We start from the raw sequence: 72,089 nt of genomic DNA, 5'->3' as shown, positions 1-72,089 counted from the left end.
GTTCAGGTGTCTACAGAGCAAGTGTGACAGTTACGGCGCCTTTCCCTTCCTGTGAACCAACCAACCAACCCAACGATGAGCATTGAAGGTCGCAGCGACGGGCGTAAGCGTCTACGATCTCCGCCGCTTGCTGCAGGTTGGCCTCAATGTTTCCAACCGATCCGTGTTTGGCCCAGATGTTTTTTTTTATTACGTCTTTATTTCTGCTTACGGTAGGTGTTTACCTTGCGGCAGAACTAAGTTACTTCATGGATGTAGGGGTGGGGGAGCGGTTAAGGGTGGGGGTGGGGGTGAAGGTTGGGATAGATATGAGGGACCGGAGTCCACTTCTTCCTCGAGGTAGGGTCGTCCCGAGGTCCGCTCCGCGAAGTAATGGCGCAGCAGCTCTTTCCGCACCTTTGCCTGGATCCACATTCGTTTCCGCTTCGTGGCCCCCTGAGGACGTTACGCATCCGTCGTCGCCTCATATGGATGGGGCGGAGACATGGCATCGAGCACAACGCTATCGTCGAAGCATACTTCAGCACTTGGCCAACCCTGACCAACTACATCGCCGCCCAGATAGCTCATTCCGGAGAGTGGAGGCAGTACTCCTTCGCCGAGCCCAGCCTGGTCAGCTGCTGTCACCCGCGAAGCTGCACCTCATAAACCCGCAGGTATACCCTTCTCCTCAGTGCCCGACATGCCCGGCCAGAGGCAAGGCCGAACATCTCCTGTGGAGCTGCCCTACTTTTGACGCAGTACGGGAGAGAGCACTCAAGTCCCTGGGCGGGCTTCGACCTGCAACCCTGCATGCATGGGTCGATCCCCCATAGCACATCGGGCAATCAGACGCAACCCGGCTCTGGCGAACTTTTGTTTCTTACTTCAAGGAAGAAGAAGGACCAGGCCCAGATGTTTATGTCGTCGGCGTACAGCGCGTGCTGGATGCCTTCGAGCTTCGCCAGCTGAGCCGGGAGTTTCATCATGGCCAAATTGAAAAGTAATTGCGAGAGGACCGTGCCCTGTGGGGTTCCTCTCGTTCCCAGTTTATATGGGCCGTGTTCTTCGTCTTGTATCCGGATGAAAGATTGCTGATTCGACAGAAATTGCTTGATACACTGGAATGTGTTATGTCCACAGTTCATCTGGGAGAGATGTTGCAGGATGATTTTGTGTGTGACATTGTCGAAAGCACCGTTAAAGTCAAGGGCGAGTACTGCCATTACGTTGAAGGAATATTCGTCAGGGTTGAGAATTTCTCGGTCGAGTTGAAGCAGAATATCCTGAGCGGACCTTTGCGGGCGGAAGCCGAAAATGGTGTCTTTGAGTGTATGTTCATTTTCCAGAAACCAAATCATGGTCTCCATCAGCTTTCCCGCACAAGACGTGAGGGAGATGGGGCGGAAGATGTCTGTGTTTATGGCTTTTCCGGCTTTCGGAACGAAAGTTACCAGAGCGGTCTTCCATTCAATCGGTAGAGGTGCCTCACCAAGCCAGATCGAGTTGATGAAAACGAGGAGGGTTTCGTAGGCGGGTCAGGAAGATTGGCAAGCAGTTTCACAGTTTTTTCCCGGCCCGGTGCCGCTCTTCGTCTCATTTTAGCCAGGGCCGCCTTCAGGTCGTGCAACTGGAACGGTTGATCCAGATCCGCGTTCTCTGAACCTACATACGAGTACGCAGACCCTCGGGGGTCCTGCTTAGTGCAAAAATACTGGTCGCGCAGTTTGCATGCTAATTTTGATGTATTTCCATCGAAGCTATGAATACCTCGTTGGAGATGTTTTTGTATCTCGACGCGGGTGTGTGTCGGGTCAATTAGGGCGCGGAAAAGGTGCCCCGTGCTCCGGCTCTACATTTGTCTGGCAGCCGGCCGTGTTGCAGCGGTCTACGCAGTTCGAGTCGGCGAGTTGGGTCGCGGACTCTGCTGCTCGCTGAGTGAGCTCGGCAATATGAATTTTGAGCTTTCTGTTATGTTTATGGCTGCGCCATCTGCGGACAAGGCTGTGCCGCGCTTCCCAGAGGTGCAGAAGGTGGTTGTCTACCTCTGGAGTGGCCTCCGAGAGCTGAATTTGTGTTTCCACCGAACGAAGGTGTGTACCCAATCCTTGTGCCCACGCGTGGTATCCTTGTTCGTGGACAGAGGCCGGATTGATGTAGCTTTGTCGGAACTTATTCAAGTCGGGGAGCCGAGCTTGTGTGTGGGGTCTTGCCAATGGTTTAGTCCTTACGGTGGCATTGATATGGCAGTGGTCACTACCGGGGGTTTCCTCGGTGTTGATCCATTCTGCGTGTACAATGTTTTTGGTAAAGGTGAGATCCGAACATGAATCCCGGGTCGCTGAATTACCCATTCGCGTTGGATGTGCAAGGTCAGTGTGAAGAGTCAGGCCCAGCGTGGACGCGAGTTCCGCTAGCTTCAATCCCTGGGAATAATTATGTTGCTTGTAACGTAATATCAACAACATTCACAAACGTCATCCTCGTCCACAATGAGAGGAATGGAATGTCTTCCATTGCCGTAGGTACCTAACGGAGTTGACTGAGCGGTTCGCACCTATTTACGGTAGTAGGGGTTTTTGTCTTCACCTTTCCAACCAGTCATCTGTCTAACATGTAATCATTACCTAATATCATATTCACCAAACCAACACAGTTAAAAAATAGGCATTTTTCTACGCTTTCAGTATACTGGGTGACTGTTGCATCTCTAGAGTGTATGCCGTGACGATATCATTTCCATACCTCTTTCCTAATATCCAGAAAATAGTCTTTTTAATGTGCTCATGATCTGCTTAGTAGCCGTGTGGAATATAAAGTCACTTTTTTTGCAGTGTTCCTCGCAACAAGCCCTTGCTATATTAGCCAAAATGTATTATTTGCACAGAGATGTAACAAAAAGGCATATACCACCCCCCCCCCCCCCTCTGCGTGCAGCGTATTGGACATAGGAAATAAGCTTCGTTAAGAGTAAGAAAAGCGTTTATCGAAAACAAAGGCACTTTCACCGCTTTCCTAAACGATGGCAGCATATTTCAATCAAAATATTTCGGTTTTAAGAAATTTTTGCACCGCACATCATCCGCTAAGACTGCCTCGCATGAAGTTCTCAAGTAAAGAATACGAATTTGGGGCTTATACTCTTGCAATTCACAGCGATAAACTGATGCGAGCTAACTAATCATCTGACTGTCCTTAAAGCTTCACTCTCGCAAGAAGCAAACAAGATCATGCATAGCTTTTAGTAAATTAGATAGGTTGCTGCGTCCAGTATGCTGAACATAGATTTGCTGTAAGGAGCGCTTTAGTTGGCCATCATTATTTACTCGGATTTTCCCCAACAGCTTCTTAATAAGAACAAAGTACCACAAGAGATTGCTTTGCGCTAAAAAAGTATTGAGAGAGGAAGGGATATCGCAGTTGTTTTTGATGCATCTATAGACTTTTTTTCGCAGCAGAGAAGGATACAAAAATGTACTCAAAAAGTCACATGCTTGACCTTGAGATTTGTGGCCATGTATGTGCCAACAGATACGCGGTACTGATACTTTTTAAAACTTCAGATGTTCAGCTTTCTCAAAACTTCTGTTTTATTGCTGCTTACGCGGCTTATTCTTACCTTCAGCGCTTTCCTGAGTTTGCCAGGAAGGAGAGTGCCATCACACATTTAAAAACAGAAAATGGGTGGGAAAATAATGTGCGTGACAGTGGGCACCTTCGCATTGAAATATTTGCTTTCTATGCAGCCAAACATTCTAATTCAGCATGAAATATAATAGTATTACTGCTTCTCAACTCGTTGAAGACGTTTTGCAAAGTTGATATTTTTGGACTGAACTCCACCTTTTACATAGGTACAGTCGTGAGAAAAAGGGGTATACAACACTCAGCTTTTGACAGCTAGCTCGGGAAAACTAGTCACTAAACTGCATCAAAGTGCCATCTTGCGACAGGGACAGTGTATGCGACACAAGCATGTGGATAAAATGGGGCACCATCACTATTATCTCGATCCCAGAGAGCTGTTTTCCCAAGCTCCGCCACCGGCTGAGTATTGTATACCACTTTTTCTCACCACTGTACATTTCGTATGCAAATCGATAAGTACATGTAATGCTTAGTTATTAGGCTTTCATGGCTAAAATCTAAATTACTGAGGAGAGCAAAAAGGAAAACTCAATTTCCTTTTTAGTTCCTCAGCATTCGCACGAAGCGCTCATAAATACACAATTTGTTCCTCCATCGTTTACGGCGGGCTTTCTCTATGCCCTCTTCAAAATTCCTTTTCTTCCTCCGCATCAGCTACACCGTAAAAATGAAGGTCAGCAATTTTAAACTGCAGTTTTCAAAGCTAACGCACATTGAAAATAAAAGGTTGAATTTTGTATTGCGTTCGGATGGTGTAGGGGCAAACCATTCTAAACTATCATTAAAATCGGACCCGAGGTTCAAACGCTGTTGATTCAGGGCGCATCGCCCTTCAAAGGGTGCGCCTTCTTTATGCTCCCGACAGTTGTCAGTCTGCATTACCTAACCTAAACTATTCTAATGGGATGAAATCATTGCAGTAGCAACATTTATAATAGGGCGGTCATGTGTCTCTTGCTTCTTCATTCTGGTCAGCAGAATGGACCGTTACAAAGAAAAAGGCCACTTGAATCCTTCATTCTTGCGACAAAACGAAGCGAGCGCTAGAAATATAAAGACCTCTCTTTATATTATAGTTTTGCATAAAGGAAACAATTTTATCGGGTATCGAAGCTTGGAAACTGACATCTACAAAGTTACTACTCATACCTAGAGTTGATCAACTGCCACTTTTGCTCTCTATGCTGGCAACGACGCAAAAAGGCACATTGTTCGCGTCAGCATTCGTGAAATTTATGACTTTTTTCGCCGTTCACAACAGTAGCCTAGAAAAAAGGAATAAAGTGCTAGGATGAAACGGTGGGAATAAACATTGCCTTTCTGTTTATTGTCGTCTTAGAGTGCGGCATGACTGCCTAAAACTGGTCTCACTATAACGAACAGAAGGTGTAGAAAAACACGCCAATGCCATCAAAGCATTCAACTTCTTTGGCGTATTGCAACCCTCGGGCCACATTTTCTTACTGCATCATACTACTATTACTACATCATTATACTACACTATTGCTACATTATGTTCGAGACATATTCGTTTAAACCTACTACACTCTCTTTCTCAGTTCGAAATTTCATCTTCGTCTTTGTCCTCAGGCAGACATCTAGAACAGAAAAAGAACTCTCTCCTTAAATGCCTTTAACTCCCCCCTCTCTACGTGCTTGCACTTGCCTGTCATCTTCCTTTTGATTTCGGGGCACTTTCCCATGATTTGTGACAGCGAAGAAGATTGAATTCAAAAATTTTTCAAACCACGAGTAGTCTGTCTAGCTAGTGTTAAATATACTGAATATAATTTTATTCGCTATGTTTGAGACCAGGCATAGTGAAAAGGTAGATGGAAAGTGAAAAATTAGTGAGGAGCAGTGATTACACCCGTTGGCATGTCAGGGCAGTTCCAATTCTTCTTTTGCCCGAGCACTATCTATGGTCGCGTGCGTAAAGCGGTGGTTTACAAGCCACAATTAGCACTGCACCAGTGTTGTAAAGCTACCATACCAAGAGTGAAGTACCTTCAGGCGAAACACAAGGCTGAATTAGGGAGACGCTTGCCAACAGCTATAGCTTGACACCGACTCACTGAGGACTGACTCTACCAACAATCTTTGAGGCCCTTTCTATTAAACAAAACAAAACAAGTTAAGGACAACGCAGAGGGCTATGCAAAGAAAAATGATAGGGATAACGTTAAGAGATAGGAAACATGCAGAGTGGGTCGGAGAAATAACTCAAGTTACCGACGTTCTAGTTTAAATTAAGAAGAAAAAATGGGCATGGGCAGGGCATGTAGTGCGAAGAGAGGATAACCGATGGTCGCTTAGGGTAACAAACTGGATTCCAAGGGAAGGAAAGCGTAGCAGGGGGCGGCAGAAAGTTAGGTGGGCGGATGAGGTTAAGATGTTCGCAGGGGTCAAGTGGATGCAGCTAGCACAGAACCGGGTTAAGTGGAGAAATATGGGAGAGGCCTTCGCCCTGCAGTGGGTATAGTCGGACTGATGATGCTGATGCTGATGATGCTGCTGCTGCTGCTGCTGCTGATGATGATGATGATGGTGATGATGATGAGAAAGGGGGTAGTGGTTAGCGCAATCATGCTCGGCATTCATTTTTTTTTTTCAGTTCTTCTTACTGAACGCTCATCCTTGGAGCAGTCTTTAAACAAATATGCAATTGGTTCTGACTTTAAAATTTCATTGAGTTACATGTTCCGTCAATTTTCGATTCTGAATTTTTATCCTTTGTCACCGTCCTACTTTTAGGCCAAACTTGTAATCGACCTGTGCCGATTCTTCTACCGCATATACATTTACGATACGTTTGCTACCTCATAGATGAAAGTGAGTTTAGTCAACTGAAACACTGACGGGTACAGCCATATTCTAGTAAAATACTTTTCATTTTCTTCTTGTGCGGAGTTATTACAGAGGGCTTACGTATGTTTAAGAAGCCTCATAGGGAAAACACTACGGTATCCGGCGTTCTCTCTCAAGGAGGCAGTACCAGTTTACTTTACCTTTTAAGGTTAGCTCCATTGCATGGTCTTCATAACAAAAAAAAAAAAAAAAAAACACTACGGCATTCTTTTTAACCTTTCGGCTTCTATACTTTCTTTACCATCACATATTTCGTATATATATATATATATATATATATATATATATATATATATATATATATATATATATATATATATATAACCGCTATGCAGAACGCCCCTTCGTAAGCGCACGATTTTTCTCGTGTTTATACCTATGTATTGCTCTTATGTGGTTTTGCTGTAGCCCGTTCCTGTCTACTAGTCGACCACATAATTATTTTCGGTAGAAGTTACATTTAATGTGCTTTGACACACGGGAGGGAACCGCGTATAAAGGCTCACAAACATTTGATTGCGATTTGCCCTTCAGGCCGCCTTTTTTCAGCTGCTTTGCACGAAATGATGAAACGTACCGGATACATTGTTAATGCTCCCTGAAGCAGACGTTTTCCGCAGGCAATGAAATGGTCGGAGAAAGTGCCTTCTTTCTAGATGCCGAAGAACATATGTGAGACAAAAAACAAACAGAAATGATTACTTGCTTCTTCAATGTTCTATAAAGCAGTTAAGTATACTAGTGCGCTTCATATTTATGAGTGCTTTGTCTTCGTTTAATATTCGTAATTAGCTTTATCGGGGAAAAGATGCGGAGTTGGGATAACAATTTTGCTCTTTTCAGTCAGGCAGTCTGTTCGCAATCTGGTGATCTAACACTCACTAAGCTCTTGTAACTTCAACTAGAAAACAGCCAACATCGATAGCGGAGATGAAGTAATTAACTCTAAACAGCTCTAAGCATTCTTAGAGTATGTTGTCATGACGAGGTGTGTTTGCACATCCTGGCTTCTACGCAACGGGGACTTCGCGCGTTAGGTGACTTTGAGAGAAAGTAAGAATTGCGTTTTTTATACCCCTGTCAAGCGCGCAAAATAAAGTGCACTTAAGGCGAGTATCACTTACTAAAAGTGCACTCTACCGCTGCTAAACAGCGTAACATAAGTGCACTTGCCAAAGTGTGCACTCAGGTCAGAGTTCGTTCGCAAAACAGACTTTGAGGGCCGAGTGCGTAGTCTCGCCGGCAGATATTGCTTCGTCCCGAATGTGTTATGTAATAGGATACGTATACAAGGTCATTTTACGTGCTTTGTAAATATTTTTAATTGAGAAATTGTTCTATAATAGTGATGTTTGACAGCCTGAGTCAATTTGGGACGTTTAATTCCAAAACCAAACCAATGATTTCAGGATCTCAACGTATCTATAATGGTTGATTGAGGAAGAAGGGCAAGAAAACACGGCTAGGAATAATTCATGAAGAAATTAGTGAGAACGGTCGAACAACAATTACTGGCGTCAGAAGGGTTACAGGGGTTTTCCTTTATGTGCTGTTTAGCCACTAGCCATGTAGTGGACGTGCACCAAAATTTATTTATATTTGTTTCTATCGAGGATGGCACAGTGTCGGACTCAAATGAATTTGGTTCCTTATAATGTGGTGATGTAAGTTTCAGAGGATTTTTTTATACTCGGGCCGATGAGTATTAGTGGATGCAAGTCTCGCGGCGAGATGAAGGCGTTTCGTTATGCTTAATAAGCATACAATGTACATACCTGTTATAAGATTGCGCATATGTGTTAGTAGTAATGGTGAAGCTAAGAGTGGTGTTTTAATAAGCGCACTGGCTTCGAATGCGAACATTTCCAAGTTAGTTTCCACAGTACAATCAATGAAGCCCTCGACGAATAAGATATAATTTGAGTAAAGGTCGTTACTTAAGGCATCAAAGATCGCTTATAACAACGAATGGCGCTAACATTTTCGACTTTGACGTATAGCCATTATTGAAGACTAAGGGCATGCGCTAATGCCAAGCAGATATAAGACAAAGCTATGCGCAGTCGTAGTGGCTGGCCTGCATTAGATGGTGTGTTAGAACAGCTAGATGCTATTCTAGTGACCTGTAATGCTAACTGGGAGAGCGAGAGTATGGCGCATAATTCAATGAGTTCAGTACTCTGTTCAGAAAAAATGTGAGCTTTGAGTCGGCTGCGATATTCATCTCACGCTAGGATAACTAAAATCAGTGCAAAAAAAAAATGAATGTACTAAAAGAAAGCATGTATGGGCCATGCAAATTGTGCCATGGATGTCATTAGGAAAGGTAGCTAGCGATGAAGGTACACAGCAATAGAGCGGAGGAATATTTTAAGCACTCAGTAACGACTGAAGCCCGTTCCATTTCCAAATCGATATTTAAAGGACCCATGAAAAGCTTTGTATTAAACATAGAAAAGATGCACGAGCAACACGTATTCCGTCAGTTCTGTCCTCAATGCAGTGCAATACTTAAGTTAGGTTGATTAGCACTGAACATATCGGTGATCGAAAGTGATGCTTCTCTCCCCCCTGAACTAAGGTGAGGTTAGCGTATCAAACGGAAACAATTCGTGACGGCGAAGTAGGTCGTTACGTCTCTAATAGTCCGCGTAACTTGGGAGAGCCTAATAAATGAGCGCGCCCAGCAAGCCCCTATGATGACATCGGAGCAAAAAGTGAGTGTGGAGTCCTTAGCCGAGGAGACCCCAACCTCCGTTCCTCAGCTCTGCGTGCCAGGGGAGGGGAATAGGCCTCCTAAATCGGTGCAAACTACAGTTTTAACAAATCAATCAATCAATCAATCAATCAATCAATCAATCAATCAATCAAGTGCGCGGGCGGGGAGAGGCTGTCTTAATCGGTTGCAAGCGTTCTTCGAACGCTTTTTAAAAATAATTTGTAAATTTAAGGTCTATGCAAAACTTTTCAAACTGAATCACTAAAAAATACCACCACCATGGAGTTCTTTCATTAGAATATTACCGCGAGTAATATTTCAGGGGCCTTTATTGTGGATACGCCAATATGATATGTCTTTAGATATAGTTAGTAGGGACCATCCTGCATGCTGCATGGTAATAGCAGAAGGCTGATTAGCGAAGGACGATACATCATGGGAACTTTTAGATTACGGACATTAATTGAAAGCGCGTCCATTATAGTTATAAAGCTGCGCTTTATGTGTAGAGCAGATGCGTCCAGCAGAAGCGTGCATGACGCGGAATACAAGGGTCCAAGATAGTTCAGCTTTCAGCTCTCCTTGCATCTTAAAGGAGAAGCTGAGTTCGCAGCGTCTGCGAACACGGCCATGTCACGCGGCCATCACACAACTCGAAAAACGGTCAACGCCTGTTTAGTCATATACCAAATAACACTCGCCAGAGATACGTTCATGACTTTTCGCTCATGCCGCCGAAAGCGCCTGCACCAATGCCGACAGTGGATTTTTTGCTAAACGCGGTCACGCCGCTACCGCACTAAAAATAGAAAATTTATTGCTGTACTGCATAAGAAATCTGTTCAACAGAAAGAACTGAAATATAAACATAAATTTCAAACATGTTCGTTCTGTGTCGTTTGTTTAATTAGAGAAGTGAGCTTCAGCAGCCAGGAGAGAGACAAGACAGAAAGGCCGGGAGGTAAACTAGCCGATGCCCAGTAAGCTACCCTAAACCTGCGGATGGAAGCAAACGGAGAAAAAGGAAAGAAAAGGCGCCACAGAAATGAGACTCTATTTCAACGGCCAAAAACTATGGATAAGAAGTATGTAGCTAATCCTATCACTTTGAACCGGGTACTAGTCTCAACGTCACCTGTGGCATTTCGAAATATTCGTTTAGTGATGTCGATGTGCCCCCTGTTATCCGATTGATATCATGTATTGCCGATGAGGTTGCGCGGACTCGTAATTCGCCGCCTACAGCTGGTTTAAATAACTTTGATTATTCCATCTACCGTAGACCGTGAATTCATGACATCGGATTTTAAACACCAGCACCGATTACAGTAGTCTGTCATTTCGGACCAGAAATTACCTTGGATCTAGTAGAGTATCATAGAATATCAGCGTTTAGAGGTTATTCTTATGTAGAAGCAGGCTGGGATCCGCGGAACGAGAATCAAGGCTAAGACAACTTGAACGCAAGCGCCTGCTCGTCGACAGTGATGCTAGAGCAGTCGCGTTCGTACTCTTCAGCACGATCTCGTTAGTGCTAATATCTTTATGTACCACATTGAGAAGAACCCTATGTGCGTGAAACCATGTTCTTGGACAAAGTTTTGAGCATTGCCGCGAAACCTTCAAAACTGTATTTGTTGTTTTTTAACAGCCGCCGGCATGCGGGCTTATCACTTAGATCCTGACACGCGTATCAATTTTGTATCCCGTGTTTGTTCATGCTCGTTGTCGTGATACGACGGGTTATCATTTTCTTTGTCGCGAACGATGGGCCGAGATCTGTCTCGAAGATTCCGATCACTTGCGTATGTTTCCACAATGTTCCAGGTTGTGCTAGTAGCAGTTTGCGGCGTTATCTAGATTGTTCTGAGCTGCCTTTAAATTGAGCGTTGACGAGTGTAACGAGCAATCTTTGTTCGACGATCGACCAGCACGTTTGTTGCTATCGCCGTCAGCTCAATAAAGAGTTCATTTCAGTACCATCAAGCCTGTGTCTTCTTTTGGTACGTGTCAACGGCCTTGTCGCCCCTACGTGACAATATTGGTGTTAAAGTGTATTCCTTGACTGTTTTCTGTTTTGGTGCGATCTCTCTGGTCGGTGAACCCCATCGATACGTTTTGCGCAGTATAGCTAACGCAGCCTTGTTATAGAGCTCTCTATGGTCTCCAACATAAATTTCCTGCAGGCATAAAGCATTTCATCGTTTGGTAAAAAAAGGCTGTCTCAAATTAGAAACAAGTTAAGAAAGCATTCTTAGAAGTATGCTTGGATGAGACAGAAAATGTAAGAATACATTAAAAGGTTACTTCTCACGTTTTCCTTGTCTTCGGCAAGGGCGTAGCAGATTCGAATGGCAGCACAAATGCGATTCTGATCCTGAAAAGAAGTGCAGCGGGTATGAAAATTTTCTCAGTGTAGAGTCTTGTGAGAAGTGATGCATGAAGTAAGGACGAGTGGTGGGTTTAATTTTTTTTTTTTAGAGCATTTGTCAGAATTGCCATTTAATGAAGCCTTCTATGCTTATAACTGTCTTTGTAATGCTGTGCTGCCTTTTTATATTGCTTTCATTTTCATAACTTCGTCAACATTATATTGGAAGCTGCACTTTTGGGCTGAGGAAACTTACGTGAAGAAAGCATGTGCATTGTGCACGCTGCATCACCTTTCTCAAACGGCAGCCGCGAACTGTACCGGTGCGTACAAAAGTACACGGAGCACGCTATTTGCTCCCAATTTTTTTTCACACGTTGCATAATTGAAAATGGCAGTCGTGGAATGTGCAAACCGGTAGTAGAGCCCGATGCCCTTTCACTTCGGCAAATGTTGTTTTGTTATCTTCAGTGCAGAAGTTGTCATTTTAATTTGAACCGAAAAGTGTCCTTCCTTTACTTATGTCCGCGCCTGTACGTATCGTCTGGGGTCTGTTTCGGAGAAATCAGTTACGACTTGACAGTTCAGCTTGGTTTAATATTGTTACGAAGGGGGTAAGACGTCGGAGCGCTGAACTACAAGACGATAGGGTAGGGAGCTCAGCTGGTCAACGGCAGCGCGTCCGGCACGAGAGTCCTTTTTCAACGTCTTTCTCCTTCACTTGTCTTCTAAACTTCATCTTCTTCCGTACTGTTACATTTTCCCCCTTTGCAGACGAAGCCCCCCGGGCGAGGTAGTTATTCATTTCCACGAGAGTGACACGGCTTCATCCGGGCGACATGGGCAACTTCAGTTCTGACTGAACGACGACCACTTGCTGTCATACGTGCTATTTGGTAGTTCACTTCGCTGACGCGTTCAAGCACAACGTAAGGGCCAGCGTAATGCGCCAACATTTTCTGCGCTAAACCACGCTTTCGGAGAGGTCGCCAAAGCCACACTAAGTCTCCAGGGGCGTAAGACACATGGTTATGCCGGCTGTCGTACCGAGCTTTTGAACGCTCTTGAGAAGCGAGAATTCGCAAACGGGCGAGACGGCGAGCTTCTTCGGCTCGACAAAGAGTTTCCGCAATGCACGGTTCATCATGGACGGAGTAAGGAAGAATGGTATCTAGACAATACCGAGGAGGACGGGCATATAGCAGGAAGAACGGGCTGTAGCCAGTAGTCTCATGGGTTGCGGTGTTGAATGCAAACGTTATAAATGGCAGTATAGTATCCCAATTCTTGTGGTCAGATGCGATGTACATAGATAGCATGTTTGTGAGTGTGCGGTTTGTGCGCTCCGTCAAGCCGTTGGTTTGAGGGTGATATGGTGTGGAATGCCTAAAATGCGACGCACACAAACGAAGAAGCTCTTCCACAACATCTGCCATAAACTGGCGACCTCGGTCACTTATGATCACTCGCGGAGGTCCATGGCGGAGGATCACAGAACGGAGCAAGAACAGGGACACGTGGTGAGCGGTGGCTGAAGGAAGAGCTGCCGTTTCGCAGTAGCGGGTGAGGTAGTCGGCACAAACCACGATCCAACGATTTCCGTCGGATGACTTCGGGAAGGGACCCATAAGGTCGATTCCGATTTTCTCAAATGCGCCACGTGGTGGAGTCACAGGATGCAGCAGGCCCTGTGGCGTGGACGTAGGGCGTTTGTGTCGTTGGCACTCAGTGCAGCTCGCCACATATCGCTCAGTTGTCTGGCGCATCTTTGGCCAATAAAACCGGTCGCGGGCACGATGAAGCGTTCTTGCAGAGCCCAGGTGACCGGAAGTGGGGTCGTCGTGCATGGCGCGTAAGATGCACGAGCGGTAGCTCTCGGGAACCACAAGCAGAAAATTCGTACCGGTGCTTGAGTAAGCCTTTTTGTACAAAAGGCCATCACGGAGACAAAATGGGCTGGAAGCAGTGGAATCCCGCGCCTCCGCAAGCAGGGGCTCGAGGCTTATGTCAGTCTCTTGCGCAGTCCGCAGAGCCGAGGCGTCGGGAAACTCGGGCACGACGGAGGCGATGTAATGATCGAAATCACCAGAGTCACATTCGGTCGTAGGAAGAGGAAGGCGTGAAAGACAGTCTGCATCGGCGTGTTTGCGGCCACTCTTGTACGAAACAGTGAAGTCGTACTCTTGCAGACGAAGGGCCCAGCGTGCCAGACGACCAGATGGATCACGAAGGTTGACAAGCCAACACAGGGCATGATGGTCCGTCACAACCGTGAAATGGCGTCCATATAGGTAGCACCGAAACCGCTGAACAGCGAAAACTACAGCGAGACACTCCTGCTCCGTAACAGTGTAGTTACGCTCAGGTTTGCTGAGGGAACGGCTTGCATACGCAATTACATGCTCGCCTGTTGTCGAACGTTGCACAAGCACAGCGCCAACACCAATCCCACTTGCATCAGTGTGGACTTCAGTCGGAGCGGAGGGGTTGAAGTGCCGTAGTATGGGATGTGACGTTAGCAGAAACTTTAGTTGGCGGAAAGACGCGTCGCAATCTGAGGTCCAGTCGAAAGGGACGTCCTTTTGTAGAAGGGATGTCAGAGGGTAGGCGACGTCGGCAAACCTTGGAATGAATCGTCGAAAGTAGGAACACAGGCCCAGAAAACTGCGGAGCTCCTTTTGAGTCTGTGGTCGTTGAAATGCTGCAACTGCTGCAGTCTTCTGTGGATCTGGCCGAACTCCATCGCGGTCGACGAGATGCCCGAGTACCAGCGCTTGACGTTCACCAAAACGGCACTTTTTAGAATTCAGGACAAGGCCAGCCTTCTGTAGGCAATCTAACACAACAGCGAGTCGCGTGTTATGTTCAGTAAAAGTCCGGCCAAAAATAACAACATCGTCTAAATAGCACATGCAGATTTCCCACTTGAGGCCACGAAGTATTGTGTCCATAAATCTTTCAAATGTGGCCGGCGCATTACATAGGCCGAAGGGCATCACGTTAAATTCAAATAGGCCGTCCGGGGTAACAAATGCAGTTTTTTCCTTGTCAGCAGGATCCATCGGAATCTGCCAATAACCCGATCGCAAATCAACTGAAGAGAAATAAGACGCGGAAAAAAGGCAGTCTATGGCATCGTCGATGCGTGGTAGAGGATACACATCCTTTTTAGTGATGGAGTTGAGGCGACGATAGTCAATGCAGAACCTCCATGTTCCGTCTTTTTTCTTCACCAATATCACGGGAGCAGCCCAAGGACTGGAGGATTCCTGTATTACGCCCCTGTTCAACATGTCTTGGACTTGCTCGGTGATGATCTTACGCTCTGATGGTGACACACGGTACGGCTTTTGACGGATCGGATGGGCAGATCCCGTGTCAATCCTGTGGCGTGCGCGCGACAGCGGAAAACGTTGCGAGCCGTTGGACTGCGTGAAATCAAAGACGGATAGGTGCTGGGACAAGAGGTTCTTCAATATCTGTCGTTGTGAGGTGTTCAAAGATGCGCTGATCATCGGAAGAAGCTTTTCGTCAGCAGGTGAGTTAGTAGCGGGGTTGTCTAGGGAAGGAGTAACGACAGCTACACAATTCGGGAGAGTTGCGCTACATGAAGCTAGTTTGGAACCCGCTGGAAAAACAACTGGTTCCGATGAGCAATTTATAGTCCACAGTCCGGTACGGCCCTCTCTCACGCGAACCAAACAATGCGGCACTAACGCATTTTTCTTTACGCACTGTAAATTAAGAGGCGCCACAGTAGCCTCAAAAGAGTCGTTAATAGCACGGGAGCAGGACACCTGGACACACACTGCTGAATGTGGCGGTATGACGACTTCATCACACACACACAAAACGTCTTCATAATTTGATGTCTCTTCCAAAAGTTCACGAGGAAGAGAACCACTAACACTTAGCTCTCCCGTTCGACAGTCAACTGTAGCGCCGCACATACGCAGGAAGTCAATTCCCAAGATTACGTCATGTGTAGATCGGGGCAGTACTGCAAACTCCGCCGGAAACACTGTGCCCCCCAAGGAAACTTTAACGCTGCATACCCCAACCGGATACAATAACTCTCCACTTACTCCATAAAAATTTGAAGTTTTGTCCCAAACAAACATAACTTTGTTCTTCAAAAGGTTCTTAAAATTTAAACTCATTACTGAAACTGTAGCACCAGTGTCTACCAACGCCATCGTTGGCAAACCATCAACAATCACATTGACCTTGTTCTTTAACATGAACACAGACGGAGGAATAATAGGTAGCAGCGCACATTGTCCAGCGACCTCACCTCCATTGGCCGCGCTGGCTAGTTTTCCTGCGTTGGTGGTGGAGATCGGCGCCGTGGAGACAGGGAGCGGCGCACACGAAATGACGGAGGTGGTGTCACACTACGGTCAGACGCTGGCGAATGGCTGCGGTGCTCTTCGTTTTGAAAACGGCCCCTCCGGGAAGGATGTTCTGGCCGATAGTTGTCGATGTAGGGCTGGACGATGCGTCGGTTCGGTGCCGTCGGGGGATTCCGAAACGATGTGCGCCGATTACAGTAGCGGGAAATGTGACCCGCGGCACCACACCGGTAGCACACCGGAAGAGGTCGCTGAAAAAGTGGCGTGTCAGCTGGTTCCTGCATGGTAGGCCGCGACAAATATCCGGATGGTGGTTCCGGAACGACGTAGTTGTCCGGCGGTCGGCGCGATGTGCGACTGGAGTAAGAGCGAGGATCTGTACGCTGATGGCAAGAGAATTGTTGGAAATTCTCTTCAGGCCTTGGTCGCGGAGTGTATAGGTCTTCGCGGCAGACAAAGTCGGTGACATTCGCGGACATCGGCGGGCACGCACCCCCACAAGTTGGACGAGCATATACGTCCCCTCCGAAGCCATTGGGCCGGACAAGCTGCTCACGTCGTGACATCTCATCTCGAACAATTTCACGGATGGCGCACAGGAGGCTTTGAGATGGCGACTCTTCAATGCTAGCCACTGTAGTCACATTTGCGAGCCGTCCAAATTTCGGTGTAATGCGGCGAGTCTTTAGGGCCTCGAATGTTCGGCAGTGCCGGATAACGTCAGAGACCGAACTTAAGTTTTCCTTGGCAATTAGGAAGTGGTAGACATCTTCCGCAATGCCCTTGAGCAGATGGCCTACCTTATCATCTTCAGTCATCCTGCTATCGACGGTCTTGCACAACTTGAGTATGGCCTCTATGTAGGTGGTGCAGGTTTCTCCGGCTGCCTGGGCCCTCTGAGCAAGTGTCTGCTCTGCCTGTTTCTTCTTTGCAGATAGGTCACCGAAGCATTCCTTGATGGCTTCGACAAAGCTTTCCCAAGTTGTCAGGGAGTCCTCGTGGTTCTCATACCACATCAAGGCGGTTTGCGTCAAAAAGAAGACTACATTGGCTAGTTTAGCCACTGAATCCCAGCGGTTATAGCGGCTCACACGTTCATAATGAGTGAGCCAGTCATCAACATCTTCCCCTGCTTGGCCGGCAAAGGAACGAGGCTCGCGAAATGGTAGCGTCGCATTCGTGGTGGTCGGCGGCGCATCGCGCGAGACGAGGGTAGAGGGTCCCGTGTTGTTGTTCGGGGCTGCTCGGTAGTCTGCTGCATTCTTGTTGAAAAGGGTGGGAGACCAGCGAGGCGACGGCTCCGACGAAGCTCCAGCGATTGAGGATGCGTCTTGAGGGTAGTCGTACCCAGCACCTGACCACCAATTTGTTACGAAGGGGGTAAGACGTCGGAGCGCTGAACTACAAGACGATAGGGTAGGGAGCTCAGCTGGTCAACGGCAGCGCGTCCGGCACGAGAGTCCTTTTTCAACGTCTTTCTCCTTCACTTGTCTTCTAAACTTCATCTTCTTCCGTACTGTTACAATATCGAACTTCATGGTCTGGCATGGTTAGCCCTGGTATTATTACATAGATTTACCTTGGCTTTCCCCGTTTTTGCTAAAAATGAACTGGCTTACCACGTTTGGTACATCATATATGCTGTTCACGTTGGCAGGAGCCATACGGAAAGTCTCAATTTAACCTGACCATATGAACATGGATGCACGGCCTAGGAGTAGCTGGTTTGCCTCGGAGTTCCAAAGGGCCAGGGGGATTTATTTAAAATCTTATAAGAGTTGCCTTGATCAACAGTTCCTTACCGATTCGGCCAATAGTGGTCTCTTCACTTCACACAACCTGACAATCAAAGTTCGACCATGTCATCTCCTCACTACAATGTGTCAGAGGCATGCTCACTATGATGACCTGGCTGTAGATACTCCGAAAGCCAAAACTTTTTAGGCGGAGTGTGGAAGCGTTAGTGCTTGCGTAACAGAAGGATTGTTTTCGCTTTTACAATTCAAACGACCCGAACTTCTTTGCGCACAGCCGGATAGTGGACTGAGGTCAAAATGGACGACCTCTTCCGCACTGTCACTGCATCGCCGAGACAACGTGAGGAGATGGGCGGAAGGGTAGGAGAGATATAGCCAAGGCAGCGTGCATATAGCAGGGTACGCATTTGCATTTATTTTGCAGAAAAGATGATATATTTTATAAAGATCACTAGATGAACATTTAAACAAGATATCCCCCGCAAGCGGTCTCCGTTTAAGCCTCTGATGCACGGCAGGCTTTTCATATGCGGTCGTAGCGCCCGGATACGCTTCTGGTCTTCAGCAAAAATCTTAGCATATGCCCGATAACTTCGAAGTAGATGCGAAAGGAGTGGACGCCACCAATGTCCACGCGTCGTTCGCCCCATTTACACTCCCTCTTTTCAGTTCTGTTAAATACCGCCGCTATGGCTGATCCCTCTCCCCATCATTTAACTTTTCTGATTGGCCGCCGCCGTGCCTGCTCCTCCACATGGCTTCGCCCGCTAACTCTGATCAGGAAATCTTTTGTGTAATGGCATAAAAGACTCAATGTATGCACGCACACACACACACACACACACACACACAAACACACACACACACACACACACACACACACACACACACACACACACACACACACACACACACACACACACACACACACACACACACACACACACACACACATATATATATATATATATATATATATATATATATATATATATTGTTACGGGCGATCAAGTAAGAAGAGGCGGGCAGTGCCGCGCGCTAGGCCCGCAACAAATCATTAAATGTCATCTCACGACCATTCAGCATCTTTTCTCTGTCCTCTGTTCTCCTGTGTTCATTGCCTTGCCGCATCGTAACATTTAGTGGAGGTGCTGGGTGCTTCATCATCACCCCTTCATCCTGGTCCGGAGCTTCAATGCCCTGCGACTTCTTGCGCCGTCGGCTGAATGTTAGAAGGCATCGCATGGCTGTTCCCTAGCCTACCGAACCCAGTAAAACCTTGCCGTTCCTCTGCCCCGTACCCCCGCCCTGAACACAAGACACGATGGAGAGTCGGACCCGAGACGCCTACATGACCACAAGACACAACAAGAGCCTGAACGACCATATGCGACCCCACTGACCAGATGAGCCGACAAAAGACCCCATGACCCAAGACCCCGCTACACTTCAAGACACCCTCCCCTGCCTATGCCATGCGGTGCGCGCCTTGGCCTCCGTCATCGAGTCACTGCAACGTGTGGCCCGAGAGTGTCTTGGGCCAAGGTTCATCGGGAATCATCGTGACGGACAGCTGTTCTATTCTTCCTTCTTCTTCTTCAAGCATCTAGACACGCCCATCATCATGCCATAGAATCATCAACATCGGAAAACTTCCTCGTCCACGATCGGGACGATCGCTCGGTGGACCCAGGTCATGTTACGGATGATGAAGGAAGAAGAAGCGGGCAGTGGTGCGGGCAGGAGCGCTCGCGCTAAGCCCGCAACAAGTCATTAAACGTAATCTCACGACCATCGAGCATCTTCTCTGTTCTCCTGTGTTCATCGGCTTGCCGCATCGTAACAACATATTGTCACGTAGTGGTGACGAGGTCGACGACACAATTGAAGGGTCGATGATTGCACTGAAGAAACTGTTTATTTGGGCCGACTTGCGCCCGCAAAAGAACTAAGCAACTCGGCGGTGGCGATAGAAACAAACGTGCTCGTCGATCGTCGAACAAAGAATGCTCGTCACACTCGGCAACGCTCAATTTAAAGGCTGCACAGAACAATCTAGATAACGTCGCAAACAGCTACCAGCACGGGCTGGAACATTGTGGAAAGACACCCAAGTGGCCGGAACCTTCGAGACAGATCTCGGTGCATCTTGCGCTACAACAAAACTGATAAAGGTGTGACTCGCGACATCGAGCATTAACAAACAAAGATTACGGAACTGATACGCGGTCCAGAATCAGAGTGATAAGCCTGTATGCCGGCGGCTGTTAAAAAACAACAAATACTGTTTTGAAGGTTTCGCGGCAATATATGTAAATACAGAGACACACACAATATATATATATATATATATATATATATATATATATATATTCCGATTCACCGATTCACTTCAACGTCGTCTTTCACTCCGAGCGCCCCCTGGCAACATATATATATATATATATATATATATATATATATATATATATATATATATATATATATATATATATATATATATATATATATATGTTGCCAGGGGGCGCTCGGAGTGAAAGACGACGTTGAAGTGAATCGGTTCCGGACTCGCAGGACGTACCTAAACCTTGGACCGTGTAATTCTACCTGTACCGGCTCTGTTAATCTAGCCCCAGTCGCCAACACCGTGACAAATCTGGTGGAGGTCAGGTCTGATGTCCCGTACCCCTACGCTAAGCAGGAGTGCTGGTCATATATTCGAGGAAACGCCCGTTCACCGCACTAGCCGCAGGCAACGAGGCCTACCACCTGAGTTTTCCCCCTCGGGCATGACTACCAGTAGCCACGACGTCGTCGCAATGCCTGGCGCGACCCCCACCTACGTGACGTTGCAAAACCCCCGCGTCCCAAAGACCTTTCACGGGGACACCTATGAAGACGTCGACGACTGGTTGCAGCACTACGAAAGGGTAGCTACATTCAACCTCTGGGATGACGCCGCACGGCTTCGAAATGTATATTTCAGCCTCGAGGATGGCGCTCGGACGTGGTTCGAGAACCATGAAGAGCAGCTGTCGTCTTGGAGTGAGTTCAAACGTCATCTTGCGGCAATTTACGGAAGCTCAGATCGCCGCGAACGGGCCGAACGCGCTCTACACACTCGGATCCAAATGCCTAACGAAATGTCGCGGTGTATATCGAAGACATGACGCGCCTGTTTAAGCGTGCGGATCCTACGATGTCCGAGGACAAAAAGCTGCGCTACCTCATGCGTGGCGTGAAAGAGCAGCTTTTCGCTGGCCTGGTGCGCAGCCCACCGAAAACGGTTGCAGAATTCTTTGCTGAAACATCCACTATAGAGAAAGTGCTTCAGCAGCGAGCTTCGGCACGGGATCCCACCATCCACGCCGCCTCCGTCTCTGCTGAGTTCCCATCGCATAGCATGGACACATCGGCGCTACGGGAGCTCATACGTTCCGTTGTGCGCGACGAACTCCGACTGATGTATGGCACACCTCAACCAGCTCCTTCCTCCATCGCCAGCGTTGTCCGCGATGAGGTGCAGCAAGCGCTCCGGCCTCCATTTCCAATCGGTGAACCTGGCCCTACTCCTCCTCTTACACCACCAGAGTGTCACCGCCCTACATACTCCCAGGTGCTGCAATACTCTCCGCCCTCGTCGCCGTCCCTGATTCCTCCGAACGTAGCTGGGCCGAAAACAGCAGCCCCGTGATCCAGTACGTCACAGATTCTCGACCGCCTACACGGAAAGCAGACGAGTGGCGTACCCCCGACCGACGGCCGCTATGCTTTCACTGCGGCGAACCGGGTCATGTCTATCGGCGCTGTCCCTACCGTCGACTAGGTCTCGAAGGGTTTTCCGCTGATTCTCCGCGGCCTCGCTACGGCGAACGGCCTCGAGCCGTTGAAGATTTCGTCAATGATCAGCGCCGGATCGTTCCGTCTCGTTTGCGACCATCTAGATCACCGTCACCCAGGTCTCGCCCGTCGCCATCTGCTACGAGTTCCTCATGGGCAGCGCAGGGCCGCTCGCCCAGTCCCGAGAGGGAAAACTGAAACCAGCGACCTTCGGGGGTAGGCTCGCTGGACATCGCGGCGCGGGAGACCCCCCATTGATGCGGACACGGAAAGACTACGCATCGACACTGGAAAAGTCCGCGGTTACCGATCATACCGCCACCTCGACGCCACCACGACGCACCTGCAACCACGACGAATTGCCGGTGGAACCGACGACGAAACGACTCACCCGCAACGACGACGAATTGCCGGTGGAACAAACGACGCAACCACGCACCCGCAACGACGACGAATTGCCGGTGGAACAAACGACGCAACCACGCACCCGCAACGACGACGAATTGCCGGTGGTACACATGACGCAACAAGGCACCAGCAACGACGACGAACTGCCGGTGGAACGGACGCTGCAACTACGCATCTGCAACGACGACGAATTGCAGGTGAAGCAGACAGCGTACACCAACGCAGAGCACTCAAAGACTCAGAAGCCTGACATTCGCGAGCAGATTTCGTTGGACATACCCGTAGTACTGGATGGTCGCCATGTTCGGGCTCTGTTGGATACTGGCGCTGATTATTCTATTTTGAGCAGCCAGTTTGCCGCAGTTCCCAAGAAGGTTTTGACTCCGTGGGCTGGCACAAACGTTCGCACCGCGGGTGGTCATCTGATTACTCCTCTGGGCATGTGCACGGCCAGAGTTCAAATTCAAGAATCAGCATTTGTGGTAAGCTGCCTTGTTCTGAAAAGCTGTTCGCGTGACCTGATTCTGGGCGTAGATTTTCTTCGTGAATATGGCGCAATTATTGACCTCCGGAATTCTAAGGTTTCGTTTTCTACTGAGAAAGCAGTGGCCCTCAGCGGTGCAAAACGACCACCCAATGTGCTTCGAGTTTATGAGGACAGTGTCACTCTGCCACCCCGAACCAGCACCTTCGTTAATGTCAAATGCAATGCCCTTAACGATGGTGACGCAATAGCCAAAACGTATCGTTACTGTTGACACAAGGAGTCTGCGTGGCCCGCAGTTTGATACATCTTCACCGTGGTCAGTCCAAGGTACTTGTTACAAATTTTTCGCACGAGTATCGGCACCTTTTTCGTGACACTTCCGTAGCTTTCGCCGAACGCATCTCTGATGTCTCCGAGTGCTTGTCCGCAGAAACCGTGCCACCGCCCACATCCCTCGACAATCTCGATGTCAGCTCAGAGCTATCGGTCAGCCAGCGCGACCAGCTGTTTTCATTGTTACTCGAATTCAAAGAGTGTTTTGCATCGTCGTCAAAAGTGAATCAAACTCTCATCGCCAAGCACCAGATCGTGACGTTCGATAATGTGCGCCCAATCCGCCAGCACCCCTACCGCGTCTCTTCGACCGAGCGCGAAGTTATTAGGTCACAAGTTAAGGAAATGCTCGAAGATGAGGTTATCCAGCCTTCCAATAGCCCGTGGTCCTCCCCGGTCGTTCTAGTTAAAAAGAAAGACGGCACGTTACGTTTTTGCGTCGATTACCGCAAACTTAACGCCGTAACCAAGAAGGATGTCTACCCCTTGCCGCGGATTGACGACTCTCTCGACCGCCTTCGGCATGCAAAGTATTTTTCGTCCATCGATCTAAAAAGTGGCTACTGGCAGATTGAGGTCGATGAGCGAGATCGTGAGAAGACGGCCTTCGTCACTCCCGACGGCCTTTACGAATTTAAAGTTCTACCTTTCGGCCTGTGTTCCGCGCCGGCCACATTTCAGCGGATGATGGACACTGTCCTCGACGGCCTTAAATGGCAGTGTTGTCTAGTCTACCTAGATGACGTGGTGGTCTTCGCAGAATCATTGGCACAACATCTTCAGCGCCCGCGGTCAGTACTCGAAGCCCTTCGATCCGCTAACTTGACACTTAAGCCACAGAAATGCCACTTTGGCTACCGAGAGCTTAAATTTCTCGGCCATGTCGTCAGCGCCGCCGGCGTGAAGCCCGACCCTGACAAGATTGCTGCTGTTGCGGAATTTCCGATTCCACATGACAAGAAAGCTGTTCGCCGATTTCTCGGCTTGTGCAGTTACTACCGGCGTTTTATCGATAACTTCGCTGATCTCGCTGAACCGCTGACTCAGCTAACCCGGGGAGACACCCCTTTTGTTTGGACGCACGAACAAGAAGCTGCTTTTGCAGAGCTGCGTCTCCGTCTCCAATCGCCGCCTGTTCTAGCCCATTTCGATGAGCAGGGGGAGACAGAAATACACACCGACGCCAGTAACATTGGCCTTGGGGCGGTTCTCGTGCAACGTCAAGAGGGTGTTGAACGAGTCATCGCCTATGCCAGCCGTACTTTATCCCGCGCCGGGACGAACTATTCAACTACTGAAAAGGAATGCCTCGCCATTATTTGGGCTGCTGCGAAATTTCGCCCCTATCTTTATGGTCGCCCGTTTAAAGTTGTCACTGACCACCATTCTTTGTGTTGGCTGGCCAACCTGCGTGACCCATGCGGCCGCCTGGCATGATGGAGCCTTCGACTACAGGAGTTCGATCTCACTATTGTTTATAAGTCCGGACATAAGCATGAAGATGCTGACACGCTCTCCCGCGCGCCTGTCGAGCTCGCTCCACCAGACACGGATGACGCTGACAGTTTCCTCGGAGCTGTTGATGCTTCAGATATGTCACATCAGCAGCGTGCAGATCCAGATTTACGAGCACTGATTGATTATTTAGAAGGTCAGCCAGCCACCATACCTAAGTGCTTTTCTCGGAGCCTCTCAACTTTCTGCCTGAGAGGTGGTGTGCTTTATAAGCAGAACTCTAGACCCGAGTCAAGAACCTACCTCCTCGTGGTACCAACAGCTCTGAGAGAGGAAATCCTTTCCGCGTGCCACGATGAACCAACATCTGGCCACTTCGGCTATTCTCGCACACTTGCTAGGATACGACAGACATTCTACTGGCCCAACCTTGCCACTGTTGTTAAGCGCTATGTCAAGAGCTGTCGGCAATGTCAGCGTCGGAAGGTTCCGCAATCAAAGCCTGCGGGCCTCCTCATGCCCATAATACCACCACGAGCACCATTTGATCAAGTCGGCATGGACCTTCTCTGTCCTTTCCCTCGGTCCTCTGGTGGCAACCGTTGGATAATCATCGCCACAGACTATCTGACTCGCTATGCCGAGACCAAAGCGTTACCTAGTGGTACAGCGTCTGAAGTTGCCCATTTCTTTGTACACCAGATCATACTACGGCACGGTGCTCCTACCTGTATTATTACTGATAGAGGGACTGCCTTTACTTCAAAAATGATGGCCGAAGTCTTTCATCTCAGTGGTACGGCGCATCGAAAAGCTACTGCTTACCATCCGCAGACCAGTGGGCTGACGGAAAGGCTTAATAAGACCATCGCGGATATGCTGGCGATGTACGTCGACGCCCAGCACAAGACTTGGGATGCGATCGTACCATATGTGACGTTCGCATACAATACGGCAGTCCAAGAGACAACACGTTTCACGCCGTTTCGCCTCGTTTACGGCAGGGAGGTTCGGACGATGCTGGACGCAATGCTCCCTTACCAAACAGATACCGAACTTTGTTCTGACGCCGAGCAGTTTGCCCAAGATGCTGAGCAAGCACGCCAACTAGCACGCGTCCACATCACCCAGCAACAGGACAGGGATTCACGCCGGTATAACCTCCGCCACAGACAAGCTTCCTACAACACCGGGGACCAGGTGTGGGTGTGGGCTCCTGTTCGACGCCGCGGCCTTTCAGACAAGCTAATTTGCTGCTACTTCGGACCGTATAAAATCGTGCGACGCATCAGTAACGTCAATTACGAGGTGCTCCCGGATGGATCAGAGCACATAGGCCGCCGGCTACCTCGTCCAGAGACAGTTCATGTCTTGCGACTGAAGCCGTACTTTGCACGGTGACTGACAAACTACATCTACAAACTTTTTTTTTGAGGGGGGGAGGTTGCTTTTGTACGCTTGTGTGCACGTGTAACTGTGTGCGTTACGCTTAAGGAGGGAGGAATGCCAGGGGGCGCTCGGAGTGAAAGACGACGTTGAAGTGAATCGGCTCCGGACTCGCAGGACGTACCTAAACCTTGGACCGTGTAATTCTACCTGTACCGGCTCTGTTAATCTAGCCCCAGTCGCCAACACCGTGACAATATATATATATATATATATATATATATATATATATATATATATATATATATATATATATATATATATATATATATAGGATGTCACATAAACAGGATGTCACACAACTTTCCCGATTATCTATTTTATTCCAACAGTTTCGGACGGTGGACCGTCCGAAATTGTTGGAATAAAATAGATACTGTGTCTATGTGTGCGTTTGCGTAGTGTAAAAGCAGGCTGCGACCTAGCGAGGTTAGAGGTGGCAAGGCGGAGAGGGAGAAATCCCTCTTTTCTTTGCAGAGGGAGGGCAGAGGCGCATTATAATAGCTACCACGGGAAGAACCCCGTTAATTAGTGACTCTTTAGCTGATATCGAAGACGTGTGAGGTGACGCATTGTGCGCACAGCCGTGAGCTGCGTGTGTCGTAATACATGTAGTAATGCATTCGTGTTACTGCAGTCATGCGTCGCAGCTAATATCGAAGTTTTTTGTGTTATCGCATTGTCAAAGCTAGCTGTCTCCCAGCTTTTCTCACTCACTGCACCCTCCCCTCAACATCTCGCTCTGACAGCGGCACGAGAAAAAGCCGGTAGATTCAATTCTGGAGAAGAAGACACTAGCATTACTAACAGACGAGAAGCAGCCTCGTTTAAATAAGAACACAATACCAATCCTTACTTTAGGCCAGTAAAAACTTTCTCTTTTTGTTGGTGGAAACTCTACCTAGAGGAGCAGAAACAGATGTGACTCAGTGCAAGTGCGAACTGCAAACTACTTTAACAGGGAGAATATAACACCTCTTCTCTTTATCGCAGAGGCGTGGATAACTCCCCTTTCTATTGTGAAGAACCTGGACTTAGTGGCACATCTAATGTAGGGACATGAAGGACACCTTTTATCTTTCGCGCCACAGGAACAACGTGGAAACTAAACTCGCGGAGTTTTTGCTAGATCTACCGAAGCAATTTTCAGATTATAAATTTTGTAAAGAGATATAGCGTTTCTCCAATTACTCCCATCGACTCCCTAAGATCGAGTGTCTGCGGAGGGATAACTAAAAAAAAAAAAAAAAAAAAAAACAGAAAATATTACTTGCTTTTCAGTCGAGAGCCATGTACCATTTTCACATGCGGGCTTCATACCACATTCATGTATGTTCGGATCTCCTAAATCACCCAAATCCTGGCCCCATTTGAAATTCAATTTGCAAGTAGAAAAATAAATGAATTGCGAGCACTTAAGCTGCCTCACGCTACAACGTCATCCCCAGCGTTTATATGTAATGCGCATTGCAATTGACATTACGAGTACGACATCCACTTATGTAGGCAATCTTTAACGATACTCAGGTTGCATTGAAATCTCTGTACAGTTCCAGTCTAGTACTAGTGGATACGTCAACTAACTACGCCGAACAAGAAAAAAAAGCGGACCCGAAAAAAGGTTCGAATTTTCAAAACATTTACATGTGTACACAAGTGCGTAAACACTGTCTTAGAGTGCGGCGTACAACTACACTTCTTCGACAGTTTTGAGACAGGCGAAAAAATCAAAGCGGTAGAAGCCTATGAATGCAGGTGTTGAGGCCTGGTGAACAGTTTTAAAAGGTTAGTGATTCGCGACGTATTTATTCGCCTAGCAAGCGCATAATTGTCACCTCGGCGGATATTGAAGTCACGTGCTACAATTTAATCGAAAGCAATTGCTGAACATTACGATGTTGCACAATTCAAGCTTATGTGTATTCCAAGGAGCTTGCCACAACTAAACTCTTAATTTTAATCTAAAATTTAAATTTAGCTGTCCAGTTAAAATTTTTATTTGAAGTTTAAATTTAGCACTCTGGCTCAGCACGAAAATTTTTAGCGTAGGAGGACGCCTAAACCAGATGCATCACTTAAAAACAGGCAAACAATCGGTTGGAGACGACTTCAGACGTATACATTCCCAAGCCCAGTTCTGGTTAACACTTGTTGCCTAGACGTAAGATAGGATCAGTGTTATTAGTGTGGCGCAAGAGGCTCCCTCGAATGCTTGTACTTCCCAGGGAGGGCCGTAAATATTGTTGCTTGCGGTATTCGCTGGTCGAGCTCCGGAGAACGACGAAGTGCAACAAACTGCCAAAAGATGACGGCGCCTAGGGTACACAGATCTTAGCTGTGATTGCTTTCTATTACTATCGCCTAAAAATTTAAACTTATTTCAGCACCACTAACTCCTAATTATTAGGTTATCTATATCATACAGTCAAATCGACATTATCAATTGTGTTATGTCACCTACAACGACTCTGGCCAATCCCCCACTGTGGGTATGTGCCATTATAACGAGGGAGAAGAAGAAGAAGAAGAAGAAGAAGAAGAAGAAGAAGAAGAAGAAGAAGAAGAAGAAGAAGAAGAAGAAGAAGAAGAAGAAGAAGAAGAAGAAGAAGAAGAAGAAGAAGAAGAAGAAGAAGAAGAAGAAGAAGAAGAGCTGTTAAATTTCTTCTTTCTCTCTTTCTTACTTCTTTGGACTATTTGACTGAACATTTAGCATAGAATTTTCTCTCACTCTTCAATTTTTTCTACCCGTTTCTCCTGGCCTGATCCAGAACTTTGTGATCCCCCGATACAAAGGGGAATGGCCGCATCAGCATCAGCATCAGCTGGTGGTACCGGCTGCTATAGTTTTTATATCTTCCCGTAACAATATAGATAACGAAAGAACCTGGCAGACTCTGCTGCGCAGCTCAGACACTGAGACCCAGGAGGTCTAGCGATCCAACTGGTTGAGGAAGTCACCTAGGAACAACGCATCCCTGCCAACATGCGAGGCCGAGCGTCACTCTAAGCTTCCCTCAAGCCGTGAGCCAAGGAGTGGATAAGCTGCACGCCATTTCTATTGGAAATTAGAAGTTTATTCCTCCTCCTCACTGGTCCTACCGATCACGTTAGAAACGCCTGATAGTGCTTGCTCGACCATTCTGTTACAAAAAAACCAGCTGCGAAGGATCGCTTTAATCATGGAACAGCGCTTGTGAGAGCTTCATCAGGCTCCCGGCTACCGTGGCTGGAAATGGGTGTTTTGGCGGCACCATTTTTAAAACTGAGGCAATTAATAACGTGCTGTCTCTACAAGATATGTCTCGAGTCAGTAGCAGCTGACAGTTGTCCAATTTGAAAAGGTGAATGTCGTAATGTTAATAAAGAATACGCAGCCACGCTTGCTGTCGAGCTGAGGCACAGGCGAACTCCTAAAAGCAACGCTTAACTGGCAGTATAGGTATTGCGTGGCACAGAATAATACTGCTGCAGACTTCATGCGCACAAAGGGTTCTACGAAGAAAGATGGAAGTGTAACTACTTAACAGCATGAAAATTATTTATGGAGAATTTCGTATACACATTGTACACTGACAGCGAAATTAATACTGCTCGATCCGTCCCTCGCCGTTGCCACCGATGACCACGACGATGGCGCACTAGCCGTGAGAACGCTCGCGCCCTCTGGTGGTGCAACAGCAGTGAATACCTGTTCCGAAACAACACGCATGTACAGTCTGTATCACGAGATACTCAGGATAGAGAGTATTAATAGCGTACGTGAAAAAAAAAATGGTTTAGCGGTAACCTTAGCAATACTTGGCGTATCAGAATCGAAGTATAAACACCACACGTAAGATGATAAAATATACAGATATCAAACGCACAGCCAGCCTGGTACTTTATTAAATTAGCAAGACAATACCATTAAGAAAGGTGTGAAGCAGGCATGTTCCGGCAGGTATTGAGACACCTGGTTTTAGGGTTTGCATGCGAGTCAGTGACGAAGTGGTGACTCCCTGATACGATTGCTTTACTGATCAACTCAGGTGGCGAATCACAAAATGTGATCAACTACATAAAAAGGCAGGTTAAGCCGTGAGTCTACAATTGATTGCTATGCCATATACTAATGTTAAGAGCTCTCGAAACAAAAGAGCAGTTTACGATTGTTAGCGAGGCGCTGGAAATTCGATTTGTTGGTTTAATGTATGGGGCTTAAAGTTCGATACTGTCTTAGGCTATGAAAGAGGCCATTTTGAAGGGGTATGGATTACGTTAAGGAAATATATTGTCATGTAGTGGTGACAATGCCGCTGGAAACTAATGAGGAGGCTTGAACATCACTCGAATAATCTCTTTAGCGGGCTGACTTGCGCCCTAAAAATAACTAAGCAATCGGCGGCGGCGATAGAAACAATCGTGCTTGGTAGTCGTCGATGTACGAATGCCCGCCGCACCACTAACGCCCAATTTAAAGGCGGCGATGAAATATCTAGACAACTAGATAGACCCTCAACCTGTGACTAGCACAACCTGGAACATTGTAGAAACACACACGAGTGGCTATAGTCTTTAAGATATATCTCGGAGAATCTTGCGCGGCAAAGAAATGATAAGGCTGCAACTCGCGACGTTGAGCGTGAAAAACAAAGAATTCAGGATCTATTCCTGCGCTGTTATCACAGTGATAAGGCCGTATTCAGGAGGATGTCGAAAAAGGATAAAAAAAATTTGAATGGTTCGCGGCAATATCAAATTTAATAGCTAGTGACTACTGATTATGACAATAAAGTGATATAAGTGCAAGAACAAGAATGGGCTTGAGCGCTACCAGTAAATATTCTCAGATCATGAATAGCAGCTTACAAGTATCCCTGAAGAAATAAAATATATTGTTACGTGGCAGGAGGCGTTCACACCACTGATAACAGATGCACTCACACAGAACTGGGCACAAACAAAAGGCGTACAGGACGTCAAAAACACAGGCTGCTTCCGGGGATTGGGGCCCCGAGCACGCACCAAGCGCACACACACTTCATCAGTCTCATCCTCGGCCGCAGAAGCACCGTCGCGGTGCTGCTTAGCGAGTGTCGGGACATGGTGCGTTGTAGGGCTTAAGGCGCGAGACATGAACAATATCGGAGCGCACGGTACGAGGACTGCACTCGGGGAAGGCAGGTTCAGTCTCGTAGGTGACGGCTGTTACTTGGTGCAGCACATAACATGGGCCCAAATAAGAAAAAAAAAAACTTTTCCGAGAGCCCAATACGGCAAGAAGGCACCCATAGTAACGCAAAGGACCCATGTGAGAAAGAGCTGTCGAGGTGGCGGTGGTTGTAGTGCTCTTATTGGGGAACGGGTGATTTGGCGAGAATGGTCGGCACGAGAAAAAACTTCAGGGGCGTAGTCAGACTCTGGGGGATCAGATGTTCTAAAAAATGTGTCAAACAGCAGTCGAGGCTCACGGCCGTACAAGAAGTAAAACGTAGAGTAGCCGGCAGTGTCGTGACGGGATAAGTTATATGAAAATGTCACGTATGGGAGGACGATGTCCCATTCACGGTGACCAGAGGAGACTTACATGGCGAGCATGTCAGTGAGAGTGCGATTGAGCCACTCAGTGAGACAATTAGTTTGTTGGTGGTAAACGGTCGTCAACTTAGGTTTAGTTGAACACGTGCGAAGAATGTCGTCCACAACTGCTGAAAGGAAGTTGCGGCGACGGTTAGAGAGCAGTTGGCGGATACCTCCATGATGAAGAATGAGGTCGTGAAGAAGGTCGGCGACATCAGAGTCAGTACCCGTGGGGAGCGCGTGCGTTATCGCGCCAACTGCAACGCATCTGTTGCCAGTAGTGGACTCAAGAGAAGGTCCGAGAAGGTCCAAGCCGACACGGTAGAATAGCTCCGGAGGGATCTCGATGGGCTTGTCTTTGAAGATCTCCCTACTCGTTAATTCGTCATCGGGAGTGTCGTACCATTGTCTCGCTCTGCCAGGCAAATAGAAATTCACGCTTGCCAGCGTTGCGGTGGGGTCCCACCGTTTATGGGTGCTGACACGTTCTTACATCGATAGCGATTTGTCAACATCACACGAGGCACTGGAAAAGGTGTCGGGATCACGGGGATGAGCCATGGCCATGAATGTAGGGGCAATGGGGCTTCGCGAGTCGCAGGGTTGATGACTGCCATATTTAGTACATGCTGGATAGTTTTAGAGTACAGGACGATTGTAAAGCAGTGCGCTCGGTAAATAGCAAAATTATTGCCAATAAATTGTCAGTTTTCATTATTTAGCGTCTTTCATTTTTTTTTTTTGTGCGGTTGCCTATACTCTTGAATGTGCGCAAAACTCACCTTTATGATGGATGGATGGATGTTGAGGGAGAAGGTTTCGTTCTTGCAAGCCCAGACTATTTTAGTAGCAGTCGACAGAGCTTTTGCTGTGTGCCATGGATCTGTACAGCGACATTAGCATTTTATTAGCGTAGTTGCTTCAACAATCATGAATGAATGAAGGCGCTCAGTGCAAGAGCAATCGCAATAATTGTTTCATTTGTCTCGATGTGCACTACTTTGTTCTCAACAGAGCATATTTATAACTGAGTTGTCATCTATTACTAGGCTTTACGTTTTTCTATTCCCATTTCTCGCTACGAAATGTTTGCACAAATAGATTTAACTTGAAAACAGGGATATATATTTGAGTACTTCTAAACAACTGCATCCCAAAAAATAGAGTTTCAGCAGAACATGATAAAAATGTTGCTTAAACTTTGTAGAAACATGTTCTGATGTACATACAGATATTCCTTTGTTTAGCTTATTTAATGCAGCTCCACGGATATTTTTTGCGCTTTATCACGTCGGCCATAGCCACCAAATTGGCAAAACAGCACAGGTACTCCATTTTGAGCTGTAATATGTGTCTGTTAGTCAGAATAACCTAATACATATTTTCTAATGCCAGACTCGTAGAAATGTCATACTGTCTCATGATATTTGTATGAGACGAGATTTGAACGAGTTCGTTTAGGAGAACCCATGTATGAGGTTATTAATATATCACAGCTTTTTCGATAGGCGCAGAGCTCAGCACAAGCGATCCCTGATGATTAGGCCCCGAAAACATATCTACACATACTTTTTTCCCAACCCTTTTTCAGGGAGAGAAAATTCATGTAGACAGGAAATCACAACAACACTCTTGCGACTCTTGTCTGATTCCAGGTCGTCGTGTGTGCCTGAGGATGAGGTGCTCTTGTTTAGGACCTACAAGCCCATAGGTATTACAAGCTCGAGCAAATAGTCAGCATAAAGAATAATAATAATATAATTTTTCAGTGTACTTTTCGAACATACGAAACCGGAAGCACCGAAGCCACGAGTTGGCTTATGAGGCGATAACCGGCAGCCGCGGCAAACTTCCTTCTTCATCACACCTCCATTGCAGCCAAAGAAAGAAAGAAAGAAAGAAAGAAAGAAAGAAAGAAAGGAAGAAAGAAAGAAAGAAAGAAAGAACAAAAAATTGGCTTATAACACCAAGACAATTAATGTACTGATAACCTTTTTATAGGTAGTGTAAATTCTCTAACGTTTAAACTCAGTTTTTTGCGTGTGGTCAAACAAACTCTTAACCAAAGACTTCAAACATTTTACCTGTTGTAGGAAGCTATGGGACAGTCTGTGATAGCAATATTTATTTATGGGCGTTCAGGCGTGATTCAGTGATTTCCCTTTGAACAGAAAAAAAGATAATCTCTGCTGATCTTTGGCTGACCGTTTCTGCTAAGCTTTTCTTGTTGTGTGCGTTGTTGGTGTCTTCCCATCGGCATAATTTATGTATTTATACTTAGTCACATGAAAATCAAATCTTAATTTGTTAGTCAACGCTGTGTTCAGGTGTTCCTGCTTTTCTTTTGCGTGTGTCTGTTTACGCTGTTCGATACATAATGCTTAATCAGCAATCCTGTCATAACGTTTCATATCCCTTAAGGATTCAATACTTTTAGAATTCATTTATCAGCATACTCACTCATATCGGATCTACACCATCTCATTGGCTGCAGCGTGCTGAGAGCAAATGATAGCCACAGACACAGCACAGCAAAAACAGGGAGTCGTGCAGAGGCGGACATTAATAATTCCTGGCCAGCCGCGTCCACAACAGTGACAAAACTAGAGGGCGTCAAGTATGCGCCAAGAGTGGCGCAAATTCATAAACGCGGAAAAATGCGTTTAGTTTCCGCGATAACTGTCAGCATTTGAATGATTGCGTTTGAGCATAGCCTACGCCAAAACGTCAAACGCCGCTATCGTAACAGCTGTGTGCTAAAAGGATTGCAGTGCTTCTATAGGGGCGCGTATTTGACCAGAACGCGCCATGCAGCAGCGAAGCAGAGTGTTCTTGGCGCGTTCGCATGCTGTATGCCCGGATATAACTGAAAACCTGTCGAGAAAACGATATTCGTTAAACTCGCCACGTGCCGATCGTTCCCTCCGTGAGCTACCCTTCGCTACTCAATCGCGTGATTTCGTTTTCCTACGTTTGAAAAGCCAGACTTCCTGTCGTTGCGCCGTCGGCTGTAATTCTATTCTGTCAAATATACCAGAGGGAGCAACTAGTCCATCATACATTCGAAGGTCACAGGAGCGTTATAAAGGTCGAATGGCATCACCTTGAACTGGTAGAGGCCATCAGGTGTGATGAGCGCTGTTTTGTCTTGGTCGCGTGTGTCTGTCTGTCGCCCGAACGTAGATAAATTCCTGAAAAGGTCTTGATTTTGTGCAAGCTGTTGAGGAAAACGTGTATTCGAGGGTAGAGGATAGACATCTTTCTTGGTTATCTTGCTTTGGGCAGCAGTAATCAATGAAAAAACGCCATGTGTTGCCTTTTTGATGAGCACGACAGGAGATGCCATGGGTGTACTCAAAGGCTCAATGATGTCGCTTGTCAGCATCTTATCGATCTCCCTTTTTATTACATACGTTTTCAATTGGACACATGGTATGGGATACACTATTGTATTTTTGGTTGTATGAGTTGTGGTCAAAAAGAAGGTATAAAAAAAATCGTCATTTTGTTCAATATTCTTCAAAGCTCAAGAAGTAGGTATAAGAAAGGATATAAAAGGACATTTTGCATTATTTTGTTTTTTATCAAGATAAAAGAGCTCAAACTTGTCACTTTTCCAGTATCGGCAAAAGCACCTCAATGGGGGTAGTGAAGTAGCTGCTTCTCTGTCCGCAGCTTTCATAAATTCCCAAAATGTCATTTTTTATTCGAGGCCCTGATCAGATAACCAAAATGTGCTTTTTTTCGTACTGCGCGTAAACAAAATTTTGACTTCCTAAACGAAATGACACGATATCAAAGCATAAACACAAACCAGCTGCAATAAAAGAATGCAGACATTCTTGTGACTGATTTTTTGTCTATCAATCAACGGCTATCATAAATGTGCCAGGATATGCGTTAGTGAATACTTTATAATGTATATTTTGATCTTTTGAGGATAGATGTTCAACACGACTTGTGGTGATAGTTTTTCCCGCTTGTTATTTTTGTGATTGAAAGTATAATCCTTGCTTTTGATCTGCAATTGTGCTCCTGACATCCGTTGATAATTTGAGTATGCTCTTTTTGTACTTGCGTGTCCAGTCCAGGTGCGTTCTGTCGCTGACTGCAAGTTACAGAAGTTCTTGGGCCCCTGTCAACCTGTTGGTAGCAGCTTTTTACCTTTGAATATTTCCAGGATGTATGTTTTTTTCTGGAAAAATGAAGAATTAATTAATTCAAAAGAAATGTGAGCTCAGGTGTGTAAAGACTATTGGGACTGCAGAAACCGAGACGGTAGCGTGAAATGATTTAAAACTTTTTTTTATTTCCTTTATTCGTCAGACATATATTCTTCTTGGTACCAGTGGTGCCTTATGCACATAACTTCATGTGAATGAATGTAATCATGAAACCTTCGCATTTCTTTACACTCACCTTTCTTTCTGGTCAAGTAATTGTTTAAGTTTGTCCCCAAGCTTAAGGACCATTTGCACTTTCTTCAGCCTTTCTGACACGAGACAGTTTCAGACGCTGATTGTATCATATTGGTGTTGCCTGTTTCCTCGTCAAGGCATGACTGGTGTTTTACTAATCCGCAATTCCCTTTCACTTTTTCTCTAGTCCTGTTGTAGAGAAGAGCATATCATGGACGCAGGGAGCGCTAGGTGGCGTCGCCTGGGAAAGACGGCGGAACATCGAGCTCCGGAATTTACCGTCTTTTTGCCAGACCATCAACCCTGGGACCTCCATCGCCCAACTCACGTCATTTGGCAAGTACCTGGGATCATTCTGACTCCTCATGTGCTGAATTTGATAGCTTTTTGGCTAAGAACCGACCTTATATAGGTTCCGATGATGCCCAGGCTCGCTAAGCCTTGCCACGGATCTCGATTGTGTTACCATGGCAACGGCACCGCCGCCGCCACGTGCCGTCGATGAATTTCCTGGAGAAACACGTGCCCACGCTGCCGAAGCACGCGCCAATGCCTCAGACGCCAGAGAAGAACGCGCTCATACCTCTGAAGATTTCGATGCGTCTGACTGGATTACCCCAAAGAGGAAACAAGTAGAACGAAAGGAAGAATATGGTTTGCACGGTATAAAAAAGAAGAACCGAACAAGGGTAAATAGGGTACGCCTCAGGTCGCAGATGAGCCAACGTTTCGACAAGTGGACTTGTCTTCGTCTGGGCTCATCTGTTGGCTCATCGTTGGCTCATCTGTGACCTGAGGCGTACCCTATTTACCCTTGTTCGGTTCTTCTTTTTTATACCCAAAGAGGAAAAGCAAACAAAAGATTCCGGCGACACATTTTTCAACGTTCAAAACTGTCGTAATCAGGGCACCAAGTACGCTCAATATCTCCCAGGTTAAACCCTACGAAATTCTTCAAGAAATTTCCTCAGCAGCAGACTTGGCGCCACATGAGCGACAGGCTCTGACTCTACAGATCAAATACCACCAGAATGTCATCCTTCTGAAGACCACCAACGAATTGACCGCCAGAAAGGTAGCAGCACTTTCCTCGTTATCCATCCGAGCCAAAACTCATAACATCCAATCTTACATGACGGTCCCGGTGGCATCGTGCCGGGGTGTAATTCATGGAATCGAGAAAGGTCTTTCAGAAGCCGAACTTTTAGAAAGCCTTGAATCGTGGCATGCCACGATCCTGTCCGCTCGTATGATGGGACAGACAGAGTCTGTATTAATAACTTTTGAAGGCACCCATGTACCTCGACAAATTCTGTTCCGCCGTGTCTTGTACAGATGCAAGCCTGAAAGACCAAATGCTTTGAAGTGCAGCAGGTGCCGTGAATATGGTCATCGGCTGCTGAACTGCCCTCGCCCTCCGACATATCAAAGCTGCCCCACCTGCTCAGCCCAGCTCAGCCGACAAGATGAACCACATCGTTGCTCCGCCTATTGCTTCCACTGCGGTGGAACCCACCCAACTTTTGACCTCACCTGCCCTGTACAGAAACAACAAGACCAAAAGAGCCACAAGGCTGCATATGACCGAAGGAAGAGTCTCAGGGAACAGCTGGAACCTTCTGTCCAAGAACAGAAAAAGCCATCTAATTCCCAGCGTCCCACTACAAAGCGACTATTGACTACGCGACAAACAATTTCTGGTCACCCTGGCAAGAAGAATAAGCTACCCCATCATCCTCCGACTCGCGAGGACTTCCCCTCTCTGTCACAGGCAAATCAAGAGACGGCACCACCCCCTCGGACCAATGTCTGGCATCAAGAAGTTCAAGAACTGCCAGCTACCCCACGTCCGCTTCTCAAGCCAGCTACGCTCCCACCACCGGGTAAGCCGAGCCCGCCACTTCCCATTTCCCCTCCCAAACCTTTCTCTTATACATCTTCCGATTCCACACCAGTTATCACATCTGAGAATTATATGCGCCACATAAAAGATCGAAATGACCCTATTATCTGGTACCTTGCAGAAGAAATTTCCGCCATTCGCCAAGCATTCGAACTCATGCATACCCTCCTTAGCAATCTCCTGCAGGATGACGAACGCATGGATTTCCTAAATCATTCTCTTAAACGGCCCCGTCCATTTACATCCCCTGAAGCAACTGCTGCATCCTCTTCTGTCCCTCCCGAGAAGCGCGCTAACGTAGCTTAAGAATGGCAGGGAACAAACACATACACATTGTACAGTGGAATAGCAGAAACCTGCGTACCAATAGAACACTCTTTATCCAATGGCTCCTGACTTTACCCTCGCAGCCCCACGTCATTCTCATTCAAGAATCGCGTGCTCTTAAAGGTATTCCGGGCTACCGTGCCCTGCATGCAGCGCATGACAGCGACTGTGCCCCATTAGTGAGCACTTATATTCGTCGGGACATCCGATTTGAGGCCATTGAAGTCCCCAGTCGTCTTGAACGTCACCTTATTGCATATACACGGTATTCTAATCACTTATCTCGCCCTTTATCTATTCTAAATTTTTATAACCCTCCTACAGAGTACACGCTTTTCAAACCGCTAATGCACTTTACTTCAAGATTGTTTCGAGACTCCGACTTCTTGATAGGTGGGGATTTTAATGCACCGCACGTTATTTGGGGTTACCCACACACCTTCCGACCTGGCCGTATACTCAACGACGCATTAAGCGGAGCTCAATTAACTGTTTATAACACCCCAAACTCCATTACCCGGGAAGGTTACAGGAACCAACAATCCACCATGCCAGACCTCACAGTGGGCCGCGGAATGCGAGAGGTCACCTGGCAAGTTACAGATGAAAAATTGCTCAGCGACCATTACATTATTAACATCACTGTCCCTAGCCGTACCCGTCCGCGTAAACGTAAAATTTCCCACACAAACTGGAATACCTTTCGCACTATACGCGACACCTCTCATACTAAGTCTTCAGAGCTGGACAAAAGCACTCAAACATGCTCAGAAACAAGCTACGCAGGAGAGTTCCACTTCAGCCCCGTCAGATAATCCGGACCCTTACCTTGTACGCATCTGGAAGAGGCGGAAACGACTCTTGCGCACTCTTCGCACTCAGCCCAACAATGCTCGCCTCTCCGACCGAGTCACCGAATTGACGCGACAGGTTAAAGAACACTGCGTTACACTTGACACCAATCAATGGAACAAAATTTGTAACACCATTAACGGCACACTAAATCAAAAAAGAACCTGGCATTTACTCAGAGAACTACTCGGGCCTCAACCGGCGCCTGTTCCCACTCTCGAGAAGCACTATTCTCAACTAGGCGCGGATGCCTTAACAGCCCAACTCCGCGATCTCTACATTCCTCCTCCCCTACCCAGCCTTTATACTCCGTACACTACTGGTGCTTCCAATGTAGAACTCGATCAGCCATTTACCCTCTGGGATCTCGACTGGGCGCTAGAACAGCTAAAGCGGAAGTCAGTTCCAGGTGAAGACCAGATTACATACTCATGCGAAATCTCTCTGACAAGGACAAAGAACATTTTCTGAGCATTATAAACTTACATTGGGAAGAAAGCACACTCCCAGCATCTTGGAAACAATCACTTATAACCCTACTTCCAAAGCCAGGCAAAAAAACTGCGCTTCAAAACCTCCGCCCAGTTTCTTTATCATCATGCCTGGGAAAAACCATGGAGCGTATGGTGCTCAATCGGCTCGAGACTCATCTTGAATCCATAGATTTCTTTCCCCCTCAACAAATTGGCTTCCGGAAAGGTGTGTCTACTCAGGACCTATTTTTTCTCCTCATGCACGAATTTGACCCTCCGCCCACTTCCCAGATCCAAGCCGTAGTGGCCCTTGATGTGCGAAAAGCCTTTGATAACCTTGCCCACGATCCTCTATTAAACATCCTTGCCTCTACTGGCTGTGGTCCAAAGATGTATGGCTACCTCACAGCATTTCTCCGCGACCGTACGGCCAAGTTCCGTCTCCACGATTCGATATCTGATCCTTTCCCCCTCACACATGGTACTCCTCAGGGCGCTATTCTGTCACCCACCCTTTTTAACCTTGGAATGGCTCCTCTATCTCGTATTTTAGCGTCTATCCCAAACCTAAAACACACATTCTATGCAGACGTCCTTACTCTTTGGTGCACTTCTGGGTCTCCTGGAGCAGTAGAGGATACCCTACAGCAAGGTATCGATGCAGTCGTTAGTTACCTTGATAAAGTAGGGCTATCTCCCGCACCTGAAAAATCCGAATTGCTGCTGATTGCAAAAACTCGCTATCAACGCCAACATAACCAGCTGATCAATCTCACAATGGCAGGTCACCCCATCCCTCATGTATCATCCTGCCGGATCCTCGGACTTCATATCCATGAGTCAACCAATCAGGCCAATGTATCTACAACCGTTAAAGTTTGCAATCAGCTTACGCATCTAGTTCGCCGCATAGTCAATAAGCACGCCGGGCTACGCGAGGGTCAAGTCAGGCAGCTTGTCCACGCATTAGCACTTAGCAAAATTTTATATACGATTCCTTACCTTACATTAACTTGTCGCCGAAGACATCAGATTGAGGTTGCGCTTCACATATTGTACAAGGCCGCCCTTAACGTCCCTGTACATACATCCACGGAGCGCCTATACTCTACGGGGCTGTTCTTGCCCCTGGGAGACCTCATACAACAACATCGCGACCGGCAAATGGCACGTCTTTCTAGCACCAAACAAGGACATTGGATACTACAGCAGGTTGCACTCAAACCTATAGACCTCCCTATAATTACCCTTCCTTCTTCGCTCCCGGATAACCTCAGAATAATCCCCATTCCAAAAAACGTCGCACCCGACACTAACACAGGCAGACGTTCCGCTCGCGTTTCCAACCATGTTCACCCAACAGATTCCACGATCATCTACACAGATGCATCACGAACTAATGTTGGAGCGGCTGCTTACTCAATTCAGAGCTGTAGCGATGTAGTGACGCATACCCTCGGTCCTTAAATAGGTCCTCCTCCTACAGCGACTCTCGAGACTCTACCAATAGTTACCAGTGTTCAAGACCTCGCACAAGCACCACCTAACCCTTCAGGATATACCATATACACTGATTCAATACAAGCTATACGCGCCATTCACACGGGTCGCATTCCTGAAGAACTACACGATGATCTACACAGAGCTCTTACCAAACTACGTCCCCACACTGTAACACTGAGGTGAATTCCTGGTCACGCTGGAATCCCAGGCAATGAGGTAGTGCATCGCCTCGCCCGCGAACTTCAACATCGGGCGCCTGGGATTCCCTGGCCTTATCCACCAACGTGGGACACTACTCTTCACTACAAAAAAGAAATCAACGTTCACTACGACAACATTAGATAAACTCTCCGTACACTTCCTCTTCCTGATAAATCTCTCACTACCACGCAAATCCGCATTCTTAGACGCATACAACTAAACACACTGTTTACTCCTGCCCGATCTTTTCTATTGAGAATCATATATTCCCCTGCGTGCCCAAATTGCCCAGAACACTATGCAAACTTGGAGCATTGCATCTTTTCATGGCCTGTCGCCCTCCAATCTCCTCACTTTCCACACCCTCCTCCCCCAACGTGGCGGGCTTGGTTAGCCTCTGACCAGCTGCAAGATCAGTTGGCCTTGGTGACCCTGGCCCAGGACATTCTTAACGCTTAATGCAATGCGTTAAATAAAGTTGTTTCCTTCTCCTCCTATCATGGACGCAAGTTGTCTGGTCACACTTCGTGCAATCAATATTTGTTTTGAAAGGCCTTGCAGCCTTGTCGCTCACGCATGTGACATGATCTTAAAGAAGGTCTTTATGTTGGCACGATCGTGAAGTTTGCCCAGCGCAAAGCAGTCATGTGACGCGTCATGGGTCAGATACGACAAGTGATTTTGCATTAGCTAGCAGTGATTAAAGAAAACATTATTCCGCCGGCGGCTGTGTTTTTATAGAGGCGACACGGAGAGGTTTTCATGTGCTGTGCGATGTCAGCGCACGTTAAGGATCCCCAGGTGGTCGAATTTATCCGAAGCCCTCCACCACGGCTCATCTTCCCTTTCTACTCACTTCCAACTTCCTTCTTTCCCTTACGGCGTGGAGCAGGTGTCCCTGGATATAAAGTGAGACAAGTACTGCGCCTTTCTTTTCCTGTAAACCAGTTTATTGTAAAACACAATTCTTGGAGATGTGGAACTTGGGTGAAGTGCCACAAAGGAGGTCGTAGACAAACTCGCAACATGGGTCCGGCTCGTTTATCCTGCTCTCGGGCTTCCAAAGGGTGCAGCCTGTTCGCCAAAATATTTGAAAAAGTTGGCGTCATTTCTTGAAGTAGATTTAAGAACTTTATACAAATATATTTGAAAGTGTCGGAAAACACAAATCAATCGCAGTGCACATGTCCTAATGCATTACATAAAACTATCCACACTCGCTTATATTCATGCGGATGATTGTATTATCTTGCTAACACTGGTGATATGTGATAGTTTTGGGGGTAATGAACTCGCCGTAGCAAATCGATGGATCTCTCAGACTCATCAGTACTTTACTTCTTAACGAGTTCTTGAATTGTTTTTTGTGTGTTTTGTGTGAATTTAGACAATTACTGTGGTTTAATTCATACTACTTGTTCTCGAAAAACATGCTTCTAGTTATTACAAATGGGGGTAATATAGGTATATATTCGCGGCAAATTAATACGGACCTTGGTGCCCATCTGATAAAAGTTGAATAACGATAAAGTTCAAAGTTAATTTTTGCAAACAGATGTTGCGAGGAACGCCATGAAGAACCTGTATAAACCGCTTGCAGAGTAGGATTGGAAGTAAAGAAAAACTGCGCCGTTAAAGGAACCGGAAATAATAATAATAATAATAATAATAATAATAATAATAATAATAATAATAATAATAATAATAATAATAATAATAATAATAATAATAATAATAATAATAATAATAATAATAATAATAATAATAATAATAATAATAATAATCTATCAATCTATCAATCTTTATTTAATGTGCGCAGGAACAACCATGTGGTCTTTGTGCTGCAGCACAAAAAAAAAATGAAAAAGCACAAACATGTTTACACACACAGAGAGAACACAAAAAAAAGAAATAAATAATGCATGAAATGAAACTGAGACGAAAAGTATCACGGAAATTAAGCAAACAATGAGTATCATCACTTATATACACAGTGAGAGAATTTTTTAGCACACCAGGAAATAAAGAAAAAAAAAAAAGAACGGTAGGTAGAAGAGGAAAAAAAAAAAAAAACAGATGACTGACATTGATTATAGTAATATAGAAATATACATAAAATAAACAACCATTCCAGGCGCAACAAGTGCATGGTACTTAAAACACAGGCTAGAAATACAGAATAATACAATAAAGAAGTAAAATTGAATAAGGGACAGTAAGATTCGAATATAAAGTTTAAAGTTGAAATATAAGCAAGAAACGGATAAAAAGTAGTTCAAGATACAGACAGCATTGAACAGGAGAAAAAGCAAAAAGTGAAGTAAATACAATTTAAGGCTAGAAAGTGGGAGTTATATGTGATAAAGTACTATTTAGAATACAACGCTACGAACATCCAATGTAAATGAACAGAGCGAGTTTTGGAAGATGTCAAGGTGAGGACAAAAAGAGTTAAATAACCACTGCATCCTGTCCAGAGGGGAGTGGGAATGAAGAGGAGAAACCTGAAATGGTCTGAATTCCCTCATGCTCTTTCGCGGAACGCGCAGTAGGATGTACTCTAAGAGCTGAGGGCACATAATGTAGCCATGAAGGAGTTTGTACAGAAATATGATATCAAGTCTGATACGACGGCAGTGAAGGGAAGGAAGATTCAGTTGGGCGCTCCTGGTGGAGCGAGAGGGGGAAGTTGCAAAAGGAAAGCGATAATGAAATATCCGTAAAAATTTTTTTTGTACTCTGTCAACCTTGTCCAAGTTCGATTTGCAAGTGCCATTCCAAACAACCGACGCATACTCCAAGACCGGCAGGCATATGGACAGGTACAGTTTTAGGAACGGAAGTGGAGTATGGAACTCTCTCGAAAGTCTGCAAACGAATCCGAGTGTGCGCATAGCCCGCTGAGCAATGCGTTTAGTGTGAGAGGAGAAGCTGAGGGTGCGGTCAAAAAGTACACCAAGGTCATTAATTTCATCAACCCTATCCAACAGCACGGAATTGACAGAATAATGGTAGAGAAAGCTATGTGTTTTACGAGTAAAGGACACAACCCTAGTTTTGGAAGAATTGAGGGTAAGTCGATTCATCGCACACCAATCAGAAAAAGCAGATATGTCCGATTGCAACAACACGCAATCTTGAAAAGAATGTATTACCTTGAATATTTTTATATCATCAGCATAAAGAAGAAACGAGGAGTTCTTTATCGCCGAGGAAACATCATTAATAAAAACGGAGAAGAGAAGCGGGCCTAGTACTGAACCTTGAGGAACTCCACTCGTTGCAGGGTAAACGAAAGAAGTCTGTCCATTGACACTGACAAAGCAGAAGCGATCAAGGAGATAGCTGCGTAGGAGGGCTACGAGAGAGACTTCAACGCCAGAGAGTAGAAGTTTTTCAAGAAGTAGTGAGTGAGTAACAACGTCGAAAGCTTTGCTCATATCACAGTACACAGTGTCAACCTGACCCCTCTGAAGGACTGCTGCAGAGGCATACGTCATAAACGTGACTAGGTTGGTGGAAGTAGAGCGACCCGACATGAAGCCATGTTGATTCGGTACTATGATATGTTTGAGATGGAAGGAAAGTACGCTGTGCAAAGCTAATTCGAAAAGCTTAGAGGTTGCACATAGAAGAGAAATCGGACGATAATTGGAAACATCAGTTTTGTTTCCAGACTTGAAGACAGGAAACACGCGTGCCATTTTCCACACGCGAGGAAAGGCAGCATTTTTTAAACAGTTATTAAATATGGCAGTCAGTACTGGTACGAAGATATAACTGAAGGCTTTTATTATGGCAGCTGGAATGCCATCAGGTCCAGGAGACAAAGATGGTCTCAGACGCTTAAGACTCTCAGTTATCAACTCCTCGTCAAAGAGAATGGAATTAGATAGTGCACCAGATGGGAGGCAAACGGAATCACAATGTGGATGTTTGTAAACGGAGGAAAAATGTTGTGCAAAACTGTCGGCAACATCCCGAATTTCCGAACCCTGAGAGTCAACTAAGCTGATACTTAAATCTGATTTAATGGAACGCTTGCGAACGTAACGCCAGAACTGACTAGGACGATTTGAGGCATACCTCTCTAAAGACTCAAGATAGGAGTCGTAGTCCCGCTTGTATAAGCGTTTGCAAAGAGAACGCACACGGCGAAACTCATCTGCCCAATTGTGAAACCCAGAGCGTTTCGCTTTACGATGGGCCCGTTCCTTGAGCTTTAGCGCCGTTATTAGTTCCCTTGAAAACCAGGAAGGGAACTTCCTACGCAAAGTATGCAAAGGTATGTACCGACGCATACCATCAAGAACTATTTCTGTAAAGCGACTGACTTGTCCATCTGAATCATTAATGTCATTTAAAAGGGACCAGTCGACGGAAGAGAAGAAATTGAAAAGACCGACATAATCACCACGTGCATACGCGAAACGGGGCGAATTCCCCACCCGATCTGAGTTAGTAGAAGGTGAGGCAGAGACAGCAGTAGTAACTAGAAGCGGAGGGTGAAATTTGTCACAGCGAGTCAGCGGTATGTCCGAACTCGAGACTCGAACACTTTCAAAATTCGATAGACAGATGTCAAGAATATTACCGCAACAGTTTTCAATGAAATTGTGTTGCTGCAAAGAGTTAAAGGCTATGAAATCAAGTAGAGAGTTACACTTACTTAATATGTAATGATTGTTGTGAGAAGAAATAAGTGAGTTCCAGTTGATACCAGGAGTATTAAAATCACCTAAAATAAGAAGTTTGTGTTTGCTATGACGGGTTATAACATGTTCGATTGAGAGCAGAACATCATCATAGGCTGAAGGAGGTAGATTCGGAGGAATGTAGAAAGCTGCAAGTAAAAGTTTTTCATGTCGATTTAAAGTGAGCTCGAGCCACACACATTCTTCAACAGTTTCCAGATCGGAACGTCGAACACACTTCACAAAACTGTCAATAGCAATGAGCACTCCACCTCCTCTTGATTTGGGACTTGTTTCAGGGCGGTCGCTACGAAAAACAGAGTAATTATTTGGAAAGAAATCATTGGAAGGAATATCACTTGACAGCCAGGTTTCGGTAACCACAACAGCGGTATAACAAGAGGACAAGACGCTAGAAAAAAATTCTGATCCCTTAGTCCGAAGACCTCGGGCGTTTTGATAATAGATATCCAAATTAGGGGCCACTGCAATTTTGCGTCAGTTCAGAGGGATGAAGCATATCGTCGTAAAGCTTCCCACGAAAGTCCTTGTATATGCAACCCATCGGCCACATCGAAGGCTCAACAAGCTTACTGTAGGATTCTTCATCAACTTCAATATGGAAAGACGAGTAGGAGTCGTACCTTGTTTTCAGCTGCCGGCAGGAAATGGGAGTAATATTCACTGATTTTAGATGGTTGGTAAGGTCTACCGATGTAGTATCAGGACTGAGTTTAGAGACGAAAATAGTCTTCGGACGCTTCTTTTGGTAAATGGCAACGTTCAGGACAGATGAGCTCGATGCGCCAGTAATGGCTCGACTTCGGTGCTTCTTCATCTCACTGGGTAAGTCAACCGCACGGCGAGGAGCAGAGGCAGAAGATGAACAGGGAATATCTCCAGGAGTCATCCCTCGATGAAGAGCGGCGGAGTAGTCCACAGATGGCTGCTCCTCACGGGTAGGATTGCCCACGGAGACAACGAGAGGACGCTCGACGAGAGGACGCTCACACTGCGAAGCAGCGCACCGCACAAGCTCCTGGCGTAGGCCGCGAACATCGGCACGTAAAGAGGCGATAACCTCGGCTTGTTGTACGAAAGCCCGCGAGTTTTCTACACGAAGGCGCTCGTTCTCTTCCCGTAGCTGGGCAACCTCATCGCTCAGAAAAGAGATTCCCTCAAGCGCGTCGAGGAGGAGAGCCCGTAGCGAGGCAAACTCACCGCCATGTTCGCCGGTCGCGGCTGAAGGGGGAAAACCGGTCGGGTGGCTGGGCAGGAGCGGGGCACCAGGGACTCTAGCACCACCGTCGCTAAGACTAACACCGTCAGACGACGACGACGCACACAAATTACACAAGAATGGCCGAGAGCCGGACTTCAGAAGTTGCAGCTCGTCATCCGCCCAGGTGACGCACTTCGTGTGAACACGTTTCGCACAGTCGGCACATCGTAAAAACTGCTGCTTGCCAAAAAACGGGCGGGAGCACAGCGCACATGCGTCCTTACTGGGCGCCATCTTGGAAAAAAAAAAAAAGAAAAAAGAAAAAAAAAATAACAATAATAATAATCAATCTTTATTTAATGTGCACAGGAACAACCATGTGGTATTCGTGCTGCAGCACAAATAAAAAAAAATGAAACACAAAATGAAAATGCACGCACAAATTTTACACACACAGATAGAACACAAAAGAAGAAATAAATAACACATGAAATGACAATGAGACGAACAGTGTCACGGAAATAAAGAAATCAATGAGTAGCATCACTTATATACACAGGGAGAGAATTGTTGAGCGTATCATGAAAAAAAAAAACAAAAACTATAGATAGACAGAAAAAACAACAACAAATAACTGACATTGATTATAGTAATATATAAATATACATAAAATAAACAACCATTCCAGGCGCAGCAAGTGCGTGGTATTTAAAACACGGGCTAGAAATACAGGAAAATACAATAAAGAAATAGAATTGAACGCGGGAAAGTACGATTCGAATATAGAGTTTAAAGTTAAAATATAAATAAGAAACGGATAAAAAGCAGTTTAAGGTACAGACAGCATTGAACAGGAGAAAAAGCAAAAAGTCAAGTAAATACAATATTTTAGGCTAGAAAGTGGGAGTTATATGTGATAAAATACTATTTAGAATACAACGCTACGAACATCCAATATAAATGAACAGAGCGAGTTTTGGAAGGTGTCAAGGTGAGGACAAAAAGAGTTAAACAGCCACTGCATTCTGTCCAGAGGGGAATGGGAATGAAGAGATGGAGAAACTTGAAATAGTCTGAATTCCCTCATGCTCTTTCGCGGAACGCGCAGTAGGATGTACTCTAAGAGCTGAGGGCACATAATGTGGCCATGAAGGAGCTTGAAGAAGCCAAAGCCTAAACTACTAAAAAATGTTACCACAAGTTTTAATGTCTCAAAGCATAACACTAGTATTGTATTCAAAAATCTCAATTTCCAGTGTTTAAAACAACGAATGATGCAGCTTGAGGACTACATTCGATATAAGAAAACGTCACACTTCCATGGGAACTACCGTTAAGGTTTAAAACCGCCTTCTAAGGTTACTGGCAGTCCATATAGTCACTTTTATGCGGTATCATATACTCTCTGAAATGTTTTTAATTTGATAACATTGTCTATCTCGCGAGGCTTCATAAATCGTTTCCTAGCCGCGACCAGCAAACACACTAGGGGAGCTAAATAGTCCTCTATTGCCTTCTCAGTCGAATTTTGAGCTCTTGCTAATGACGTACTAGTCAAAAACAAAGAGCCAAATAAGCTCTGTAACATTTTAAACCAAGCATATCAGATTCAGCTATGCGTAGACATATGAACCCTTTGCGAGATGCCACTGCTCATCTTCCTTTCTCCAAGTTACACAGCTCCTGAACAATTTCTTGTGAGGCTAATTTGTAGAACCAGTAAAAACAAAGTTTGATAATAATTTCGTCACGCCCTGCCTTCACAGTCTGAATGCAGAAGACACAGTTGAGAGCGTCTGAGTTGAAATAAACTGCGAATGTTGAAGGTTGCTTTTTAATTTATCCTTGGTTTGCGGGCTAAAATCTTAGCAGGAACTGTGCCCGAAATGGTTATCGTACTGATAGGAGAAACAAAAAAACCTTTGCCAAACTTATGCCCCAAGTAAAATGCGGCGTTATACAGAAAACTGATATTTGTCTTTGACTGGAATAATTAAACAAGAGAGTCTCTATTTAATGGCGGTAAAAAAAGCGATGAAATAAAAAAAAAAATTGCCGACGATTACGTTACTTCCTAATGCGAAATTTGAGCGCATCTCATCAGCTGTTTCACCTTTTTCGATAGATTGAAGCAAATATTTCGCGCAAGACATGTACGCACAATTGCAGACTTTTTTTCACACATGTTCTTTCAAGAAACACTCCACTAACAGTTCTTGACTATCATGAAGGAAGCTTTGTGATCGGAGAAATTAAGTTATCGGGAGGTTGCGGGAGGCAGAGCGTGGGCCCATAGGAATGTTGCGCGGCGAAGAGATAGCAGCGACTGACTGATGCCGCTAGCTAGTCAAGACAACGTGGCTATGCGTTTTGGCTCGGGATGCACCCAGCGTGACTAGTGATGCACTCGGGATGCACCCAGCGTGATCCGCTGATAGCGATCCGGCGCTTGACAACCGGAGAACACCATCGCCGCCACGCAGGCAGATGGGGTGGGTACAGTCGGAAAACACTTGTGGTCGCCGCCACGGAAAAAGAGGGATTGGGGAGAGGAGCTGAGTTGCCCCGACTGCGGAACTGGTTATGAGGGACAACGCCGACGGCAACGGCAACGACGATGACGACGACGCAAAAAATATGAACGGGCGCCAAAGAGCTGCGCTCTAATATGTTGACAGTAAATTTCGTGGAAATATAACATTCGTCTTTGCGTTTACCCGCAATATTCCTATCAGCGTAGCAGTGGGGAGACGCAATGTTTATTGCTTGACCGGTCTCTTGTTGAGTTTAATGGCCACAAGCATAACTGTGAAAATGATGTGTGGTTGCAGAGTCAATGTGATAGAAAACGACAGATACCTCCTCTTCTGATTTCCTCCAGCTATACGTCTAATACCTACGCGCAGCCTTACTGCTTCAATTTGCTCCATTTCCACTTCCTTTAAATGAACACTTAGTCTACAAAGTCTGTTATAAATGTTTTCGAGCTTATTGTACATACGTCTGAAATTATGTGAAAAACCAGTTAGTAATTTTGCGTACCAAATGAAATTAATGCCTAATACGTTCAATTTGTATTTCTAATTGAGACTTGCACTATTGTTAATCAATGCGTAATTTGATTTATCGCTTTTACGTGGGAAAAATATTTAGGTGAAATACCGGTGTTTATTCCATCATTTTTCTTAGCTAGCATAAATTGCTTTTGACAGCAAAACACATCTTTTCTGTAGCAAAAATTCTGAACACATTTTCTGCTCTCATTATTTTCTAATTAAATTCGTCGTACTACATTATTATCCCCCCTGGGAAGTAAGACCATGAGTTAAAGAAAAAAAATATATCGGCTATGAAAATGTCCCTTGATATTAACGTGTATTTGTTTCAACATCAGTTAGTATTGCTGGCATGTGTATTTGATTATTTTTTTATTTTCTGGAGGATAGAACCAAACAAAAACAAACAAACGGTGTTCTTTGCTTGAAAGTAGAAACACAGAAATGCAGAAATATCTCAATTTGTCGACAGTGTGCTTAAAAAGAGATTAGCAGCATAATTACTGATTTCGTATGAACATTTTAGAATCAACCGTCGGAAACTTTGGAAGCAGGGTATTTGAAGGGGGTCTAATAACTTGAAAGAACGGCATATATTATGCACAGAAACAATGATACAAACACAGCTACAGGTGCGGTGCTGTTCTGAAATTTAAACTTCGATTTTTGCTTCATCTCGAAAATAAAACTAAGTCGCAGTGTTGTTTCACAAAACATACGCTGTAAAGATATCGTAAACATATCACGATAGCAAATACGACGCTCTACTGAAGGTTCAGGATACAGTGGGAAGTCTTCTACATCACGCTCTTCTGAAAAGCGACCTCGAATATTTTCGCACAGCTGCCGCCATACACTGCGCGTAGTATGTCTATTTATGTGACAGGGTTTAGCTTACCTCCGTCGATGTAGTTTTGATGGAACACTTTGCACCTGTTGCAGTCGACGTAGGCGACAGTCATAGAGAAGTTGATCTGCGGCTCTGCACAATGCAATGAAATGTTCTATTTTTATTGAGCTTGTGATAAAGTTGACATTGTTCATCACCAACCAATTATTCATTCACTATCTGCCTAGATGTGCACAAAATGCCCTCATTTAAATGTGTACTTCATGTGGAATCTTATTTGCAACTCCCAATTCGTTGCAACAGTCGGCACAGAGGCTTGATGTTATTATGTAACTTGGAAGGAGTAAAATAACATGCAGTTCAAAGTTTGTCTTAGAAAGACTAAAACTGATACAATTTTTTTTTTAGAAACGGTTGTCATTGCTAAAACAACAAAGTGTTATTTAATAAGTTTTGTTCTTTAATCAAAGACATTTCCAGTCTGGATCGACGTCAAGGTGGTAATCGAGTTTGATGGTAGACATTCAGGGTGTTTTCCCTAGACCAATTGCAAGCGCACAGTAATGAATGACCGAATCTGTAGAAACCGGAGGTCGACTTCTCTTCAGTAAAACATGGTGTTGGGCTAGCAGGTTAATCATGCTCGGTAAGAAGACAACGTAAAAAAGACAACCACAGGAGTGGACACGACACAAAGAACGCGTTCTTATGTGTCGTGGCCTCTCCTGTGGTCGTCTTTTTGCGCTGTCTTCTTGCCAAGTAACTCATCTTGCTATCGGGAAAGACTGCCGCTGCTTGGTGTACTATACACTGCGTAAAAATAGAAGACAACTGCTGTGAGTTCCGTATTTCTCGTTCAAGGTTTTTATTGCCGTCTAGTATGCGCCCGGGATTTGCTCCGGAAACTCTAAACCGAAGGAGCAATATTGCTTCATGTTCTTCGCCTTATGAATAGGAGTCGTTTCCTGTTGTTATGACTGCTTTCCTCAAGGAATACGCTTACCTACAAAAGATCCCCTGTGAAGAATCAGGGGTCCTTCATTTCACTAGCGCGTTGAACTTCTAGTGTAGACAAATTTTAAAGGCAAGATAAGTATCTGAGGTCGAAGCCAGAAGTATTCTATGAAAGTCGGATCGTTGAATCTAGCACGCCACCTGCACTGACGTAGGGTTCTGAGAGTAGTTCTGAGGTAAGATGAACGAGCCATATATCTGCAGACACTAAGCTTACTTTGTATTTGCTTTCTGAAATAAAAAATGCTATCTACAAGTTATTCATTGCAACAATAATGGAACCTTTGTTCCTGGTATGCTAGCTTCCTGTAATTGTTCTTGCACTGGCCATATTCCCGAGGCGTATGAAAAGATTCGCGAAACGACTACTGTAATAATCTCGCGAGGCGGAGGGGGGGGGGGGGGGGGGGGGGGCGTGTGTGTTATTGAACGCTTCTGTAAGCCTATAAATCAAGTTACATAATTACAAGTGTCGATTTCGGAAACCGACTTTGCATATCTGAGTCACCATATGGAAGCTTAGAATCGAATCCCATAGAAAGATATGCCTTTTCCATCCAAAAAATGCATGACCTATGCTTTAGTCTGGCACGGCAACCGTTAACCACGAATATCTGCCTGACATGGAAACGTTACTGTACTTTCTGTACCGGCTAATCAAAGAGTCCAATCGAGTCCAGCATTGTGAGGAGCAGAATTCTACGGTGAAAAAGTATCTGTCCGAAGCGATCGTGCACTCGAGCACTTCGACCTGAAAAAAGCTCTTCGTGGAGTACGATACAGCATCCAATTCCGGTGGGGAGCAATATTTCATTCGATAAATGGTGAACGCTTGCCTACATGGTTTAGCTTATGCATGTTAAGCGCTGCCTAAAACAATCACGTCCCACGTCAAACTGGACGCATTGCACCAGTTTTTGGTGTCCGACGTTTTTGGGGACATCTTCGATCAGAAATTCACGTTCTTCAGAGATCGTAAGCCCTAGCTGGGGCTTTAAAACACATAGACCAAATTTGATCAAAACACCTCCTCGAATACAGAAATAGACCAGTCTCTTTGGTGCATGGCCCTAGAACTTACGACAAGGCTGGAAAACACATTCACCTTAAGAACACCTTAGGGCACTGACCCCTACCACCACCTAAGGTGTCCGCGTATTTAGAGTAGGACATAGTGGACCACGTACAGCTAGAATCAATATGGCAGAGAATACGGGAGCGCGTGGCTTTCGTATTTGCAAAGCGCTTCCACCATTAGATGATGCCACCACGGCATGATCGGAAAGAGAAGTCGACGAAGCTTGCTTTGCTTTCCCCTTTACCGTTGATTCTTATCATACGTCTGTAGCAGCGCTTTGCAACGCTTGGGAGTCATGTGATTCCGTGTTCTCTCTCATGTTGCTTCTACATGTACTGGCCTTAGACCGACCGGCAATGCCATTGAAGGAGTTGCAATTACTCACGCACAGACGGAGAACCCTCAAGCATTCGCAGGTAAGTTCTGCTGGAATGGCCGTTTCATTGATTCTTGGAGTAAAAATAGACACCGGAGTCAGCGAAAAGATACGACGAGCAGTACGTTACCGAGAACCTTCTACAGTGGCGACATGGTTTTGAGATTCCGGCACGACTCGAAGAAACATTTCTAAATTTCTACACGCAGCGCGCCAAGCTGCTTCTTCCACGAGCATACCGTTCCAAATTCTACATTTTGTGGTGCAGTCTCGATAAAGATATTGATAGCGTAGCTGCTGAGTGTCTAAGCTGCTCTGGTGCTCTCAACGCCGTACAGCAAGGGTTTAGCTTATGCGTGTTAAGCGCTGCCTAAAACAATCACGTCCCACATCAAACTGGACGCATTGCACCAGTTTTTGATGTCCGACGTTTTTGGGGGCATCTTCGATCAGAAATTCACGTTCTTCAGAGATCATAAGCCCTATCTGGGGCTGTAAAACACATAGACCAAATTTGATCAAAACACCTCCTCGAATACAGAAATAGACCAGTCTCTTTGGTGCATGGCCATAGAACTTACGACAAGGCTGGAAAACACATTCACCTTAAGAACACCTTGAAATTTGAAGGCTCACTGACCAAATTGAGTAAAGATGGAAGTACATTCCTTAGGCTCACGCCACCTTCCGCCTTCCAGTTGAGGCACGTAGGACGTTCTTTAGCCGATTTGATCTGCCCCCCTGTATTATCTACAACAATAAGACGTCTTTTGCTGGTTGCAATTCTGCGAAATTATCGGGAGAAATCCCTAAAGCTCTTACCCGGGAGACCCAGCTAAGATCCGCAACTACGACAATTGTGACAAATGGACTCCAGGAGAGGTTAAGGTAACCGCGGGCTACCCTGCCGTAACAGTCGGGACTAGCAACGGAGTTGCTAATCGCTAGATAGATTACCTCAAAACGAGAAGCACCGATGAACCCGCTTTTACATCAGCTTCCTCTGCTATTTCTATACTGTATGCGGACTCTCGAAGACTGGGAGAGGAGCGTAAGAGTGCGCTGCTACAATATTCGACACCTGTTCTAAAGCCCGGGCTGAGATGTGTATCGTAGGGTAGAATAAATGCTATGGATGGCTGCACTGTTGCGTAAAGGCCCCGAGTGGCTTCACCTGCTCTCATTAGTATCGCTGACGGCCACGCCCACCTTTGTGGTAGCCTTTATTTCTTGCTTGATTCGCCTTTTTTATGATGCAAAATAGCGCAAAAAGTGGACGAAGGACGGAAGGACGACACGGACCAGCGCTAACTCGCAACTGGGGTTTATTGCTGAAACAGGCAATAAATACAGGTCACATGAAAAAAAAAAAAAAAAAAAAGGAAAAGAGAAGCAGCCTCCTATATGCGAAGCTAGGTCATAATTCATAGGCAGTAACACACAGTGACACGTGCCACTCATTGCTGGGGAGGGAGGAAAGAAAAAGGAAGATACACCTAAGTAGTGAAGGTAAAGTAGCGGCTAAGAAATCAAATTCGCAATCTACCAAGTTAACCGACGGCTCGCTGGTAGACTTGGTAGATTGCGAATTTGATTTCTTAGTCTCTACTTTACCTTGACTTTGCTTATCTACTTAGGTGTATCTTCCTTTTTCTTTCTTCCCTTCCCAGCAATGAGTGGCACGTGTCACTGTGTGTTACTGCCTATGAATTATGACCTAGCTTCGCATACAGGAGGCTGCTTCTCTTTTCCTTTTTTTTTTTTTTCATGTGACCTGTATTTATTGCCTGCTTCAGCAATAAACCCCAGTTGCGAGTTAGCGCTTGTCCGTGTCGTCCTTCCGTCCTTCGTCCACTTTTTACGCTACTTTCCATCATGAACGTTCACCAACTCGCCCAACTTTCGGCATTACTTAACGTGCCTTCTTTATAGGCTGTAAAATTCCAAACTACTGAAAAACCCAATCATTGTAGCCGACCCATTTGAATCGGTTGGTTTTTGCTTTGCTATTCCATTGGTATAATTGTTACAGTAATCAAACATTGCAATATTCAGGACTCTAAGAAAACGCACTCTAATTTTGGTTGAAACCAGGCTCCCGGCACGGTTTTCATTTATTAGTTCAAAGCTGGAATATGTAGTTGTAATTTGGACATTAAATAATAATATTTACCACGTATTTGCAGTGAGTTCAGAGAATAGCTATTCGATTTGCATAGAGGAAATCATTCCCTTTCACGTCTGCAGCAACACGGAATCCATAACAAAGGAAATGGATAAAAAACAAAATAATGATATTTTTTTTATTAACACCTTATAGGTAAGTGCGCAAAGGTTCACCTGTATGTGTAAAGCGATCTACCAAGCGAACCTTGCGCATACTAAAAATGATTCCTTAATCCAAATCTTTGCACGCACTGGACCATTTAGACAGTTTCTTTTGAAGAATCTCAGATTGGAATTCATTGTTCGCAAGAGCCATTGAACATAAAATGTTTGAAACAGCTCGAAGAGTATTTCGTACATACTGTTCCTATTTGCAGGGTGCATTTTTGCATACTTGTCATATATTTCTCAATCTTGTACATTTTGCTTGTTTTCTCTTTTAACCAATGCCATTAATGTTCTCAGCTAAAAGCTGCCTGTTAAACTTCTATGCCACTCCTTCTTGGTTAAACTTTGGACTGCAGCACTTTAAAGATATAAAAACCAATAATCTGTTTGTGAAACCACCAGAAAGATGGCTGACGGTAACCACGTTGTCCTGTAACTCACGAATGGCCAAAATAGCAAATGAAGTTAACCTATTTTTTTCGGTATCCTCGTTGCGTCTGGTTTGAAGTAACGGAGGCTAAATTTGTTTAGTAATTGTAAGGGCATTGTAATCTCTAAGGAGCTATATCGCTCAGTCGCTGGAGATACTGTGAAGGCGTTTTGTTCATTTTATATGACGATGCAGAGTTACGGGTGCTTGATTCTTAAATATGGAAACAGACTGCGCAGTTAGATTTGAAAAAGGTTCACCGTCATGAACTCATAAATGCGTTTAGTATTTTATATTCGATAATGCATGCGCACCCTCTCACGCTCTCGGGTCCAGAGCTAGTACACTGTCAAATGAGCCTTTAATTATTGTCTTCTGCAGGCATCTTAAAACGAAGGACAAACCTAGGTACACTGTTTATTCCCAGCCTTCTAGTGAGTAACGCTTGGTTGGACGTGAACACATTCATCCTTAACCAGAGTCATCGTTCCGAGCCATCACACGTTTTTGAGATGGCTTTCACCTGTTAGTTTGGTGCTGCAGTGTTCATTCTCTTTTTCTTTCATTTACGGACAATTACTCACCTTGCTTACTTTCCATCCATGGTACAGGAGCTGCATTTGTCACAAGAACCAAATTTTTTTCAGTGTATCCAGGCGACGATGTCAGGCGGCATTGGGCATACCTGAAAAAAGCCGTAACACGTCTGTGACGTCAATTTCCAGTGACAAACAAGATATGGAGACAAAACAAGCAGCACAAAGAAGTTTAGTCGGAAGCTCACCACTTATGCTCGCCCTTTTCCTCCGTGATGATGGACATCGTCTTCTCATCATAGCCGATTTGAGTTGCGTTCGCACAGTATGTGCTGTCTCCGTGATAGGGATCTACTTTATAGTTTCGGTACACAATGTACCATGGTTCGCTCCAACTGGTGCACTGCAAGAACAAAATATCAGCAGAGCTTGGATTACCGGCTTAGAGCCTGAATTTGTGAAACATCATATAGCTTTGCTTCAGCGTTATTCCTCCTCGTGTTCGGGAGGTACCAGGTTCGATCCTTAGTGCCGCCGGCTACACACCGGCTTTTCAATGGGTACAAGCTTTCCACCGGCCTGGTGCTCGGCTCTTTGGGGTGAAATGTTTGGGAAAGGTGTCATAGGTCTCAAACAAAAGGGCCACATAATGGGCTTTTGCCGCACAAGGCGGAGTTATTGTTGTCCAAAGGCGGAACTGATCACTGCCACATCGGAGCAACTATTGGTCTCAAATAGTTGCTCCGACGTGGCAGTGATCAGTTCCGCCATCGGACAACAATAAGTCCGCCTTGTGCGGCAAAAGCCTATTACGTGACCCTTTTTTTCTGTCAACCCGACCTTTCAATGTCATTACTTTGTTCGAAACTTGAAGCCCTCGAAGGACCACCAGCAGGTTAGCAGAGCCTCTTCGAACGCACACCCCTGAGAGAGCCGGGTGCCGGGCCGGGGGACGCTTGTACCCATTTTACCGGTGGTTGTCCGGCGGCGGGTTTCGAACTGACCACCTCCCGCAGCCGAGGGAGTGCATTCCTCCGCCGTCGTCACAATTTTCTACTACCATGGCAGCCGCTTTCCTGTCGTGCATTTCTCTACTCTCGCCATATCAAGACAACAACACGTCGCTTCCATCTCCTATTCTTCCCTCATGTCGTTCCCCTTCCTCCCACACTATATCTCTCTTTCTCCCCGCACCCTCCTTCTCTCCTATCTCCTCTACGTACAGACAGCGGAAGGCCGTGCTTTCTACACTGTCACGTGCTTATACCGGCACATGGCCATGTAATGGCTACTGTCACTTTGAGCAGGTGGCTACCTTGCACTACCAGCAGCACCTGGCAACTGCTATACGGAGCTGGAAGGTAAATGTGACGGAAAGAACCAAGAGGTTAGATTGCATGGAAGTGTGGGGATGTGAGAAAGGCGCAGCAATGCTCTGCGTGCCGATAGTTCCGCGCAGAATTAAGGAAAGGGGGTTAATTCGAAGCTATAGGGGTGTTGTCTGATTCATGCGCTGAGGGTAATAAGCCTAGACGTAAATAGTTACAAAGGCATATTCCCCCGCCCTTTCCAAAACCTCCCTAGCCGCAAGGCAACCCTTCAGGTCACTTCCTCTCTGCCTTTTCTTCAACACGCTTTCCCTTACGTTCACCTTTCTTAAGTGCGGTGAGGGGATTTTTCTCTCGCAACTTTGCCACCTGCCATAGTGAGTAGGAACAATATAATTAAATTATTTCGATTGAACTCAGTAGTCAGCCAGTAATTATGCTATTGAGATAATGGGCGACTACCTATAACAATTAAAGCAAATAAACTGATCTTCAATCAAATTCTTCTCTGCAAATTGTCGCAGGTGGCAATAATTAAACTTCTTGAACGGCCGCCTTCCACGGTGGATTTGTGGCACATAATTTAACTGTATTTCCACATGCCAGCCGTGTTTAGTGGTGGAAAATAAATTAGTTCACTAAGGAATTGAGGTCGTAAGACCGACGCTTCAGATTACATGGTAGGACGCAGGAGGATAATTTGTATAACAATGTCACTATTGTTTTCGGTATTAAAAGACGCTAAGAACTAACTAGCAATTTTGTGGGTTCGTCCATAAAATAGCTTCACCTGCCAGGGTACCACATGCTGAAAATCCACTTAGTAACGAAAAGAAAAAGTGAAGGCGAAGTGAAATTGTACGACACAGTGTGCTAGGGCGAAGAGCAAAAAGCGGGGAGTACAACGAACAATACCAATGCAGACTGTGGCATCTGTCTTGTACGATCGTGTGCATGTTTTTACACTTATTAGGACTAGCAGCAGTTGTATCTTTTAACTTCCTATTCATTTTTGTTACTCTTTCGAGCTTTCTTCCTCGGTGTCAGAGGCTGTAAATAAAACAACAATTCAGATCTATATCAAATTGCATTCTTCCCGCTTGACAAGCCATCATATTTCTACCTTTGCTTCGTGAGAATTCAATCACCCTGTACAGGAATCCAGGTGGTTAAAGTTAATTTCGAGGCTCTACATAAACCATAATCAGGTTTCTCATTGCCCCCACTCAGTTTCCTGACGGTTAACGTAACCGAAAAAACAATGTCGTTCGCTGGCACGTGCTGCAAATAGAATTCAGCCGTATAAGGTAAAGCAAAAAGTTATTTTGACAATTTCGCTTTCCAGACTAGGACAAAATTATTTCTGAGAATCTACGATCAGTGAGATGGTTTGTTTTCAGCGGACAGAACGCAACGCAGCACTACTTCATGTATGTTTCATTTACGTCAACTAATGCAGCTAGTCATGCATTTGCGGTCTTGCAAACACAGTTTCTTTTATGTGCCATTTCTGGAAGTTTCTCGCTGAACCATTTGTGCGGTGTATCACAGGTTATAATAGAAAACTCACTGTTTGCCTCTAATGAACAGAATTACTCGGTCAAACAGATGCGAGTATATACAGCAAAGCGTCCAAATTCATACGACAGCAGAATGAGATCAAACAATTGTTTTTTTATGAAACTTCCACTGGTGTATTAGCACCTGCTACTCAAGCTCATGTTTATATCTTAAGTCAAGCCTATCGATAGGGTGATCACTGTTTGAGGTCATAAGCACTATTCATAGACCTCAAATTCTACCATGGCTACTTAGGATTATAGCACAGTAACTAAAATGTTGCATAAGAGCAGACACAGCTGACCTGTCCCGGAGTATGAATTTGACATTTTAGTAAGCTTCTGAAATAATTATTGTATGCGCAACGTATTTTGTATCATTATATTTATACTAAATATGGTTCATAACGCAAGTATGCATTTATTTCGAATCCATGGTATGATGGTATTATATCATCTTAATATATATATTTTTATGAAGCTCTATTTGACCTTCTCTTCCCTGAGAAAGCTCTCCTTGACCAGTCACATTTTAGTTTTTTTTTTTATTTTGAAGGAGTCCTGACACCAATTTTATTATATAAACTGTGTATCGCATCTAATTTCTGATGTGCCAAGTAACTAAACATCAAACTTATAGCTCCATCAGGGCTGCAGATGTTTTTAAAAGTAGCATTTTCGTTTCTTCGTGAGCAGCTTGCTGATCTGGCAACCGGCGTGGCTGGAGACGATATAAACCGACGCTGCGCCATCTGCCGCATGTTCTGTGCACGAGCAGCGCGTCAACCGCGGTTAGGCGGAGGCCTAGTAAGCCAATGCGGGGAACCAAACAGCAGTCATGGCGATAACCACGGGTACCACCAACTGAGCTTTTCGATCTCTTTTAGTGCTATTAACCCAGGAAATGGAGGTGTCTATTGGAGGGATTCAAGGGCACGTCGGTGCCCGAGTTCGAAAGGCGCATGCGCGGGCCCACTCGAACCAAGTGCACATTGAACACTAAAGCACCTCCCAGAAGCAGCACATAAAATGCGCAGTGCATACAGTGCCGTCCTACGACAATCTTCTAGTACCACGCGGAAGCGCGCGCTATATCGAGGCACCTAATACGCCGTCCAAGCATCACCCCAGCCGCATCATGAAAGCAGACAATAAGCTCATGAGGCTTACAGTAGCACCGGATGCCGCAAGCTTACCGCAACGGTGCCACCCGCAAGAGCGGCGGACGATGGCACTCTGGCCATCTGCTTTGGCCTAATCATCGCTAGGCCTACACTGCTTAGCATCGAAGCTACAGCGGGCGGCACTTGTAATTGATGGTAGTAAATGGGCCACTCGATCATGAAACTTCCCTGCTATCAAACTCACTCTAATATGAGTACTTTGTGACATTTAAGAAGCGGAGCTAGCGTTCCAGATCATGGGTACCGCATCGGCGGAACCTGCAATATGACTATGAGCAAAAAACCCCGCCGGGGTGGCGCAGTGGTTACGGCGCTCGACTACTGCTCCCAAGGACGCGGGATCGAATCCCGGCCTCGGCGGCGCTTTTCGATGGAAGCGAAAAGCAAGGCTCCCGTGTGCTGTGCGATGTCAGTGCACGTTAAAGAGCCCCAGGTGGTCGAAATTTCCGGAGACCTCCACTACGGCGTCTCGCATAGTCTGAGTCGCTTTGGGAAGTTAAACCCCACAAACCAACCAACTATGAGCAAAAACACCCGCCGTATGGCCAGCCTTTCTCAAGAAGTATATATGAAATTTATTTTTCCGGAGCCTATTACGATTAAGAGGAAAACAAATTTTAGCAGCATTTCTGACACCGCCTCAAGGCATCCAACGTATCGCTAGAGCGGACTGTATGAGGACGGCGCGGCCGGCGCGAGGATTTTTACCGGGGTATAGACAGTGTAGCCATCCGGTCGCGCCGAGGTGGATGTGTGGGCAAGGTCTTCAATTGTGCTTAACTACAATCTGCGTTCTGTTTTCAAAACTATGCTGAGTACACATATTGGAAGTCATGCTGGGTTTCGAGCAAGCGCTAGCACGACAGTGTGTTGGCCGCTTATCGGCGTTGGCACAGCAGCAGACAACGCGGTGGCTGGTTGGTTGGTTGTACAACTTTTATTTCCATCGGAAACGGGGAGTCGTGCGCCCGCGGATTAGAGGCTGGCAGGTAGCCCTTGGCTTCTTGCGGCCTCTTCCGCCAGATGGACGGTGCGGTGCTGGATCGCAGGGTCCGCGCTTCGCAGCAGGGTATCCCAGGCTTCTCTACTTGTAATATTTTGCCCTATCCCTGGAGATTGTGGGCACTCCCAAATTATGTGGTCGAGGGTCCCTCTCGCCCCACAGTGTTTGCAGAGATCATTGTCCCTAAAGTCTGGTAGCGCGTGAAACGCCCAGACCGGGTTCATGAACGTATTAGTTTGTAGCCGCCTCCACGCGACAGCTTCTCTATTATTTAGTCTAACATCTGGCGGGGGTACCAGTCTACGTCCCAATTTATAATGGTCGATGATTTCCCCATAACGCGGTGGCTGGTGTCGGTCTGTGACGTCACCAAGCGTTTCAACATGGCGATCGCTGTCGGTGTGAAAACTGCAGTGTATTGGTAGCTTATCAGCGTCGGCGCAGTAGCAGACGACGCGGTGGCCGGTGTCGGTATGTGACGTCATCAAGCGTTTCAACATGGCAATCGCTGTCGGTGTGAAAACAAGTGTATTGGCCGCTTATCGACGTTGGCACAGCAGCAGACAATGCGGTGGCCGGTGTCGGTCTGTGACGTCACCAAGCGTTTCAACATGGCGATCACTGTCGATGAAAGGAGCTTCACGGTCTCAACTTCAGTCATTTATTTTGAAATAAGAATGCGTCTAGGGCACTCACATTTGAAAAGTAAAACAACAATGTCCAATATTATCTGCTAGGCTACAAAACTGTAATAAGTCGGATCACCATGCCATGACCCCTTTAATTAAAATTCTCTTTTAATGTTTCGTATGTGATGGCGGGATAATATAACAAAGGCGGCGGATTGTCCGCAGAAGGAAATGTGAGTGGTTTTCTCAACCACGATGGTGTTTAGATCATCGTTTCCTTTTTCTCCCGCAGGCACCATTTCACTTAAGTGTGAAGCGAGTAAAACCATCAATGTCCCTTTGCTGAGTGATAAATACACGCTATAGTTTTTCGCAGAAAATGAGGTTTCGGCAAAGTGGTTCACTCCGCACGTTATCAGGGGTGGGCCGCTTTCTTGTGTTCCCTTGGATCTCGTGCACCATATCACTCGCCTAATTAAATTTGCGTCCTCTATCAATGAACAGCCCCGCCAGGATAGTGCAGTGGTTAGGGCGCTCGACTACTGATCCGAGGATGAGCTAGAACCCTGGCCGCGGCGACCGCCGTTCGATGGAGGCAAAAAGCTAGACGCCTGTATGCTGAGCGATGTCAGTACACGTTAAAGAACCCTAGGTCGCAATTTCCGGATCCCTCCACTGCGTCGTCTCTCATGGCCTCAATAACTTTAGGATGATAGATTCCATCAATCAAAGGAACCATCATTCTAAGCCTACAATTTGATATAAATGTCCGTGAGACTGGAGTAGAAATTTGTGCAACTCCTCACCTTGCTATCATCCTGGTAGGGGCCAAGGTCTGGGTTGTAGTCTAGAGAAGCGCGAGTCGATTGCAGGGCCAAACAGCAAACGAACGATGCCGTTACCCCAGGCGCTAAGCTCAGCCAGTTCATGTTAATTGCAGCGGGTCACGCAGAAATCCTTTAAAGAGTGACGTGGAAACTGGTTGTTACAGTAGAAGCACCGGCTTTATACACGCTTGTGACGTCATGGTTTTATATCTATTTTTTTTTTCGTTGCACATACGACGCACTGCTATTTAGTGACCAGCTGGAGCCCATCTGTTCTTTTTGTTTGCCACAGTAAGTACACTGCATGGGCACGTTTTGCTTCGGTGTTTCGCTGCCTTTTTGTTGAATTTGTTCACTTCAGGATAACAAAACTGCGTGCCCCTCCCTATTATTCGCGCGATTGCAGCACAGTAATATACAGAACGTTTTGCACGACAAACACATGGGACATTAGGATTATATTTTCAGGAATTTTGAGTGAATCATTTCCGCAACGGTCGTTGCCAGCCAGGCGCCAAGAATAAAGTTATTGCAGTTAGTCATGGGCAGACGGCAAAGGCAGTGCAAAGAATGAATTATCCCTGGTGGGGCCCAGCAGCTGCTGTGGATGTACGGGAGCCTTGTTGGAGTCTTTTGACAATGTAGAGAGCTCCCGCTGACAAAGCTGTTTATTAATGGGGAAGCATTAGTGAGCCATGTTGTTGGTCCCGTCTTGGCGTCATCCCCGAGTGACGTCACCACTGAATGACCAGATCAGAGTTGTACGTCACGGCACAAAAAAGGGCTATATCATCATCGAGTCATTAGTTATCGTCATCGTCATAAGTCTTAATACGCCCACGGCACGGCGAAGGCCTCTCCCAGGCTTCTCCATATAACTCAATCCTGCAGTTGCTAGCACGCATCCGCTGGACCCCCCTCAAGCTTTTTAACTTCATCCGCCTACCTTACTTTCTACCGTCCCCTGGTACGCTTTCCTTCCTGGGATCCAATGTTTTACCCTCAGCGACCATCGTTTATCCTCTCTACATGCCCTGCCCATGTCCATTTTTTCTTGATTTCGAATAGAATGTCATTAACTCGAGTTATTTCTCTGACCCACTCTGCACGCTTCCTATCTCTAACGTTAACCCACCATTTTGCACTCCATAGCCCTCTGCTTTGTCAACTTAAGTGGAACCCCTTTCGTTAGTCTCCACGTTTCAGCTCCATAAATAAAATACCACTGTTGTATATTTTCCTCTTGAGGGACACTGGTAGGCTACTAGTCATAATATTCTAGTATTTGTCAAATGCGCTTCATCTTAATCTTATTCTCCTAGTTATTTCCCTTTCTTGTTCCGGATCTGCAGTTACTACCTGTCCTAAGTAGACATATTCGCCTACTGCTTAAAGTGCTTCGCTACCTATTGTAAACTGCTATTCCTCCCCAAGGCTGTTGAACATTACCTTAGTCTTCTGCATATTGACTCTCGAGTTAGCGTTTCTGCTTTTCGTGTCAAGGTCATTAATCATTCCTTGCAGTTCATACCCTGTGTTACTTAGCAAGCCAATGCCATTGGCGAATCACAGATTACTGAGGTATTCTCCCTGCACCTTCATCCCTAACTGCTCCCATTCCAAGTATCTGAATACTTCCTCTAAGCAAGCTGTGAATGGTACTGGGGAGATCATGTCTCGTTGGTTAACACCTTTCTTTATTGGAATTTTGCTACTTTCAATATGTAGAATTATGGTTGCTGTGGAGCCACTTTATATGTTTTCAAGTACTTTCACGTACGGCTTGTCTACTCCCTGATTTCGCAATGGCTGCTTGACTACCGAGGTTTCTACCGCGTCGAATGTTTTTTCGTAAGCAGTGAATGCGCTGTGTATGGGCCGTTTATATTCCAAGCATTTTGCTACCACCTAGTTGATGGTATGTGCACAATTGAGAGTAGCGTACCCTTTCCGAAAAGTTTTGGTGTTTTGGTTGATTGAAGTCTAAATGTTGTCCTGATTCTGTTAGCAAAGGCGCCTACCTTAGTAAATTCCGTATACGTAATAGATAGGAAGCTGATTGGCCTATATTTTTAAGTCCCTATCGACCCTTTCTTATGGATTAGGGAAACGTTAGCGTTCTTTCATTATTCAGGCATCCTCGACGACGCTAGACAGTGCGTATACATAGTAGCCAGCTTTCCTTGCTCAGTTTTAGGGCCCTTACTCTTTTTACTCTATGTTAACGACCTACAGAATATTATCAGATCTAAGATTCGCATGTATACCGACGATTGTGTTATTTATGACATCATTAATTGCCCTGAGGATCATTATTAACTGAACAGTTCATTAACAACATTTTCTGAATGGTGCAATAACTGGCAAATGAGTATTAATTTTCGTAAATCTGTAGTAATGACATTTTCTAACAGCTCCTCCCCTTTTTTTCTCGCCTACTCATGTCACTGGAAAGGGTCTTTAATTATAAATATTTGGGAGTTATCTTCAGTACCAATTTATCTTGGCTTCAAGCCCATTTGTAGCAAAGCCCTCCTGAAATTAGGATATTCAAGATGTATTCTAGCTCAAGCTCGAAGTGATGTGAAGTTACTGATGTATAAATTTATTCCGTCCCGCACTAGACTATGCATGCGTTGTATGGAACCCTCACAAACTACCTGATATTACCAAGATCGAAAGAGTTCAAAAGAAAGCCATTCGTTTCATTTGTCACCAGTATCATCGCCATTTTTTGCCTACTTCTGCCCTACTTTCGTTACAGCTTACTACACTATCACGTCGCCGACATTTGGAATCGTTGAAATTCTTGTATTTGTGTCATTCATGCTCATTATCGACTTTCATCTAACAGTTACATTACTCCAGCGTGACCTGCTACCTCCAGATACTATAATGGGCTTAATATTGTCCCCTACTTTGCTCGGCATAATCCATTTAAAAACAGCTTCTTCCCTCGCACCATCGCAGCTTGGAATAAGCTTCCTGGCTCACTTCGCTCCCTTGCTTTAAAAACTTTTACTGACGCCATCGCACACTGACTATTTCACACAGTTAAGTAACCTGTAGCCGTTATTAGTGTTGTTGCTCTGTTTAAATTCTGTCTTGTTACTGCTCTACTGACTGCATTGTATCATTATTTTATTTATATCATGTTCATTTCCCACTCCTGCTATAGCTCCGGATGGAGCTGCAGTATGTAAAAATAAATAAATAAATAAATAAATAAATAAATAAATAAATAAATAAATAAATAAATAAATAAATAAATAAATAAATAAATAAATAAATAAATAAATAAATAAATAAATAAATAAATAAATAAATAAATAAATAAATAAATAAATAAATAAATAAATAAATAAATAAAATGATTCTCGTTTTAGAATTCGACATTGTAGCAGTTACACAGGCATGATTACACAACATTTTGAACCAAGAAATAGTGCCAGCAGGGCGCACGATTGCGAGAAAAAAAAAAACACAGAATTAAGAGATATGCTATTATTCTGTCTATTAACAGTCAGATAAAGTACTCAGCCTTCCCTGACGTCCCGACAGCCAAAGCGGTGGGACCCATGATAGATATTGCGCCCGTTGGCGCGTTTGTAAGCCACGAAATGCAGAAAATACTTTCCTAGACCTGCTGGTTGATTACACGTTAATGCATATGCCCGGCGGCAGGATGCTCATGGCAGGAGACTAATTTGCACGATGTAGATAACAGAAATCTGGATTCGGAAACTGTAGCAGGCACCGTATTACATGATTTCGTGATAGCGTTTATTCTAACCTCAGTTGTCTCAGTGATTGAGGCACTCAACGTGTCATTCTGAGGATGCAGGGTCTAGCCCAGACAAAGTGACTGCTTTTCATTTGAGGAGAACATAAAACTGTGCAATACAAGCGCCCGTTAAGGAATACCCGGCTGTCGACATTTTCGAAACCCATCGCTGCGGCGTCACGTATAGCCATCGTCGCATTGGTACATCAAACGCTTTAAGCGAAAACAAAATGTAACCAGGTCACGTGCGGTACAGTTATGGAATTAATATATGCAATTGAAAATAATTTAAGTCGAGCTGTTTACATTCGTACATACAATAACCTTTCTGATCATAAAATAATGATGACCTCATCAAGCTTACCCAACATTACCGGCTTTCAACCTCCAATAAAGAGTGTTTCCTTTCAAGTGTGAATGACACAGCCATACTTATCTACCTGGCTCACAAATACCCAAACGTTTGTTCCTGAAATGTACAAATGTGTGTAGATAAAATCTGCCTGCCATTCAAGGCTTTCATTGTACAGCCTCCCGGATTTTATAACATAGCGCGAGCGTCCGGTGCCCATCCCACTGCGCCGGAAGATGGAGGAAAGGAGAGGGCATTGCGAAGGAAAGAGTATGTACGAAATCCTACATGGAATCGTTGCATTGAGTCCTCCGTGAAACACGATGTGGTCATATTCGAAAACGTCAAGAGGAAGGGCGCTAATTATATATTTAACAGTTACTGCCACACGCATTCCCCAAATCAACTACTGCGTGCATGTCTCTCGAACAGCGGTGGAGCGTCTGATGGTGTTATTGTACTTCCCTCTGCATTTTGGGGACTGAACGCCCAATTTTCATTAGGGCAAACCGTTCCACAAATATCAGTCATAACCCCCCTCCCCCCCAATCAGATATTTTTGTGCGTATTAAGGACGCGGGATCGAATCCCGGCCTCGGCGGCAGCTTTTCGATGGAGGCGAAAAGCAAGGCGCCCGTGTGCTGTGCGATGTCAGTGCACGTTAAAGAACCCCAGGTGGTCGAAATTTCCGGAGGCCTCCACTACGGCGTCTCTCATAGCCTGAGTTGCTTTGGGACGTTAAACCCCACAAACCAACCAAACCATCTTTTTTCTGGGCATTTTTTCTCTCCTCACAGGGCACGAGTGAAATGAACTAGATCGCGAGATAACACAACAAGACCGCCTAAACATATACCACACTCATAGCATAACCACAGTTCCCGCAAAACAAAGAATAAGTATGTTGTGTCGGGCTGCTCTTTTTGGTTCCCACGCTGATGACTGTACCGCCCGTGTACCGCCTTGTTATGTATCTATATTGAAAACTGCTTTATGTGTCCTCTTTTATTTTGATTTATCGTCTATCTATGGTTAGTGAAGGAGCATACACCTGCTGCAGTTGCTGACGTCATGCTTGCTAAAGCCGAGGACCAATGGCCTTGCCAAGCGAGGCTTATCAGCATTTTGGTCTTTGTATTCGCATTTTATTAGTAATGCACAAAAACAAAAAAAAGGGTCTAAGCGATGGAGTGCTTGAACGCTTTCATTCGTTTTCTCTCGAAAAGTAGGAGCGCACATCCGGTAAACAAGATTATATTTTGGCGCTGCAGAATGTGCGTGTAGGAACCCATTTTATAACCCTTACAAAAATGAGCATTGACAAAGCGTTGACAGACTGTGGAGAACTTGTAGAGTCAACAGCTTCCACACAGGTTGTTGACTGGGGTCAACAAGAGTAAACTAAATGAATATTTACCTTTAGTCAACAGCGTAGTTGTTGACTGACATTTGTATAAAGTTTGTTAATCATGTTTTGACATAACTAAATACAGATACTCGTTGACTAACATGTGTATAAATTTTGTTAACTATGGATTGACTGGCTGAAACATATATGCGGATGACCTTCAAAAATTATCGGGGAGACCTTAGTTCATATCTTGACTCCGTTAGCTTTTTTTCTTCCTAGTGATTTTGCCCTTGCTTCCTTTAGTGCTTTTTGCCTGCTGATGAGTCTGCTACCATGTTCATTTCATTTTACCCTTTTCGCAGGAAAACCAAAAACGCATTGCAAATACAGATTTGTTTTTTTTTTGTCGCATTTTATTTACGAAAAAAATAATAGAATCAGTTTCAATGCGATAGCTTGCTAACAAGTAAATTATCGTTTATTATGCTGAAAAAAATAGTGCCCCGAGAAGATGGCTCTATATACTTACGCATACGCCTTCTAGCGCTGCCTAGCGGAGAACGTATGACCACGTGATTGACATATACGATTCACCATTTCCGATAGACCTTACCACTACAAATCGTTTAGTACCTTTCCCGTTTGTTTACGGCTGCCTGTTATAGAGTTATGTCCCCCTTAGTAAACGTCCAAAATCAAAATCAAATTCATTTGAGGGGTTTCGGCGATCCAGTATTCAGTCGCTAATTAAGTATATTTACGTTTCAACAATTGATTGTGCAGCTTTTATTTCAACGTAACTTTATTTGTGTGCCACAAACCATAGGGTTATATTTTAGAACCAAAATCGGTATTCAACTGTTCCGGGTAATGTGGTCAGTGTGGTGGGAGTCAGGCTGAACTTTAACCGTATCTCCTGATCCAAGGAACGCATTCACTGACGCCTGGATACCTATGGCATGGCCGCTGTGGTCTACCGCCTACTGCTGTGGCCTACCGTAGTCGTTTGTATATCGGTATGGCAGTGTGAAGTTTTGCGAATCTGAAATTAGAACTTTGTGTTTATGTTCAATTAATGACACATCATTACAATAAATGTTCTTCGATATAAAAAAAAAAGATAACTGATCAGGCCTGCCTCATATAAAATTGATTCATTTGCATATATGTCACTTGGTTACTGCTGTACAATAGCTGACGTAAGCAGTCAACAACTTGTATGCTTATAAAGCAAGGTTGACATTTTGTGTGCAATCAACAACTATGATACAGCTTGTAAACTTCACAAGAGCAGCACACTCATTCAACAACTTGAATGTTAATCGCAGAATTAGTGCTTTTTTGACAACCTGTGCTAAGTCAACAACTTCAATGCAAGTCGTCAGTCAACAACATCGGTACACCCAGTCAACAATTCGGAGTGCCACTATTTGACAGGTGTGGACTGGATATCAACAACATTTTTGTGTCCTTTTTGCGAGATATTTATTGATTGACTTTACGTAAGTAAACAACTGGAACACATACTTTACACATACATTTTTGTAAGGGAACACTGCGTTTCTTTGCCTTGTTTCGTTTATCTGTCGCAGCATAACAAACCTCTTGTACAACTATTTCTTACCATTCAAACTTATGCGCTCAACGATGCTGCACACTAGCGCGAAAAACGTAGATGCACATTGCAATTTTCAGATACACTCCGCACATATGAATACCCACTTTTCAGTATTGACGCCTTGTTCACGCCCATGAGCAAAAGCATTGAATCACGGGCACAATTATTTTTTCACACCAACAAAAAAGCCACAGTGCTGCTCGGCGAGTTCAACTGATGAAGAGTATTTCTATAGCTGCCTGCGTGCACGTAAAAAGCTCTTCACATAATAAACGTTTATTTCTTGAAATCAGAAGCGGTTTGCCAGTAGTTCGAGGCGACAACAGAGTGCTCCCATTAAACTTTTGTCCCATGAATTAACAGTGAACACTGATAATGCATTAGTAGTATAAGCAATGTCAAATGCTGCAGTGGCTACGTAAAATACGGTACTAGAGGATGTACAGTCGTGAGCAAAAGTGGTATACAACAGTTAACCGATACCATAACTTGAGAAAACTGCATTTCAATGCCATCTAGCAAGAGCTATCTGTGATCAAAACAATTGTGGTGGTGCCTCATTGTATCGACATGCATGTGTGACTGTCGCTGTCCCTGTCGCTGTCGCTAGATAGCGTTTTGATGAAGTTTTTTTCAGCTTCGCCGCCGGCTAAGGGTTGTATACCACTTTTGTTCACGACTGTACGTTATTCAGTTAACGCCACAATAAAAATTGATGGCGGACGCTTAAACGCCACCTTTATGCGTAGAATGCGATGCCGTAGGCTACTACCTATCATGTGGCAATATGAAGCCCTGCTTAACCAAGCCGTAGGAATGCTTGCGCATGCGTGGCCTAGAAGTAACGTGAATGGAAGGTCCTTGACAGGCTGATTGTGATATGATCCTCCAATAGGAAAGGAGAGGTGCAAGTTAACAACCTTTGCAAAGCGTAACGTCTGCAAACGACCAATCAATTCTCTGCCATGTCATAAACAAGCTACAGCCTGCCAGCGCTATGCAAGTAATTTTTCGCTCACTACGCCTACGCCGGATTTTCTGGTAAACTGAACTGTTAGCGCTGTAGCGTTAAACCAAACTTGATTGGAACATACCGGTGATCCACTATGCTGCGCATTATATATCCTTCAAGTGGCATGCAGAAATCGATGACACAAAAATCAACCATTCGTGTACTGAAAACTCACTACATAACGGTATCATTACCCAGTTAAAGCAACGCAGAACTGCCAAATGTTTCATCCTCAGAATTTTCTGGCAACCAAGAGTGCATGCAAAAAAAAAAAAAAAGCCTACTGCCACGCAAAAAAAGGATCGATGAAAGCACTATGAAGCAACGTCCCTATATCGGCTCTTAAAGATCCGAAATCAAGCATGATTAAACTCAAGCAATCTACTTTCAATCTACGAGAATTCTCAATAATCTAACTTATTCTAAATTGGCCAATTAAAGTAAACCGTTAACCCAACCGTATGTTCCATAGCCCGTCACTATTCTAATATTACACGCGCTTCATGTAATGTGGTTAGACGCCATCATTGGCTAATTAACTATTGGCTACTCACGTTCTTTTTCTCCACTTCTTTACTGATCATCTATGATCAGTCAAGTTTGGCGGACTTGAAAGTCTATTTACAACGGGAGAGAAGCCCTAACATAACCAAAGCGCTCTCTAACGAAAATAAAAAAGCGGAGTTAAAATCTGATTTAGAGCGATCGATGAAAAGGCAAAACGAGCAACAATTACCACGAATGCCGGTCTATTGGACATCTTATGGACAACCTACCAAAACCGTACCCACTTAGAGCTTTTGATAAATTCGCTTTCGCTCTCACCCTACCATCAGATCTGCTGATCGTCCTGGTTAACTCAGTTGGTAGAGCGACTGCCCTTGAAAGGCGGTGGTGCCTGGTCTGATCTCCGGACCAAGACGAATGGATTCTTCAGCTACCAAGTTTCTGAG

The 72,089-nt window shown here is 45.3% G+C and overlaps 1 protein-coding gene across 1 annotated transcript; it reads right to left on the bottom strand.

Annotated features, from left to right (window-relative positions):
• Window positions 1-41,827: 41,827 nt before the first annotated feature.
• Window positions 41,828-63,153, bottom strand: LOC146188850 (uncharacterized). The gene is made up of 5 exons (XM_084603182.1): window positions 62,999-63,153; window positions 56,738-56,892; window positions 56,538-56,638; window positions 50,770-50,853; window positions 41,828-41,973 (listed from the first exon to the last, which is right to left on the bottom strand). The coding sequence occupies exons 1-5, from the start codon at window positions 63,119-63,121 to the stop codon at window positions 41,849-41,851; spliced, it is 588 nt and encodes a 195-aa protein (XP_084459308.1). The 5' UTR covers window positions 63,122-63,153; the 3' UTR covers window positions 41,828-41,848.
• Between the last annotated feature and the right edge of the window lie 8,936 nt (window positions 63,154-72,089).

Source organism: Amblyomma maculatum, chromosome 5 (assembly GCF_055883805.1).
Source record: "Amblyomma maculatum isolate TAMU_Amacu chromosome 5, ASM5588380v1, whole genome shotgun sequence".
NCBI lineage: Eukaryota > Metazoa > Arthropoda > Arachnida > Ixodida > Ixodidae > Amblyomma > Amblyomma maculatum.
This window is presented reverse-complemented; position numbering and strand designations above follow the sequence as displayed.

Coding starts and splice junctions, on each gene's coding strand:
- LOC146188850 (XM_084603182.1), bottom strand. CDS start 63,121: ATGAACTGGCTGAGCTTAGCGCCTGGGGTAACGGCATCGTTCGTTTGC. Junction 56,639..56,737: donor GAAAAGGGCGAGCATAAGTG/GTGAGCTTCCGA, acceptor GGCTTTTTTCAG/GTATGCCCAATGCCGCCTGA. Junction 50,854..56,537: donor ATGGATGGAAAGTAAGCAAG/GTGAGTAATTGT, acceptor TGCATTGTGCAG/AGCCGCAGATCAACTTCTCT.